General features: G+C 39.1%; 1 long non-coding RNA gene across 3 annotated transcripts; it reads right to left on the reverse strand.

The window, feature by feature from the left end:
• Positions 1-17,461: 17,461 nt before the first annotated feature.
• On the reverse strand, positions 17,462-60,443 carry LOC112650791 (uncharacterized). Of its 3 annotated transcripts, XR_004810459.2 has the most exons (4): positions 60,298-60,443; positions 59,814-59,939; positions 21,909-21,973; positions 17,462-17,871 (listed from the first exon to the last, which is right to left on the reverse strand). It is a non-coding gene; the product is annotated as an uncharacterized LOC112650791 (long non-coding RNA). The 3 variants fall into 3 exon arrangements; XR_003130446.3 differs by lacking the exons at positions 17,462-17,871; positions 21,909-21,973 and adding an exon at positions 41,529-42,285; XR_003130447.3 differs by lacking the exons at positions 17,462-17,871; positions 21,909-21,973 and adding an exon at positions 59,078-59,274.
• Positions 60,444-72,089: the final 11,646 nt, after the last annotated feature.

Below are 72,089 nucleotides of genomic sequence, written 5' to 3' on the forward strand. Positions count from 1 at the left end.
AAAATGAAAAGACAAACTACTAAATGAGAGAAAGTATTTGCAACTGCATATCCAATTAAGAAATGGGCAGAAGATCTGAACAGACATTTTTCCAAAGAAAGCATATGGATGGCCAATGGGTACGTGAAACGATGCTCCAAATCATTAATCATCAGAGAAATGTAAATTAAAACCATGGTGAGATATCATCTCCCACCTGTTAGCATGGCTATTCAAAAAGTCAAGAAATAACAAGCATTGGTGACAATGTGGAGGAACTTGGTGTGACTGTAATTTGGTGCAGCCACTATGGAAATGGGGGAGGTTCCTCAAAGGACTGAAAAAAGAAGCACCGTATGATCCAGTAATTCCACTTCTAGGTATTTATTTGAAGAAAATGAAAACACTGAACTCAAGAAGATATCTGCACCCTCATGTTTATTGCAGCATTATCTACAGTAGCCAAGACGTGGAAACAACCTAAGGGTCCACCAATAAGATTGAAATATACATACTTTTATATATATAGAATTCAGCCATAAAACATAATGAAATCTTTTCATTTCTGACACCATGGGTGGACCTTGTAGGCCTCGTGCTAAGCGAATAAGTCAGAGAAAGACAAATATAGTATGAACTCTGTTGTATGCGGAATATACATGTAACCAAGCTCATAGATACAGAGAACAGGGTAGTGATTGCCAAAAGCAGGTGGTGGTGGTGGGGTGGTGGTTCAGAAAAATGGGTAAAATGGTTTTGCTTTTGTTTAAATACATTGAACAATGTTTTTTTAAATAGGCAGAAAGAGGGGTAGCTGGGTGGCTCAGTTGGTTAAGCATCCAGCACTTGGTTTTGGCTCAGGTCATGATGTCAGGGTCATGAGATGGAGCCCTGCATGGGCTCCTGCTCAATGGGGAGTCGGCTTGGGATTCTCTCTTCTTTCTCCTTCAGTCCCTCCCCACTCCCCTACTCTCTCCGTATCTCTAAAATAAATAAATCAATCCTAAAAATAAAAATAGGCAAAAAGAAATAATGCTTTAAATATTTTTTTTTTCCAAATCTTGTTGTGGATTTACTCATTGGTATTTGGTATTTGGCATTTTGGGTGTTCTTTATTTTACTTATTTAATTAATCAGTTTATTTATTTATTTAAGATTTTATCTATTTATTCATGAGAGACACACAGAGAGAGAGAGGAGAGACACAGGCAGAGCGAGAAGCAGGATCCCTGAGGGGAGACGGATGTGGGACTAGATAGATCCCAGGACCCCGGGATCACGACCTGAGCCAAAGGCAGATGCTCAACCACTGAGCCACCCACGTGCCCCCTAGGGCTCTTTATAATTTAAAAAAATCTCCTATTCTAACTCACTTGGCTAGTATATAGAAATATTGGTGATTTTTTTTATATACTAAACTGTGTCTAGTAATTTCACTAAATTCTTGTTTTAAGAATTTATCTGTAAATCCTTTTATGTTCTTCAGGTACAAAATCTGCCTTTCTTTCTCTTGTCACACACACAGAATGTGGCCATAGACTAACGTATGCCATGTGTTCAATGCCTAATAGTAAATATTAAATATAAAACCATTCCGGTGTCTCACCTCCTCCCAAGGTTCGGACTACAGCTTGAGCACTTATATTCTGAAAATTTTCCCAAATGATTCTAATGTAAAAGCCTGGCTTGAAGCACTGATTTATACCATTGAAATGATGTAAAATACAAATCAAGTTTCTGTATAAATGAAGCCCTATATGTATTTTGCTCTTACCTGTCTGAGTAACTGAGGCAAAAACATTCATTGCTCTAATTTCCTTTTTACCCTTGATTTGAGAAGGGGAGATTAAAAAAACCAACCAACCAACCAACCAACCAACAAGCAAAACCCCCCCCCCAAAACCCTAATAAAAATATAAATAGTAGTTTTGTTTGTAAGAAGAAATGCAACTTTAAAGGTGAGATCCTTGCATTTTTTTTTTTAAAGGATTGTGGTAGAGCAAGCTAAGAAATAAATGTCTGGAGAAGAGGTGGCTCTATGTTTTCTCACTTGGCCGAAATCTTAACAAACAACAAGCTGCAATGAGTAAATCATTTGTAAATGGATGAGACTAGGAATCCAGATGTTTGGAAGCAAGATACTAGCTGGTAATGTGCTGTAGCCCATCATCCAGGCCCTTCCTGAGGGAAATGATAGCAAAGCCAGACTCTCTGCTTTCTAAATATCCTCTAGAAACCAATCTTGTTGTCACCAACATCACAACTTTGTTTCAGCTGGCAATTTACCAACATCTGCTTGGCAAAGACTTTTTTCCCTTCAGCTCTCAAATATATATTTTCCCATTTGGAAGAACTGAACCCAACACACAGCAAGAAAAGAGTATTGAAAATCACCAAGGCTATATTCCAACCCATTCTCAGGAAAACCTCCAATCTTCTTAGTCAAAGTATTATTTCTACCTTCCAAATCTTGGCAGCATAAATTATCAGTGAGTACATCACTGGAGCAACGCAAAGGAGTCGAGACGTATAGGCATGTGGAGCTAGGCAGGTAGTCCTCAGCTATTTCAAATTTTGTAGAGAGGAGTCAGATGCAGAGGTTTTAATCGATGGACTATCAAAAGCTACATTTCACTGGCATTTCACTGGGTTTGTGAATTTTTAAAATGAAGTCATTGGCAGAGGGAAGATTTACTAAATGTAACAAATCATCGATAACATCCATTACATTTTGGCCGGAAGAGGGTCAAGCACACCTTTTTTTGGGTTTTGGACCACTTTGATGATTGCCAAAATCGTTCCATCAGTTGTTGAGTGCGTGAGCTGTATTTATGAGGAGAGGAGACAGAGCGTTTCTCTGGCAGCCCAGAGGCCAAGTTGGACAGATAGATCACTCCAGTATTGTACAAGCCAGCTGAGAGATAATTAAGTCATTTGAATGTGAGCTTTCCTGGCTTCTCGTTCTCATTTTTTTCCCCTTGTCTCTTCTTGGAAGCAAAAACCATGGCTCTTGTCCCGTGTCCTTCCCCCAACCCTTTTTAACATTCCTTCCTGCCTGCAGGAATTCTCTTCTTATCGAGGAAAAAGTGTTGAGAGAAATTATTAGCAAAGATTCAGAAGAGAAACCTTAGGTTCCTATAGAGCCTTGTAAAAAATGTTTTCCTTAGCCCTATATTATCGAAACATGACCCCTTTTCTGTACCACTTCCCCTTTAGACTGTAAATTCCTCCAGGAATTACATCTTTGTACCCCTTACAAAGGTGAAGTCTTACTCATCTTTGTACGCCCGGCCCCCAATCTAGTAAGTGATGAGGAAATGCTCCTTGAACCCAAGGAGATGATCTGACCCCATTATTTTATTTTCTGGAGAAGGAAACAGACCCAGAAGGTAAAGCCATTTGCCCAGGTTTCCAAAACAGTCAGTGGTAATGTCCCTTTCCCCTGCAGAAGAGTTTTAAAGAACAGTTTTTATTTTATTTTTTTTCTATCATAGACTATTTGCTCACTCAGTGCTGTGCACGCTCAGCCAGAGAGGAACACATTAAACATATGAGACCAATTGGAGACACCATAAGAGATTTTGGGCAGTGGGACCATCATTTGGCTGGTGATCCTTGGCTCTCCGCATTTCGTTCTCCTAGTCCCAGATGGTAGTGTGATTCCACATGCCCAGAGCCTGGCTCCGTGGGTTTGCCCCAATTCAGTATCACGAAGATAAAGTGATGCAATTTGGGTGGGACAAATAATCTGGAACCTTCAACATAAAGAATCCGGGCTCCTTTAATTAATGAAATGCATTCGTATCTTGCTTATACAAAGAAAGGCGAAGTGCAAATCCACTCTATATTTTTATATCTTCAAATCGAAGTGACTTAATAGTAATTGAAGACCTTTTGGTATTTAAAACCCTTTTTATTTATCCAACAAAATCCTATCAGTTCCCCGTTTGTACGTAGTAAACACGTACACACATACAGAAATATTAATTGTTTTAATAATGTTAAATGTCTTAAAATCAGTATTGCTATTTAGAAGTTTCTCGTACATGGGCTGGAATGTCAGTCACTATTTTGTTACTCTTAGTCTCCTAGGTGATACTATCTTCTAAGACATTATTTGGGAGTATTTCATTACAAGTTTATTCCCCTCGAATATGTAAAATGGTTTTCCTACATAACTAAAGGTTTGATTTACTTTCTATAAAAATAGGGTGTATTATTTGAAATAAAAGACGTTGGTTGTTTTCCAAAAAAATTGGTATCAACTCTTTAGTTCACATCCAAGCTATAATACAGCATTGTTCCTGTTTTGACTGCTGTTTTGACTTAAACAGAATCATTCCCTATTTAATGGCCAACAAATGTTGAATTTGGAGATAGAATTACATACATTGGATTAAATGCAGTATACAAATAAATACAGTATGCTGCTGTTTAAGGACTGCTGGTGCAATCTGCTGCCAATTCTTGCAACATGAAATCCTACTACTCCTCTACTAAATAATAATATAGGCTGGAGGTGCGCCGGAGAATAGGAGGTGATGCAGCTATTGAAATCAACAAAATCATGCATCCAGTCACCAATTTGGGCTGGAAACTTGCCAAGGTAGATTTTATTTTATTTCTTTAACTACTGTTAAAGCTGCCAGAATTAAAATGCACGCGCACACACGCACGCATCCTACCGATAAGGACAAAAATCAACAACAGTCAGGGGGTTATGAACTTTTGGATTCCAGTTTTTTTCCTCATATATTCTACCCTAAATTGCTGTTTGGATCATTTCTTTGTCTTCATTATCAAGATACCTATTTGAATGCAATGGAACTACTTTTAAAGATTTTTAGGCAGTATTTCTCTTTCTGGCTAAAGGCCAATATATAGGTTCAGGTCTATATTGCAGCTTCCCAGTTGGTAAAGCTCCATATCAAATTTGAATAATTTAAAACCAGGGGAAATCTTCATAGAAATAAAAAATGTTGGGGCACCTGGGTAGCTCAGTTAGTTGAACGTCTGACTCTTGATTTCTGCTCAGGTCATGATCTCAGGGTTGTGTGATTAAACCCTGCATTGATCTCTGAACCCAATGGAGAGTCTGCTTGAGATCCTCTCCCTCTCCCTCTGCCTCCTCGCCACTCTGCTTATCCACTTGCATGCTCTTGCTCTCTCAAATAAATAGAATAAATCTTTAAAAAAAAGAAGTAAAAAACGTTGCAAAACTATGCCTCCTTTTCCCCCTTAATAAGCAGGATATAATAGATTCAAAATGTATATCACCTTGAGTGCTTTGTGGTATTTGGGTAGGATTTAGCACAAACAGAGATTCTTGGCATTTCTATGAGCTTTTATTTCTATTATCTCCAATACTTTCAGATTTCAAAGACAGTTTTGGTGCTAATTACCAGATTTTGACTTTTATGAAAACCCCACACCACATGTCCTGATTTTATAGTTGCATGTGGAATCTGAAATGTGGTTTTATCAAAATAAACTCACACTTTGGTGTGTGGAATTTCACTTGTAAAGTAGAGATCATAATTTCAAAAACAAACACAATTTGCACTTGGTTTTGCTTGAAAAAATAAAACGCTTGGCTGTGATCAGATGAAAAATGTTTTACTCAAGTACTAGCTTTTCTCTGAAAAGCATCTCCAGTCAGAGCCAAGTGGTCGTGAACAGTATCATCTTCCATGCAAGCACCTTGGCATCTCCCTACTTAATCAGTATTTTAAAACAGAAGGTTCCCCCCCCGCCACCCTGCTCCTTACCATTATTTTTTTCTTTTTTAGACACTTAAACATCCATTATAACACTTTCTACTTGTTTGGGTCAAGAGAAGTGTTTGTAAGAACCCATTACAGGAAGAAAAGAAGATTATTAAATTACTAATTAAGTCAAAGAAAAGAACTGAATACACCACTGTCCAGTGCAGAAATACCCAGTTATTTCTCTGGCAGGCAGTTGGTATAGGGGAGGACAAATCTGTATTTGAATTCCAGCTCTGCCTCTTCCTAGCTTTTTTACCTTGAGCCAGTTACAAAACCCCGCAATACCTAAGCTTCCTTATCTAGGAAGTGGCAATAATTAAAAGAGTAATTTGGAAAATGAAATGAGAAATGAGACCTATAGCGTTTCTCTAGTTAAGTACCTGGAATAACTGACAGAGAAGCTCCTGGTGCTTGTGACAGCATTTTACATTCATGGAAAAAGAACACAAACAAATGTCATCAAAACACTTGAGTTTCTTAGAGTTTCAAGCTTATATATGTGAAATCTGAAAGCAGTTTGTGCCGGTTGTGCCTATTATCAACTCTAAAAAATTCTGATAGCGTATGCACAGACGCTGTTCCTAAGGAATTAGCCCTCGTGATCAAGCAGGCCCATACCCAAGAAGAGAAGAATGCAAGAAAAACCCCTACAAGAAAAGGGACATGCATTTGGGACTTGTTTTGTTGTCTATAACACACACACACCCCTGGAGGCCTCTGAGGGGAGTATAGAGAACGGAGAGGTATAGAGCGTGGTCCTATTGTCAACAGGTTTGGGTTGAGAGCCACTTCTACTACTTACTGCCATAAAGCTTTCAGCAGACCAATTAACCTCCCAAAGATGAATAGTAGCATTTATCTCAAAGAGTTATTTTAAGAATCAAATGAGATAACACATGTAAATTCTTAGCAAGGTCCCTGGCAGGTGATAAACACTCAAGAGATGGTTTAACTCTCAACACGATTATTAGTCCTTTTTTTCTTTATAGGGCTCTTTCTTGGAGGCACGTACTTGCCTTTCTGGAGGGAACATGAATGGAATAGAATATACTATTATGCTTTTGAAGTTTCTCTTTCTATGCAAGACCTTCTTCATTTTGCAATGATACTGTTCTAGGGTGCCCATGGCCATGTAGACAGTAACCTTCCATCTTGAGAGGACTTATTGGGTCTTAACTCATCGAATTATTTAAACATGATAATCAACCTTCAGTTTCCTTATTTCTTCATCTTTGACATCCTATAGCAGTGTGTACTAGGAGCTGTAGGCCTTTGGACTTCATCATGAACAACCTTTTTATGAGTCTGTTGTTAAACTCTTTATCTTTATGAGATTTATCAAAGTGAGTAACACTGCTAGTTCTGTAAGAGTCTCTTACTCCATGAATGATTTATAACAAAGAGGAGCTACTTTATTAAAAGGTTCTTGTGCTCCAGAGGCTCTTGTGAGCTCAAAGAGCTAAGAGTTGCCATTACTGCATTAGAAGAAATACATGTTTATTCATGAGAAATAAAGAAGCCATGGGAAGTTTATCAGTTGGTTGGGTAGTCCCAATTTTTTCTTAGCGTTCTCTCCCTTTGTTTCTTTTCCCTAATCGCTTTCATTTATTCATTCAGCAAATATTTCTTGAATGTTATAATGTCCTAGGCCTTGGGGGTACAGGTGGATAAAACTGGCAAAGGCTCTGTCCTAAACATGCTACTAACGGTTCTCAAAGTGGGCCGCACATTAGAATCATGTGGGGACCCACACCTCTGATGACATCAGAGTCATCTGGGTGTAGTGAAGAAGACCTTGATGCAGAAGGAGCTTATTTCTACTTGGTGGGGGGGGGGGGGGTTGAAAAGGAGGTCAGTATGTTGGACTACAGTGTTCAAGAGGAAGATGGTAAAAGATGCGTGTAGAGGAAAAGCAGGGGGTTGATTTCAGTCCAATTTTCCCACATTCAGAACTGCTACTTAAAATAAAACTGGGTTTAACAAGGCATTTATTCAGATTATCGAGTGCAATCCTTTTTCAATTTTATAATGAGTGAGATATTAAAAAGAGATTTTTGAAGGACTCGTGCCTCATTTCAAATAAATGCTATAATTTGAAATTTGCATAATGTGGTCTTCGCATTAATTTTTCAACACAGGGAAAAGGGGGTCTCAAATATCCAGAGTGAAATTTTTTTTAATCGCTTGAACTACAGATGCCAATTCTTTTTATCGCCCTTCCCTTGCAACATTTTGCTAGTAGAATATTTCTGATATCTAAATGCCATCAATTATTAAGTAAGGGCTATGAGCACGCATTTCCCTTTTACTTGGCTCTCTATGCATAGTTTTCTAAGTCCATTTGTTAATTTATCATGTGGCCTCAATGTCATCACTTAGTTACTATGAAGATAAGATGATAAAGTAGAGAAACATGACTGTGCTAAAAGTGTGGGATTGGGGAGATTCATCAGTATCATTTTGCTATGTACATTTTCCAAGAATGTTACTTAAAATCATATCTGGATGAAATTATGAGTTGTGATGCTTTTAATCTGCAGCCATGATGTGAATCTGACTTTATTTGATTGCATGTTTAGAAGGATGGATGCATGCATGAAAAAAAATCATCTAATGGTCTATTAGAACATTGATTTGCTTGATTCATTAATACATAATGAAATCTACATTGCAAGGAACTACCGAAACGTATTTCTTTGGCTACAATTCAAGAATGCTTATACGATTGGAAGGATTATTTTTCCAGGAGAATAAAGTTTAATAGTAATCAGATGTTCACTCTGGAAGCACAGGGATAGACGTGATATTGTTGGAAGTGATATTTAAATGTTTACCTCAGCCTGTTGATTTTCCTGCTGCAGAACCACACCACTGTCCAGAATATTTAGAAGAGCAAGTCTTGTTTTTCTGCGTCTTTCTAAGTAAACTTCTTCCGGGGGTCTGAGAAGCCTGAGAGGCTGGCGTTCAATAGAGAAGCCCAAGGAAATCATGATAATACCTACTCACTGTTCTAGCAACATGAACCTAAGTGTGGGGCTTTGCATCATACAGCTCCGTTGGACTGTGCTTGAATTATGCTCCCATTTGTGCCATCCAACAGCGCTACTTAAGCAAAAGCATTTGATTTCTGTGATATATTCCAATCTGTGAGATTTTCACACTACTGCTAAGAGAGTTTTAATGTATTTTTAAATGTTGTACTGTAGTCAATTGGCTACCAGGTGAATCTATGAGCCATGTTTCCTCCATTTAACTGGAGGAAGTGTGAAAGAGACATACTTGATAATGGAGAGGATGCTAGGTTTTAGAAAAATAAATGGAAAAGAAAATCAAGGGAAAGGAATGTCTTGTGCTAGAAACTGACAGCAGGAAGAAAGAATGAAGTCTTGTCAATTCTGTCTCCTTAAATGTCTTGATTCTGATGGGATGGCTCCCCAGGCCCTCCTCTACTTGACCTCATTCATTCATTTATATGTAGACTCAGTGTAGACACTGGAATCTACATATTCCTGGGGTGAAAGTAATCCTACCTAGTGTTCTGTCTGTTTCTTCTCATACCTCCTTGATGCCACTGCTTCAGTTCTTCCAAATTTTTATCAATTATATAATTGTTCTTGCAGACTCCAGTGTTAATCTTATTTGCCCCACGCTCTGCTTCCAGAGTGATCCTCCAGGATAAAATCCAACTTACATTAGGGGTACACTGAGGTTCCTTTATAATCTGGGTCCGGTTACCTTTATGGCTTCTTTTGCTCCTGGCGGTCTAGGTTTCAGGAGTACTTATTTGGACTTCCATCTAACACTGATGTTCCTCCTTCTTCCTGGTCCTTTGCAGACTCCGTACCCTCAGTTAATATAAGCAGAACATCAGGACTTGATCAGAACATCAGAACATCACTTCCTCCAGGAAGTGCTCCCTGAGAACTCCCATCCCTCCCATAAGAGCTCTGTACAACCTTATTAGAATATCCACTTAGGGGCATTTTAGTCATCTATTGACTGGTGTGTCCTGCCTTACTAGATTTAATCTCTTGAAAACTTGGATTGTGTTTTTCTTTCATCTTAGACGACCAGAATCTCACATAGAGCTTGACATCTATTAATTGCTTAGAAGTCATTTGTAGAAAAAATGAGCAGATGACTGAATAGACAAATAAAGAGTGAATGAAGGAACCAGACAGGAATAGGAAGGTTCTGGAAAGCGAGAGAGAAGGGAAGAGAGAGAGAAAGAAAGACAGAAAGAGAGAGGGAGGGAACGAGCATGTGCATGTGTGTGTGAGGGAACAGATTTATTTTTAAGATTTAATTTTTCCCCTCAATTTCTTAGTTTAGAATTTCATAATATTTTTTATTGTGCTGTACAAATTACAGTATCTTTCTCTTGGTCTGAAGTTGGTAAGAAACACGTAGGCTACATACAGCCTAGATATAGCCTATGTGTCCTTCACCAGTTTGACCAAAAATAGCCCTTTCTTCCCTCTTTTGCTTTCTAGAATATATTATATATAACACATATATCTGTTATCAGAGACTTGTTCCATGAGCACAATAATAGTTGCACTGATTTGTCTTCTTCTGAAATAATTTTTTCTTCTTTTTTTATAAGATACTTTTTTAAAAAAAGATTTTATTTATTTATTCATGAAAGACAGAGAGAGAGAGAGACAGAGAGAGAGAGAGAGAGAGAGGCAGAGACACAGGCAGAGAGAGAAGCAGGCTCCATGCCCGGGAGCCCGATGCGGGACTCGATCCCAGGACTCCAGCATCACGCCCTGGGCCAAAGGCAGGTGCTAAACCGCTGGGATCCCCTGAAATAATTTTTCTGATGCATATTAATATTCTAGGACTTCCATTATTTCTTTTTTAAAAAAGATATTATTTATTTATTCATGAGAGACACACAGAGAGAGGTAGAGACACAGACAGAGGGAGAAGCGGGTCCCTGTGGGGAGCCTGATGTGGGACTCGATCCCAGGACCCCAGGGTCACACCCTGAGGTGAAGGCAGACGCTTAACTGCTGAGACACCCAGGCATCCTGACTCTTTATCTCGGGAAGAAGTGTATGTTCGAGTTTCCAGATAACTTCAAAACAGAAAATACAGGACCTTCAGGACCTTTTAATAAACCACTATGCAACTGTTAATGTTTGGGTGTGGGCTGACCCAGACTGAACTCCCAAAGTATCATTGGGGTAATTGAAGAGGTAGCAATCAGTACCCCTCCCTTTTATCTTGTCCTGTCAATAATCTACGTTTCCTTTTTTTTTTTTTTGGATCTACATGAATCCTAGTATAGAATTGTTCAAATTATTAAATCTTTACTGGTAAAATTCTATCATGGAGCCAGCTGCCTGTGAAAAAGTAGATGGGGAGGCCAAAAAACGGTGAGAGACATCACTGAGAGGCAAAGCGCAGTGCTATCCCTATGTGCCCCAAAGATTGCTCTTTAAAAGACAGGCTGTTGAAAAGTGAGGATCAAGAAAGACCCCCCCTGCTAAGAATGTGTAACAGATCAGTTTATTGGAAACTGCACAGTTTGAATGTGCTTGTGATGTACTACGAAACCCCACAAATGGCAGACGCACGCTTTTGGTTCTACCCACGACTGTGGGTTCTACCCTGATGAGGGTCATCCGGCTGCTTTGTTGTGCTATTTTGCAAGTGCAGGACAGATCATAAAGGATGGTTCTAGCGTAAAAGTTGACAAGAGTAGACTTGGACTCAGACAAACATTATTTTCACTTCTGTTTACTGCTGAACTAGTAACCATGCAGCCTGGGGGTGGGGGGGGGTTGGGAAGATACACAAAAATGGACATAGCTTTTCAGTGGTTGCCCAGTTCCTCTCCTCTTGGAGGAGCACCTGAAATTCAGTGATCAGTGTTTTTAGCCAAGAGGATTTTGTTCTGGAGCTTGGGATCAAAGGTGTCTGACTTGGCTCCCCCATGGGCTGGAGGTGCAGCTGTGTCAGCACTCAAGTGGCCTGACTCAATACTCTTGAAGACAATTCTTACTACTTGCTGTTATAAACTTCTGGGGCCGGTGCTGCGGTAATCTAACGACAGCTATACGCCTGCCCAGGTATTTCAGTAATATATTTTATTGCTCCAAAACCATCCCTGGGCCAGTGAATAGGACAGATATGAACAGAAATGGACCTCAGTTCCTAAGGTGGAAGTAGCCAAGGGAAACTCGATCCATTATATTTTTATTTTAGCTGGGTTTTTCTGGTTGCCTAGTAGCCTTACTTCTCAATTTTTGTTGGGGATATCTTGCTCACCCTGAATCTTGCCCCTGGCTCTGTGCTGATTGCTTTAGAAGGGGGGCCGCACTCTATTTGGCTGGTAGGACGTGGGGATCCAATCTCAGAACTTTCACTGGCGGCATCTCACTCACTCTTTCTTGCTGGCCTTGGACGGAGGGTGATATGGGGCTGGAGTTGTGTTGGCCAACTTGTCCAGAGGACACGAGTCTTTTTTAAGAACAAAGCCGGCACATTGGAAGAGGAGTCCCAGGGTGGAGACAGGACCCCTGTGGCATCATTTAAGCCTCAATCCAGTCAGTTCTACCCTTTTGCTTGTTCTTTCATGGGTTGATAAGTCTTGTATTGACTTAAGGAAGTTTGGGTTGAGTGTTTGTCCCAAGAACTCTGCTTGTAGAGACCTATTGTATCTTAATAGGTGCAGAATGCCCACCCGAAGGAGTATCTGTGGGTCTGGGTCTTGCACAAAAGTGCTGTATACATGCACTATATTTGCTGTCTTACCTGTGACCCTGTCCATGTTCCCACCAATGGCAGCAATTGTGCACCTCCACCAACCATCATCCTATACACAAACTGCCCAAATGAACGGGCTTCATGGACTTTGTGACTCACCGGTCTTGCTGGTCTGCTGCTTGTAAGCTTTCAGAGCTTCAGGTGGCTTTACTTCCTACCAGGGCTGCCACGGCCAGCAGCCCAGGCCTCAAAGACCCCACCAAAGAGGCAGCAGAAGTGCTGGTGTGTGAAAACCCCAGCAATCGTGTTCTATGAGAGCCAGAGATGATCCGAGTCATCTGAACAGTCCTCCAGTGCATCTGTCTCGTATGCTGCGTACGATTTGTGAGAAGTATCCCTCCAGTTTTCCTATAAAACTAACATCAGTGTTTACCTATAAACAGACACAGAAGTCACTGCCGACTGTACTCTGCTTTGTATACAATCCTATTATATAAAGAGCTCAAGCAGCATGTCTGTCTGCCTAGATGTGTGTGTTCTCCTTCTCCAGCTGCCAACCACCTAAATTATTCAGCAAGCCCTGATCATGCCAAGTTTTTAGTCAACAATGGAGATCCTGCCAAAGAGCTAATAATGTTAAAAAAAAAAAAAAAGCAATGTTTGTGACAATTAACAGAGCCTGCAGCCTGCAATGCGCGTTGGACTCATTTGTAAAGGAAAATTTAAATGATATGCTTCATTATAAATGGTCCCATGCAGCACATTGCTAATCAACCAAAGCAGCTTCTTCTTTCTTCTGCCCCCCACCCCCTCCCCACCCTTCTTTCCTATCTGATAAACCCAAATGGCAGCACTATGTCAAGGCTCTTGGCCACTGCTTGCTGTAGCTATAAACGTGGTGTGGTTATCTATCAGTATTCTAATCAGCTTAGATCAAACTGAGTAATTAGCTCTAACGTGGATGAATAGAGCACCAGCCTCTTATCTTGTCTATTAATAATCACAAGTATAACTTCACAGCCAAATCAAGAGGTATGTTACTGTTCCCCTGAGAGCCTGTTTGGGTAAAACCCCCTGTGACTGCACCAATCTAAGTAGTGCAGATGGGACAGTGAGCCCATAATGACGGGCTGACAGCTGCCAAACCGAGCCATTCCTCCCCCACTCTTGGCAGAGAGAGAGAGAGAGAGACAGAGAGAGAGAGGGAGAAAGAGATTGATTGGGGAAGTGGAGCTGATTCTCCATGCTAAATAACTATTATTTCCCAAATAACGGTTTGAGATAAAGGGAGAGGAAAAGGGAGGAGAGGGGGCAAGAAGACGGTTGCTAGAGCTCCAAATTCCAGACTCAGTGAATGAGATGAAGCTGCACAGCCCAGCCCGGCTCCTGCCGGGCACCTGAGCACCACGTGCCTCTGCTCGCTGTTCCTACCACTCAGACGTCTCACATAACTAGGTTTTCCAGGCCACGAGCGTGTTTCCTTTACAGAAGTGATCCCTTTGCAAGTGTGCCTTTTGAACGTAAAAGGTCACAGTAGTTTATAAGAAAGGACATCATATTTGTAGTGTCTTTCATTTGTACAAACAAGTTCTCTTGTTCACTGGGGCACCTCTCCCACCTTGCTTTAATTCGTACGTGTCAATTTGTTGAAAGCTGTAGGCCTTCTCCTCAGAAAAATAATGCTTATATGGAAATTTACACAAAAGTTTGCATAAGGATTCATGGTGGGGGGGGGGAGTGGTAATCACAGTCTTAAGACCATCTGTGAATTTTTAAGGGGTCTATAGGCACCAGTGTAAGAACACCTGGCTTAAGCGTGGAAACTAATAACGAAGATTTCAAGAATAGAAGTAGAGTTCTTAATTGTGGTGTGAACTATATTTTCATGAAGCATTTGGTCCATGTAGCTTTGGTAAATCGGTGTTTCATGGGGTGATGAGATGGGGGCTGGGACTTCCTAGTCCGCCATCCTGTTGGTGCCACTCCTAGTCAACTGTGTTTTAAATGCTTACGTGTAATTTGAGTTTTAGAAATCGGGAAAGTATTTTCCATTGAAACAATATTGATGAAATTCCATCTGCCTATCCATCCATCCATCCATCCATCCATCCATCCATCCATCCATTCATCATACTGCTCCCTCTCTCACCTGCTCTCCACTCCACATTCCTACTTGGACTGTGTGTTGGGCATACAGGGCTGAACATCTGGGTGATTAAGAACCTTACAGTCCAGTGGAGTTTAGCACCATGTTTAAACGTGTTTACAACATAACATGAGAAAGGTGATCGCTCTGCTAGTGTCCACCTGTTGCCACAGGAGGAAGTAATTCATTCTGCTCAATCATTGATGAGGGGAGAGAGAAGTGGGCGGGGGGGAGAGAGAGAGAGAGAGAGAGGAAGAGAGAGGTTACCATGAAGGGATTTCCAAAAAAAGAGCTAAGGTGCAAGTTTCCTTTTAAAGGACGAGCAGAAGTTCTCCAGGCCGACCAAGGGCATTCCTTCCATACAGAAGGAGCTTGAAGATATGCGCAAAGACGAGGAAATGGGACACAGCATGATGCACTCACAGAACTGTAGAGGGCTTGGCACCTGTGAAGGTGTGTGATGTGGTGCAGAGTGTTGAACAATGACACGATTCAGTAGCCAGGCTTAGACTGCAAGTGTCTCATATGCTTCGTCATCTCAGTAGGCCATTGAAAATTTACTACCGAGTTTTAAGCATACAAGGAACAAGTGTGTCTTGGAAAGATTATTTTGAAAACTGTGGAAAATGTTTTGGAGGCCATGGGTCTTTAAATAGGCTATAGCCCCAGGTCTTTCCTACACAGGTCTATTTAACCCCAGTAAATCCATAAGGAATCACGTTTGTTGGGTGTAGGGTCCAGTGTGAACAGCAGACAGATGATCGTGCTTGGGCAACAGGAGGGTGGTCAAGGACATTAACAGGTTGTCAGTGGCTTGGTGGGAGGAAAACCTGACTTAAGGGGGTTGAGAAGAGAAAGGGGTGAGAAAGTAAATGCAGATATGAGAAATGACTGTGTCCTAATGATGGTGAGATGAACCAACAGAAAGGGGAAGATGATGATGCAGGAAAAGAATCTCTTTGTGGGAGTGCAAACCTTGAGTTGAAAAGGGCCAGGGCTAGAGTCTGGTGTAGGAATATAGGGATTGGTTTTACTCGGGGTATATATGTATGTTTCGCCCATTCGTTATACCTAATGGAAAAAATCGGGTCTGGAGTTACAGATGAGAGAACGGAGAGAGAAAAATAAAGCATGACAAGAAGGTCATCTAGAAACTACAAGTGACTCTGACTTCCCCAGTGCCTAGCTAACCCTTCAAACTCTCCTGGGGTCCCCTCTCCACTCCCAGGTCCTCCCTCAGGCTAGGAGATTCACCATCAGTTACTGAGATTGGACTTGCTCAGAAAAGTTAAAGTTTTCCAGATGTACATTATGGAGAAACTCAAGGTGAACCTGAATTTCTAACCCCTATTGATGATTTGATCTTTTAGCTGAGATGCTTAAGGGGATCTTTCTTTATATTTGAAATCCAGTTCCTTTACCAGACAATATTCATTTGTATCATTTTTTTTTTCCTGTCTGGAATATAGTTTGCCTTTTCTATCTAAAAATTCAAACCCTTTTTTCCTAGGACATTTTCTTGTTTTAAACTTTTGACATTTTTATTTCATTTGTTCGAATTTTTAATTTTTAGAAAGAATATCAGTGATTCATATATGGAATCCCCTTTTGTCATATTTGTACCTATTATTGTCTCTTTAATCATTTTTACATCCAAGTTCATTTCCACTTATTTTTGTTCAATTCTCTCACTTCTGATTTCCATATACCTAACAGTACCCTCATCACTATCTACCTTCTCTTGAGTTGCTTATCATGTGACCATTGGTTCTAGTTCTCTGTTCCATTCCTCATCTTAGGCTTTGTTGCATTATTTATATATCCTTCAGGTACGTTTTATCCTGTCTTTCCTAAGTTCTTCTACTGAGTTCATGGAAACATATTTAATTATGGTTTGATCTGTTCAATGGTACTTACAAATATGTAACCATATATATATAAATTATGTAACTATATATAAAATTATATAAACGTATAAAATTATATAAATATATATAAAATTATAAAATCATACATAATGATTATATGTAATTTTATGCTGATTGTTCTTTGCCCTTTCTATATCCTACTACTTATAGTATTTTTATGTAGATACTATTGTGATAATTTTGGATAGTCATTTTTGAATTATAGGAATACTACCTGAATCTTTTATTTATAGGAGCACAATGAGGGGAACAGATTTATGGGGTATTCTGGGCTGATGTTCTTGGCTTGTGTCGAAGACTCTTGTGCATATGTGTATGTGTTGGGAGTAGAGGTTGTCCTATATTTTATTCTGAGCCAATAAAAACATGTAACTCCAGGGATGCTTATAATTTAGAATCATAATCCTCTAGGAAGACTCACGTATAGACTGATTCCTAAAAAAAGAGGCTGAACATACATTTCTTCATCTGTCCACCTAGCTACTTTTCATACCACACTGCACATAGCACATCCATGCACAATGTATCTTTGGCCCAGTAAATACTTTTGCTTCCTTGTGCTCATCATCAGGGTATATTAACTATTTTGGAGAAGTGGGTTCCCCTTTTTTCCTTTGAAATTAGTAGTTGCCAATGCCTTGATTTTTACTTTTCTCACTTATTATATTTGGGGACAACACATAACACTTAATCTCATTTGAGAGAGATTTTGTCTTTCTACTCCCACTCCCAGAGAACCTTAATCCTATGGAAATAAAAATTTCTTTGTACATTCTATTTTAAAAAAGCCTTCTAATTGTTTAGGAAGATTTCCAAGAGGAGAAGAAGACACATGGTATTTACTCCGACATCATCAAACCAGAAGTCAGAAATCTTTTCCTAATACTTGTTTATTGCAGAAGATAGTTATGCTTGAACTGGTATCTCAGAGTTTTCCCAGTGTCGTGGAAAACTGAGGGAGGAGAATATTTGGGCCAGGGGCACTTTTAATCTTTTTAACTTGACATCTGGCAGAGAGTAGCCATTATATTTATTCATCCAGTGGGTGTACTATGTTGTTCAGAATTTATTTTGCTTAAAGAGAAAGAAACCAAAGTCAAAATATTTTAGCCAAAATGAGGGATTTGTTGCTTCATATGATCAGATTATGGGGAGATCAGAAGTTGAGTTGGCCTTGTGAACAAATGGAGCTGGAGACTTGAATGCTATCAGGCTTTCTTTTGCTCCATCTCTCATCCTTGTTTCTTTTTGTGTCGGTTTCAATTTCCCAGACCAGCCAAAGCCATATAAAAGGATCAGTGATCAGTAGCTCAAACTTGCATCTTTATAGTATCTTGAAAGAAAAAAAAAAAAAAAAGACTATTTTTTTTCTGTCAACACCAGAGTGAAAATTCCCCTGGAGGAACAATTCTGATCAAGCTGGATGGATCCCAGTGCCTGTGTCTTGGAGCTCTTACTGTGGCCAGACTTTGCCTTATCTATTGTCCAACCTCTACTCAGGAGTGGCACTGTCTATTAGTGGAAGAAGGTAGGGGGGAGGAAGGGCTAAAAAGGCCATAGACAATAGCCACTGCACAAATCTAATTATGGTTGTAAGGTGCTGTTGAATTGTTGCGTGTTTTTTTCTCATGCTGCTTTTCCAAGAACCATGTTGTATTACTTCAAGTTTCCTCTGCGTACTTACACAAATACTTGCAGGAGCATACTTTATCGTTATCTCACACAAATGTGACAAAGCTATTTTTCTTTGAGCTGATAGGAAAAGCATAAACACATAAATATGCATTCATTTGACGACTACTTTATTCCTTTTAAAACCACTTAAGGTTGTTTCTGGCCAGACTGACTATTCACTAATTGAGACAAATGCTGAAGGGGGCCCTCCAAAAGTACTACTCAGTCCCTAGAAATGTAAAGAAGTCCTTTACTAAATACACACACTTTAGTTTATCTCAGTAGATAAGAATTGAGCAAGAAAAAATGGTTATACCATTGCAGGGACCTGGGGGTGGGGTGGGGGAAACTAATGCAAAAACCCACCCCGTTTAATTGCCCAGGATTCACTGAGAGATCAGAGTGTGTCTTTGCTTTTTTTTTTTTTTTTTTGGTAAAGATAGATTTATTTATTATTTATTTATTTATTTATTTATTTATTTATTTTAATAATAAATGTATTTTTTATTGGTGTTCAATTTGCCAACATACAGAATAACACCCAGTGCTCATCCCGTCAAGTGCCCCTACTTTTTATGCTATCAAAACAAAAGGTGACCCATGGAATTTGTAAACCATCTTTATCTTTTAGAAATCTCTTTAAGTACATTTCCAAAGTATTGATGCCTATATGAAATACTCTAATTTCAGAGTGTGCGACAAATCAGCAGCTAAAAGAAGGCGAGATGATTGCTAGCTCTCAAAAGAAAGAAATATTTGAATTTTATTTTATTTTATATTGCTCCTTTGAATAGCAATGTAACTTCTTCCCAATCAGTCATGGAGTAGTTTCATTCTATTTATCAGGATAATGGAAGTCTCAAAATTTCTTCTTTCAGGGAAAAGCAGCTGGAAAGAAGTAAAGTGAGCAATGTTTTCTTGTTCTTTTGTGAATTTTATAGAGATAGTAACTTGGCACAGACCCATGTTTCCAACATCTTACCCCTAAGGAGCTAGTTAGTGTTAAAAAAGAGAAAGAGAAAAAGAAAAAAAACCCACTTGGGCAAATGCAAGCACCAATTCCCTCTCTCAAAAACAAGGGAAGGGGAAAATAATCCATTTTTTATGGTATATTACCTACAAGTGCAGACATGACTTTGGTAATCACGCTTTTGTTGCACACAGACTGTAAAATATTTATGGAGACAATGTGATTTGGGTCAAGACATTAAATAAAGTAAAAGTTGCTTTATTCAATATGTGATGAACAGTATCCATATTAAAAACCATTGGGAAAAGTGTTCAAATGAAAAAATATGCTTAAAACAAATTCATCTGTTCAATGTTCATAAATGTTTTAAGAAATGCAGACAAACAAGTCTTGAAATCTATATTTACTGTACACAGTTGAGAAACTAATAGTATTTATTTAATCCAGAGGGGGAAGTGACTCAAAATTTGGCTTTTAATGATCAACAGGAAATACTTTTCCTAAGAAATTACCGAAGTGTTTGTTGTCAACCAAGCTACAATAGGGTTATCACTCTTCTCCTGGCAAATTGCTAATGCTATTAGACTAGCATTGATTTACAAAGGAAAGGTTTCTTCCAGACCTGCAGAAAATCTTAAGTCCTGACTAAAAATACTGTCTAGATAGAAGGAATGTGTGTGAGGAATGCAAAGCCGAGTGTTTACTTGAGGTTTGGGTATTGCTCAATGGCTATTATGCAGCAAATTAAGTAATATATTCACTCAGGGATATTATCTAGTGCTGATTAGGGTCAAACTGTGAGGTCTTGGTTCTGCTGGGTCATTCTCTATGTGTGTTTAGGATGAAAAAGAAAAGCAGCTTGATAATTTAAAGAGAGAAGTAAAATACAGCCACCCAGCTTAACCGTCTATGAAATCCGTCCTCTGGAGCCTGAGCTCTGAGTTAGCCAGTGAATTTAAGGTCGAGTTGATTGTCACTGTTTCACTCATTCACTCATTCTGTGCTGGCTAATTATTTTTAAAGATTTCATTGATTTATTTGAGAGAGAGAGAGAGCTCACAGGCTGGAGAAGGGGCAGAGGAAGGGGAGAAGCAGTCTTCCCACTGAGTAGGAAGCCCGACGGCAGGGTGGGGGGAGCTCAATTCCAGGACCCCAGGGTTATGACCTGTGCAGAAAGCAGGCACTTAACTGACTGAGCCACCCAGGCATCCCAGGTATGCTAGTCATCGGTGAATTACTTCTTTGAGAAAATCAGTTATCCATTTCCACCAAAGCCAACTTCACATAGGTGTGAATCCAAATTCAGCCTTAAGAACTATGCAAATCAGTGCATGCTTTACTTTCTTGCTTGGGTAAATAAAGATGTGGAATAGCCTATATGACTTGGTTCAGGCAAATTCGAGGCAAACTTTGAGAAATCATATCAATAATATAAGCCAACATTTATTAATAGCCAATAATATATTGCCTCTTGGGCTCATTCTACCTGTCAGGCACTGTTCTAGGTGATCAAAGCAGTTAAAAGAAAAAAAAAAAGCAGTTCAAGTAATGTTTTGCCTTGAGTGAATCATAAAATTTAACATAATATAACATAACAGAAATTATCCATTTTTTGGTCTACTCCTTACGGGTGCAAGCTTTATGAGACATTATCAACTAATCATAGGTGTGATGACTGTCTGTGAGAGGTTTCATGGAAGAATAAGGTGAAAAGAAGCCTAAAGAATCCATGCAAAAATAACCAAAATTATTGGCACTCAAAGGAAATCTAAATATCAAGTCCTAGCAATTGTCCCTTAGCATTCTGAATACCATAAGGATCTGAGGTTAAAAAGTGAAGCGTGAAGAGACAGAAAATTTTTATAGTCTGCTTAAAAAAGACTTTCTGTCCCAAATCCTCCATGTGTCTGTGGTTCTCCCAGAAGAATTAGAACAAAGAGTGCAACAAAATAAACTAGTATCTTTAATTTTCCTTTATTGGCAACTTTTTTTTTTTTTTCTATTCCGGAGGTTGGCAAACTATGGTTCATGAACCAAATCCAGCCTGACGCCTGCTTTTATGTAGCCTGTAGCTAGTCGTGGTTTTTAAAACTTTTTTTTTTAGTTTAAAAAATGGTTGGAAAAAATGCATTTCATTACATGTGAAATTAAAGATAATTCAAAATTCATTATCCATAAATAAAGTTGTATAAGAACACAACCATGCTTGTTCCTTTATGTATTGTCTATGGTGCTTTTGTTCTAGAACAGCAGAGTTAGGCAGCAGCAAAAGAGAATGTCAGGCTTGCAAAGCCCTAAAATATTTTCCTCTCTGGCTGGCCATCTAAGAAAACATTGGCCAATCCCTAGTCTAACCCAATCAAGTGATAGGTTCATTACTCACTTGTACTAAATCCAGCTAGTTGTTTGGGATTCATCCTCAACGTGATGCATCTGGTTGTCAAGAACTGTGAAGTGTTAGATATTTTACTCCCCTTGTAAACTCATAAGTTGACCTGACACATTTCATTAATGCAGGTAGAAGCCATGACGCTCCTGGGTGGGGAGCAAAAGGCAGTTGATTCCTCACAGTTTTAGCAGGAGCCAGAGCATCAGCATTTCTGAGCTGGTTCTCCAGGCCCCCAAGGCTCAGGTGAGGTCTGCATGCACGGCCAGTGGGTTGCATTGCAGGGAAAGGACTCTGAGCTTAAGGAACCAGAGTCTCTTATAATTGGTGGTACATGTACCTGAGGTTTACTTCGGAGAAGAATGATATTTCTACCTCCCAAGGCTGGTCACACCACAACCATCCCTGAAAACAAAGGAACAAAGGGAAGTCAGTGCCTTCCTTGCCAGACATGGAGAAATACATGAGAGCTATGCTGCATCAGGTCCAACACTGATTCTTCTCATTACCTGTAGCGATGAGACCAAAGAAACATTGCAAAACTGTTTAGGAAAATAACTAAAAAAAAAAAAATTAAAATTGTACTTGACAAATTCCAACAATGCAAATACTTTTAATTTTTTTTTTCTATAAACGTTTAGCACCTAAAGGGTAGGTAAAGCAAAGTGAGAATTGGATGTTTTTATAAACATAGTTTGCGAATGCACATTCCGGCCAATAGAGCTCAAGATCAAATGTCTCACTATTTCTAATAGGTGGTGAGCTTTACAGTTTACATTATAGTGCAATTATTTCCCCTCCCTGTGGTTTTGTTTTCAGAGTGGAATTTTATTGTTTGGTAGAATTTAGCAGTCTTCCAAAAAAAAAAAAATGCAGGTTACTCTTATTATTGTATTTCCGTGTGGCTATTAGAATCCTCATAGAAATGTTTCAGTCTCTTTATCTCCAAAGTAGAAATTCATTGTTAGCTCATTGTTTACCAGCATGTGAGGGCACTAAACTACGGCCCCAGACTGGAATCCAGGAGCAGAGGAGTCAAGCTGGCAAGGCGGCTGCATCAGAATCAGAAAATTACAGGAGAAATGTCTTTCAAAAGTACAAATGCTTCCCTTCCCAAACACCACTTTCTGTCTTAGAAGGAAAAGAATCTTAAACCCAGATAGGTAAATGATATTAAGGGTTTGACAAAATAACTCTGGAGATTCAAGTCCATTTAAAGGAAGTGATGATTATTTCCTAAGTATGTTGAAAAATAATTTAATAACTTAAAATATAATAGAAAATGACTTTGCTAAACATGTTACCTGCTTATTGTCTGAGAAGCAGTCTTTTCTGGAGGAATCAGTCAATACATTTTATGTTCCTTTCCACTAACTAGATCGTCCTTAGTCTCTGAAAGGCTGACTGCCTTGAATAGATGCCATCAGGTATAACCCCAAACTTTTTGTGTATATTTTCATCTTTGTCTTCTTTTTTAACCAACGTTTTCTTTTCTGGTTAATTATTATTAAAAGTAAATAGAACAATTTTTAAGACAAGTTAGTCTCAATGATGAATAACTCACTACCCAAACTGTCCTTTTAAAATGGTCATTTTATTTTATTTTTACTGCAAATTTAAAAAAAAATGTTAAAAATCGAAACTGCCTGAAGTCATATAATTGGTGATGCAAATATATTTTCTTTCTTATCACTCTTACTGGATGGAAGGCGAGTTTTGAGATGCTTTAAATCACAAAGCATTTAAGATATGCTGAATTAAATTTTGGATCACCTTGGCGACAGTGTTCTGAAAGGAGGTTTTATATCATTAGTTCTAAGAAACTTAGTGGTAGGAATGGCTTCTGATCAGTTCTTTGAAACAGTGACAGGTGGAGGTGGAAGTGAGAAGTCTGGGACATCATAGAATGTATTTGGGGTAGTTTTTATTAATCTTGAATTTGAAGAATGTCATTTATACATAATATCTTGTATTTTGTGGTAACAAGAATTTGTGGTAGTATTTTCCAGTTAAATACATTGACCTCCTTTAACTCCCAGCAATCCTGCTCCATCCGACTGGCAGAGAATAGAAGCTGGATGACCAAGGCTTCATGTTTTTAACCTTCTAAAAGATAGAGGCTGTTCAACCTGGAGATCGCCATCAGCATCTGAAATTTCTTCTTCACCTACATTTTATTGGAGGAGGTCATCTTGAAGTTGGTGATAGGGAGAGGATCTTAGCAATGTTACAGGATAAGAGTTGTTTTGTTTTGATATGAACTTTGGTTCAGGTGCTAAGTAGTACACACACCATTTTCCACCCAGAAGACATTACAGTGGTAGACTATGATATACGGGAGCTTAACCATTCCAAATGGATTCCATTCTAGTCTTAAAAATTATGCTATTACTTGAGGATTAAAAATGACTTATAGTCTCAGTTTTTGGCTTCACATAGAGAATCTTAAGATGCACAATGATTTAAAAATATTGAGAGTTTACAGAGATAAAGACATTTTCTTATTATAAAATTAGTTGGTGGATTTCTCTTTTACCCTTAGCTAAATTTTCAAAAGAAATCTAGTTACATTCCCAAACCTAGCTGAAACTGTATAATTATCTTTGTAATATTCCACTGTTAGAGATTTGACATAGAGATGTTTGAGAATTGAGACAAGAAAGAGAAAGTAAAGTAGTAAGCAAGTATATTAAAGAACTGTGCTTCTTACAACTCTTAAATTTTTTCTGATTTTGTATTGCTGATTTTACGATTCAGTAGTGTTGAACTGAATTTTAAAATATTGCGTTTTAACTAACTATTTCTACTGTGTTGTTAGATTGTGCAATACAACGATTAATCAAAAATGGACTTTGCCTTAGGGGACCTGGGTGGCTCAGTCAGTTAAGCATTCAACTCTTGATTTTGGCTCAGGTCATGATCTCAGGGTCCAGATCAAGGCCTGCCTAGGGCTCGATGCTGGGTGTGGAGCCTTCTGAGGATTCTCTTTCTTCCTCTCCTTCTGCCCCTCTTCCCACCTTGCTCACGCAATACTCTCTCTTGCTCTCTTTCTCTCTCTCTAAAAAGAGGAAGAAGAAAGAAGGAGGAGGAGGAGGAGAGGAAGGAGAAGAAGGAGAAGGCGAAGAAGAAATGGTCCTTGGCATTGGTGGGCTATTAGTCTAGGAAAATAGACAGATAGATACACAGATGAATAATTGCAATATATTAAATTTGTGCTAGCAGATAAATTCCCCTTTCTATATTTTTAATATTGTAGTAGGGACTCAAACAGTTGTGGAGGGACTGTTTAGGAACATGCTAAAAACATTGGTTAATTTGACATGGGGAGGGGAGTGCAGCCCAAATAGTCTTCAGAGAGGAGGTGCTGATTGAAGCCATTCTTGAGGGCTGGCTACAACAAGCTAGAAAATATACAGATGTTGATGGGGCGGGGCGGTTATCTAGGAGAGCACTGTAGGTAGAGAGAGAAGCAAAGAAAAAGACACAAAATAGGAAACAGTAGTGCAAATTCTCCAAGAAATTTAGTATAGTTTGAGCAGAGAGTCTGTGTTTGAGAGAGAAATAAGGCCTGAAAGGTGCCAGAGACAATAGCTTAAAGGGCCTTGTATCCCATTTAAATCTTTGGATTTAATCTTGAATGAGAAAAGGAAAACACTGAATTATTTTAAGTTTAGAAGGGATGTGATCAGCTTTATGTTTTAGAAAGTTTAATCATCATGTTGTCATGAAGGACAGATTGGAGAAGTGGCAAACCGAAAAGCTGGAAACTAACCGGGAAGAATTTGTAAAAACTCTGGCATGAACCAAGGAAGCACCAGCTACGATGGAAAGCATAGGTCATATGGAGGTATTTAAGGGCTAGAGTGAATGGGTTTTATGATTGGTTAGATGTGGGTGTTACAGAGAAGGACTAGGATTAATCCTAGGGCAGTAGCACCATTAACAAACTTGGGGAACCAGAAGTTGATCAGTTTTGAGGGGAAAATTGCATTATACATTATGGAGCATCAAAGTACAACTATCCAGGCTGAAAAGACAATTGGAATGGAAGCAGTAGCAGTCAGACAGTTTAGGTTATGGTGAGTAACAGACATCCCTGAAATCTTAAGTGACTTAAAAACAACACTTCTATTTTCTGCTCGTGTTATGTATCCCTTTAGTCTTCACTCCTCGAAATCAGATGAAGGATTCTTCATCAACTGGAAAGTTGCTGGTCCTTGAGGAGGAGCTTTATAAAATTGCAGACTGTCTTTTACAAACGTCTCTCTAGAAGTCACTCTGGCTACAGTTCTACCGGCCAAAGCAAGTCCCACAGACAGGTGTAGCTTCAAAGGAGTGGAAAAACACAATCCCATTCATGTACATATATGCCTAGAGGAAAAGGGAGGAACCAGGACATACGTGGACATTGACATAAACTGGAAACCATCAATACCAATAAGTATTTGAAGAAATTACAGTAGGTAAAATCATCTCTGGAATTATATATAGCTTGAAATTAAAGCCAAAAACAGAATTTTGGGGTGCACAGACATTTAAGTACAAGAAGAGTCCTTAGGGAAGGTGACTAAAAAAGGAGACACCAGAGAGCTAGATGAAAAATCAACCACAAAAACTCAAGTAAAACCATCAAATAGACGTGAGAAAGCAATTTTTATATAGGAAATTATTTCTTAATTCCCATTCAATAGTTTGAGACTCTAAGAGCTTGAATAATTAAATTTTATTCTACGGAGCTGAACTTGTGTGTTTCGATATTATCCAAGTGACTTGTTCTTTCACAGACTGTGAAAAGTAGGTATCATTAGGACAATGAAGCTTTTTTTTTTCTAAAAAACATAAAGAGCAGGTTTAATGAAAGATAAGAACGTATCACTAAATGTGCCAAAAACAAACAAACTCCAAGTAAATAAAGAAATAGGCACAAGAAATGATAGGGTTTGCCATTATATATATATATATATATATATATATATATATATATATATATGATATCAGGGTGTCCCTTATATATTATTTATTTGTCTGCTCAGAAGTGGCCAGGGAGGGGTACCTGGGTGGCTTAGTGGTTGAGCATCTGCCTTTGGCTCAGGTCGTGATCCCGGGGTCCTGGGATCAAGTCCCACATCGGGCTCCCTGCAGGGCTCCTTGCTTCTCTCTCTGCCTGTGTCTCTGCCTTTCTCTCTGTGTCTCCCATGAATAAATAAATACAATCTTAAAAAAAAAATGGCCAGGGAATCACTCCATGAGTATATAGGTAGGATTTTTACAGTGATAGTAACCTTCCAGTACTATTTCCTTATGATAATTTCCCAGAAGTGAAATAATAAGGTAAAAGAATGGTATATTTTTACACTTCATATCTATATTTGTGAAGCCTCAAGGAAGATTATATTCATCTATGCTTATATCAATGGTATATGAAAGTGCCTATTCTTGAATTGTTGTAACACTAGTTTTCATGTTTTAAAAGTATAAATAATGGCATATAATGTTTTGAATGCCAACTAATACTTTAGTTGGCATTTCTAGTGAAATAGGACATTTGTGTATATGCTTTTGTTTGCCTGTATTTCTTTTTTTATGAGTACAATTGCCTGTTCGTGTTTTTCTCTGATTTTCTTTTGGGTTTCTATCATTTTTCTTTTGATTTTTAAAAGTTTTGATAAATACATAGTACATGTGGCAAATACACATATATATTTGTCTAATAATATGGAATATTAAAAATTAATATGGCATAAATTTTCATATATTTAAACAAAATATGTTTAGTCCACAGATTTCCAGATATGGAGATAGATATTGGGGATATGATGGTGAGCAAAGCAGAAATGGGCCCCGTTCTCATTGATTTGATGACCAAGAAGGGTAGATAGGTAAGAAACAAATAAGCAATTAAAATAAGTGATTGTAATTGTAACAAGTGCCCAGAGAGAAATAACAAAATACCTGATGAGAATAACTGAGGGGTTGAGGGACTCTTCTACAGATCATATGGTCAAGAAATCTTTTTTTGAGTAAAGGATATTTAAAATCAGAGCTGTGGGATGAGAGGTAGCGTACAAAGAACATTCCAGGTTGAAAGAACACTCTGTTCAAAGTTTCTAAAGTGGAGAAGAGAGGCTTAAAAAAATGTCCATGTGGCTGGAGTGTGGTACCTGAGCGGAAAGAGCCAATAAGTAAGGAGCTGGATACAAGGCAGGAGTCCCATGTCCAGAGTTTATAGGCCATGCGGAGAAAATTGAATTTTAGTCCAAAACAACAGGGAAGCCATCAAAATGTTTTACAGAGGAAAAGAACGGGATCTGATTTCCATTTTAAAAAGATTGCTCTGGGGATCCCTGGGTGGCTCAGTGGTTTAGCGCCTGCCTTTGGCTCAGGGTGTGATCCTGGAGTCCCAGGATCGAGTCCCATGTCAGGCTCCCGGCATGGAGCCTGCTTCTCCCTCTGCCTGTGTCTCTGCCTCTCTCTCTGTGTCTCTCTATGTATATCATGAATAAATTTATTTAACAAATAAATTTAATAAATAAATAAATATTAATTGATTTAATAAATATTAAATTAATTATTTACATTAATTTAATAAATAAATATAATCCTTTAAAAAATAAAAAGATTGCTCTGGTTGATGGATATAAAATAATAGAAGGATGAAGAATAAGTTTAACGTTCGCATGCGGGTGCATGTGTGTGTCTCTCTCCGTGATAGGATGTTGTGTCAGCTTACTACTGCTGCATAATAAGCTTCCCTGAAATCTGTTTGCTTAAAACAACAACGGTCTCTCAAGCCTATAAAGAGGACTACTGGGAAATTCTGTTGAGTTGGGTCCATTTGCTTCAAGTTTGCTGCAGTCTACTAGCCTAAGCCAGTCACACAGCCAAATCCAGAGTCAGTGTGTGAAGGTGCAACAGAAGAGCACAAACACCGGGATGCCATGAAAAATTTGGGCCATATATTCCGCTTACAACAAATAGCTTTAAGTGAAAAAGGTACGCTATACTAAGGGAAAATAATAATCAAGCAATATATTTAAAGTGATATTTTAAAAGGAAATTTAAAAAACGAACTGGAAAGATATGTATCAATATGTAACTGTGATTATCTTTTGGGGGTGGGATGTGGGGTGGTTTGAATACTTTATTTTTCTGACAAATTTTCTGTGTTGAGTTGTATTAATTTTGTAATAAGATGCTACTTTAAAATTAAAAAAAAAGTTTTATCATGACAAGTGGAGATTTGGGAATAAAAAGGAAAGAAAGAGAAGAACTGGGTTCATTTCTCAGAGGTCAGCTTTATCCTGATGACATCCCAACTTCCTTATCTGTCAAATAAATCTACCCAAGTGCACGTATTACCTTATTATGTCAGCTTCCTATTTCTTGCAGGTAGCCCTACAAAAATCTACTCAACAAAATATGTTTATTTTATGGAGCAGAATCACAGTGTTTCTGCTTTCAGATTTCGGTGTATAATAAAATGACTCTCGGATGCATGCACCATAGGTACTATCAGCATACAAATTTTCATTGTCTGTGAATCAATTTGTCCATTATCTTGTTCTGAAATCCCCCCATGCCTCATCCATTAGCATCTGGAAGTGGGTGGTATTTATTAGAGGAGAAGCTGGTCAGTGCATTATGAGAAAAGTATGGTCTGCAGGGCGAGAAAGTCTGTGTTTGAACTATTTGATCACATAGACAACTATTTTTATCTCTGGGATTTCAGTATTTTTATTTGGAAAATAGGAGGATAAAGGAATAATGAAACACCATCTACATATGGTTACTCAGAGGAACAAATGTGATTCCCATATGTAAAAATTATTTTTAAGTTAATGCTTTCAAAATCCTTAGTCTTTCTTGGTACCACCTATTATTTGAATTGACATTTATCGTTTTGTTGTCCTCCTAATTTTTTTTTAATTTTAAAGATTTTATTTATTTATTCATGAGAGACACACAGAGAAAGAGGCAGAGACTTAGGCAGAGGGAAAAGCAGGCTCCATGCAGGGAGCCCGATGTGGGACTTGATCCCAGGATCCTGGGGTCACGCCCTGAGCCAAAGGCAGAAGCTTAACCACTGAGACAATCATGGGCCCCTGTTGTCCTCTTTTAGAGGTCAAACAACCCTGAGAGGGGTAAGATCTTATGATGGATGTTACATAGTATGTCATACATATACATAATAATAAAGACCTTGCTATCAGAGAAGGAGAAATGTGCCACATTGGATTCCAAAGCTAAGAAGATAGAGAACGGAGCCAAACTTTGCCTGATCTAAAGTTTTCTGAAGGCTGACTTTCACTTTCTTGGTCGAAATTTGGGGTGTTGGTTGGGAGTACATTCAGTAGAGGAGGTCAATGAAATTTATAGTGTTTTGGAGAAATTTGCTCTTGGTCAAGGCTGTCTTGCCTTATAGTTACACAATGATGTCAATGTCAATGGGTCTATCAACAAACAAATAATCTTTATAATTGCCAATTAGGTTCTGATGAGAGCATACAAAGCATTTTGAGGCCTGGCCCAGACAATCAGAAACGGTATGAAGTGTACACTGCACCATTAAATATACTTGAAGGCAGTTAAGTCAAACAAGTGCACTTTTTATTTTGACCTTGTTCTAGATATAAAGGAAACTCCAGGAGCCCTGCTATTCCCCATCAGCCCAGACGAAATGATTGATTTCTTTTCAGTTGCAGTGAAAGCTTGTTTTAATTATTTTTAAAATTGTCCAGACAATCATAACTTTCAAGCTATCAGAGAAAGCAGAACCGTGACAAGAAAAATAATGCTTAATTCAGGTGTTCTATTGTATGTAAGCATGTGCACCTTGGTTTTCATGGGGTAGGAGGGAGAAAAGAAGTAATATCGATGATGAAACACATGAACTGCTGATCTAATCCCAGATGGAAACTTCTCAGTGAGGTTGTAGGCGAGGAGACCTTCGGCAAAAATTAAATTCCTATATGAGAGGTTCACTGTCGAAGACCTGCGCTGACTGAATGTAGCCTGAGCACGGGGTTCCTCGATGCCTGTTATAGGCTGAGGTCTCCTTTGGGCCCTGTCATGTGCTAGCTTTGTGATGTGGGTCAAGTATTTAATTTCTGAAAAAGTCAGTTTCCTGATCTGCAAAAATCTACTTATGGCACTACAAAAATACAGAGTGCCTGTGTACAAGGTTCCTGACATCCATTATTTCCTTTGACTCTCACAATAGTCCTAGGAGTACCGAAGTGGAGGCTGGATAGAAAATAAACTTGCCCAAGATCACAGAGCTGATAGGTGGCTAAATTGGATCAATCTTAATTTAAATCTTATGGCACTTTACTAGATCACACTGCCCATCAGGAACATGGCATAAAACAAACACTTCTCAAATGAAAAACATCTCTTTGTTCCCTCCTACAAAGCCCATCGTTATTGAGGTGAGATTCTCAGTAAGATTGTCTCAGGAGAAAAATCTGTGAGGGTGAGGAAAGAACACTCTTCCTGGGAGTCTCTGTGGGCTTCCTTCCAGAATACGCAACGTGAGGATGGATGGTGGTCAGAGAAGCCATCAGATACCCTAAGTATCTGACAGTGGGCCCCTAGGGTTGGTCGGTGGATGAACAAAACCCTTTAGAGATGGTAAGGAGTGACAGGACACTTGGAAGAAGCGAAGGAGCAAAGAGAGAGATAATATGAAAAGTATAGGGGTGGAGGGAGATGGTCAGGGATAAAGGAATATTTTAGCAGAAACTTTTGAGTTTGAAACTCTAGGGGAACAGAGCAGTGTCTGAGGAGAAAATGTAAGCAGCTTCTCTGTGTGAAGAACTGCACGAAACCCCTACAACCCCATTTAAAAGAAGCTCAAAACAAGAATCTGCCTTATTGTCAGAGAATATGGACTTGAATTGTTGGGTTGAGTAGTCGTCGTTGTTGCTGCTGTTCAGTGAGCTTTGGGGCGGACGCTGGGCTAGTGCCTTCCTGTCTCACAGGGGGCCACCGCATGGTTTTGATCACCGACAGCAATACTTAAGGGGATATAACTGGAAAGGATGGGGAGGTAGTGGAGGAGCAGTGAGGGGAAGAGCAGACAGAGTTCAAGTCCCAGACTTTATTGTTAGAGCCACGTAATAGAGTCCTTTGTACACGGGGGTCGTAATATCTGTCCTAGAGAGATGTGAGGCTCAGGTGGGGTGATGGTGCTCTATGCACAGTAACTACTCCACGAATAGCAATTCTGATTCCTCTGCAGCTCCTCCATTTATAGGTTTTCAAGCAGTTCTATGATGGCCAAGCACAGTCTTACTCAATGGTACACTTGGATTTTCCTGTGTCTCAGAACTCAGTGCTTTCTGTGACTTACCAGGTGTTCTATGTGTCTGTCTTCAATAAGGCCTGGAGAGGCAGGAAGTGTGGGGAATTGCGCTGTGGGAGCATGTTCTGATGGTAAGTCAGACGGCAATGATCACATTTTCTGAACCCAAATTGAAGACATATGGTCAGACAACAGAACAGAATATTTGAAACAGGGTGTGTCTGGAAAAATCTAGGATCATCGGTCACCAGAGCTATACGCTGGCATTGCCAGCAAGGACTCTACAAGCCCTTCATTTTCAAGGTCTCTACTGGAGGGCAAAATTCCAAGTTTACAAAGGAGTGCACTACAAGGCTTTTAATTTCCCCTTCTGCACCCAGGGGGACAAATAATTAGTGCTTTCATAGGTCTAAAGAGGAGACCAGAGCCCAGAAATTCTGCTATCAATGCGTGCTTACTAGGGAAAGACATGCTTGTGCCATGCATCACTAAGGATTATAACAGATTAGCAACTAAATTTGAGTTAATTAAAAATAATCAACTATAATAAGAAGAGAGTTTCCAGAAAATTACCATATTGATCAAGTTGCTGTCTAAACAACTTGGAAAACACAGTACAAATTTTGGAGGCCCAATGCCAAGTATCTGAAGAGGCTCATTAAAATTTACTTAAAAATATCACAAAACTCAATTTTATTAATAATGATCATAAAAATACCTGACAAATAAATAGCTGGGGGGAAGTTTAAGCTTAACAGTCTACATAATTATGCAAAACTTAAAACATAATATGCAACATGACTTTAAGAACTTAGAAGTGAATCTGAAAAGGTGAAGATTTTCCTTTTAAATGGAAATAACAATGTTTGACAATAAATAAAACTGTTTGATGTGTTACGAAGTGCTTGAAAGGTGACCTACATCTTGAAGTAGACCATACTGTGTTTTAGAAAATGAATTCTCTTACATTAAGGGGCCACAAAGCTTATCATTAGGTTATTCAGAGGGAAAAACCTATAAAAATGAATCTAAAGTGTTTTGATTACTAGTTACGATCTAGTTACAGATTTTTAAAAAGTCTTCTCTTAAAACGCAGTTACTTGGGAAACTTAATTTGTCATAGTGAATGTCTCCTCGACAAAATAAAATGTTTGTTATGTGAAGCTTTTAGGGTTTTTAAATGCATGAAAGTAGATTTGGTGAAATGGATTTCCTGGTTTCGTTTCCGAAATGGTCCTAAGACACATCGGATGACACAAATAAACCAAAGTTAAAATGTTCCTGCTGGTGTGAAATCTATTAATCTCCGTTTCATTTGTTGGATTTACTCCCATCCATCTATTTCCCCAAAGAATTTATGATGACTGCTTCCTTTATAGGTATGTCCTGAATACTGTTGGCTGCTCCCTTGTTTAATTTTTGTGACTCGAGTTCTCCTATTCAATAAAAATAGACACGGACAAAGTTGATTGAGAAAACAAGCTATCTAGGAAAGAAAGGCAGAAGCCAGCCTTGGAGGATAACCTCTGCCAAAAGTTATAAGCAAACTTTTCTTTTGCCCCAGCGGCTCGGAGCTCACTCATAACCCATAAAGTGAAGATATCCATCACTCAGCGAGGCGGTACCTGCACCAGCGGGAGGGTGAGAGCCAGTGATTGCTATTGCTGGCTGCTGAGCTCTGGCAATAATCTCATAACTATAATGGGAGTTAGGTGCCCAAAGGAGAAAAAGACAAATACAGACCCAGGACACCTTAGTAAGTTATTTCAGAAATAGGAGGAAGACTGATACAGAAATTAGAACTTGATATCATGAACAGATAAACAGTCAGTTCTCATTCCCTCCAAGTTGTCTAGGTGATTTGCAGAAGACTGGGGAATTGCTTGATTCCCCTTTACTTTCAGAAAGAGATGAAGTAATTAAAAATCTTCCCCAAGAGAAAGTTCTTGGCCCTGGCGGAGCTACAGGAGATTTCTATAAAACCTTTGGCTTAGCCCTCTCTGTACATTTGCTTGACGAGCTCAATCACTTGAGGGACTCAGGTGGATTCATCCTTGCCAGCCCTTATATCCAGATTATCTTAATTGCTAAAAGGGATAAAGATACAGAAGACTGTACCACATTTAGGTTCAAACCCCTGATTAAAGTGGATATCAACTCTTGGAAAGGATCCTGACAGCTCCCATCATTATTTGGAATCTGGGGCACGGTGATCAGGCAATTGTTTGAGAACGGGTCGTTTTTTGTATAAGATGATATATTTTTTTAAAACCTGGATCTCGGTTGTTAGAATCACAGGGCACTGGCCACTCTTTTCATTGTTTTTCTACTAAAGGATACTTTTTATTTTTTAGTAGCAGTGAGTATCAGGTATGTACCATGGGCTCAGAAATCCCAAGCCCTCATTATTTAATAATAGCTCTTTGTTGGTGTTCCAAATGAGCAGGACAATCTAAATTTCTCTAATTTCTCAATGTTCTTAGGGCTGAAGTGGGGAAGCTGACATTACATTATACCATTAACTTTTTTTTTTTTATTATCACACACACACACACACACGAAGGTGTGGAAGGATAAATAAAAATACATCTTGTAGGATGGTTCCAATCATATGACATTCTGGAAAAGGCAAAAGTATGCATATAGTAAAAAGATCAGAGGTTGCCAGGTGATAGGGTGAGGGAGGGATTAATAGGTAGAGCACAGAGGCTTTTTAGGGAAGTGAAACTATTCAGTGGGATTCTACAACTGAATTTATGTTGTTACAAATTTGTACAAATGTACAGACTGTACCACACCAAGAGTGAACTCTGAGGTAAACTACGGAGTTTGGGTGGGGGTGAATGGGTGACGGGCACTGAGGGGGGCACTTGACGGTATGAGCACTGGGTGTTATTCTGTAAGTTGGCAAATTGAACACCAATAAAAAATAAATTTATTATTAAAAAAAGAAAAAAAATTATGATGTGTCAATGTAAGGCCATCAGTTGTAACACATGTGCCACTCTGCTGGGGCTTATTGATGATGGAATAGGCTATGCAGTTGTGTAGGCAGGGACGTTTGGGAAATCTTTGTAACTTATACTCTAAACTGCTATGCGACTAAAACTTCTCTGAAAAATAAAGTCTATTAAAAACGCCTTGCAAAATATTGTTGTTCTTAAAAGTAAAATAGAACCCTCAGGCAACCTTCTGCGGAATGAATGTCAAAATATGTGTTTCCCAGACCATCCAGATGACTGAGGCAAAAGCTTTTTTTTACATGAAATTTCTATTTAATTGCATTTTTTTTCTCAGCATGATGCCCTGGCCGAGTATTCTAAAAAGACTTGCTTTACTAAAGAAGCGTCTCTAGATGCTCGTCATACCTACAGGCCTCTCCTCAGACATTGCCCCATCTACTCATGGGGGAAGCTATGCTAAGTGATTCCTTACATACGGTTGTCATCTTCTATGCCAAGTGACCCAATCATCCTGACTACATGTCATTTGAGCCAGGAATGGTAACTCACCTGAGGACATTCAATGGCCAGTGGTCTTTAAAGAATCCCGGCATGAAAGTTCTACCCAACAAGGACAATAGGGGAATTTGGATGTAAGAAATTCAAAGGGAAAGCGAGGCGGTTGTAATGGAAACGTAAGATACGTGGAGAAGGGGAAACAGAAGAATAACAGAGTTAACAGCTGACGTTTGAGATTACTGAATTTCAGCTGTTGATGGGATGACAAAATAAGTTACTAGCTATGGTGGATTCCCAACGATCTCCAAAAAGATGTCTAGGTTTTCATAAAACAAAGCAAAACAGAATAAAGCATTAAAAATAGTTTCTGTTTCTTTTTAAGGTCTTTCTGTGTGGGTATCCTGAGCTCCTGTGTGGAATGGTCATCCGACATGATTCCTCTCTCGTGGAGACTCTAGTCTAGTGAGCTTGGTGAGGCACATTACTAACTGGTGGATTTAGGACGGTGCTAGGAAGAAGTGTAGGCTATGAGGCTTTTGGCAGGATGCTCTAGTATAGTCAGGAGGGAAAGAGCTTTCTGAGGTTAAGATTCTTGTCTCTCTTAGCCCCATAAGATCCTTAGAATAAGCTCACTTTTACCTGAGTACTGACAAAGCAAAACCAATATGTTTGTCAATAAAATCATCAATTCATCAATAAATATAAAAAAGTACAAATTGGCAGTTAGGAAGACTTGGTGGGAATACCTCGATCTTACAAAGATAGCCAATATAGCAACATGAGAGGAATATTTCTAGTGGACATCTATTTCTGTGGCTCTTCAAAGTCAACACGAGGTTACCTTAAATGAAATAATCACCTTTCCCCTAAACGACCCTTCAACTTCTGTTTTACGAAGCTAGCATTACCATTTTCTCGTATTTCAAACATACCACACTCATTCTAGGCTCTGTCCTCTCACCCTCGCTAACCAGATGGGTTTCACCTCAACAACGAATCTCACAATCAGCCTCTCCTCTCCATCCTTGCTGTAACTTTAATCTAGACCAGAGGTCAATAAACTATAACCAGGCCAAATTTGGCCGTAATGCCTGTTTTTGTCAATAAAGTTTTATCAGAACGTTGCCATGTCCACTTAAATATTGTTTATGGCTGTTTTCATGCCACAACAGCAGAGCTGAGTAGAGGCCATGAGACAGAGGCCATGAGGCCAACAAAGCCTAAAATATTTGCTATCTGGCTCTTTACAGAGAAGTTTCTGGACCCCTCGTCTAAGAACATCATCCGTTGCTTCAACTATTAAAGTATCTCAGTTCTTTCCTCTTGTCAGCATCTCTCCTCGCTCCATTATGGGTCCAACACTATGGTTTCTAAAACACTGATATGATTGTCACTTACCTTCTCCCAGTTCACCATGAGAACACTTTGCCAAAGGAAAATCACCCTAAAAGGCATGAGGGCCTTCAGGAGGAGCTTAAACAAGCCAAGTCAGCCTTGGCAGTTTCCCACTACCCTGCTCCTATTACAACGACCCCTTGGTACTCCTTCACTCCGCACGTGCTATTCATGCCACCAAGAATGTCCACTCCTCTTTCCATCTCCACCCAGCCCTTGAAAGGTCACCGGCAAGATTCATATTGTTTCTTAAAAATCAGATCAGCTGCCACTTCCCATGTGAAACCTTGACATCTGTTGCCTGGGCTTCCTCCCTAGGATCCCTTTGTCTTCTGGGCTTCTCTAGGGCCGAGTTCCCACATCTACCACCGCACTCACTATGCTCCTTGGTGATTTATTTAAGTGCTGCCTGCTTTCATGGATCTCATCTCACTTCGTTGTGCATCAAGAGCAGTTGGCATAGGGTCCAGCACCCCTCTGGCATCTAGTTAATACTTTCCACTCTAGTGTGTTACTGATAGTACAACTCAACATTGTTTAGATTCACATTTTTCTTAGAATTCTGGAAAACCTGGAGAGATCAAAAGATATATAGATATTTTCTATTTATTTTTTTCCAGTCTTAATTACTAAGCTATAATAACTCAATTCAAGAAGTTAATTGATCTATTTGCAGAAATGAAATGGATCTAGATGTAAATAATCTAATATGAGAGAGAACTCAAATAAGAGATGGAGGGATTTTTTTTTTTTAAGATTTTATTTATTTATGAGAGACACAGAGAGAGAGGCAGAGAGAGAAGCAGGCTCCATGCACGGAGCCTGTTGTGGGACTCGATCCCAGAACCCCAGGATCACACCCTGGGCCACAGGCAGATACTCAACTGCTGAGCCACCCAGATGTCCAGAGAGGGAGGGATTTTGAGGTGTGGGGGTTTCAGTGAGGACTGGATATGACGAAAATAGTTTTATAGAGGAGATATGACTGTTTTTCCAGCGCTTAATGGATAGCATTGGGCAAACATTCAGTTTAGAAAATGCTTCACCATTCATTCATTCATTCATTCATTCATTCATTCATTCATTCACTGTCTCCTCCTTTTGCTTTCCACACCTAAGTAGTATCTTTTTCTCCTACCCTAAACCGTGGAGTGTCTTTCTCTTCACTTGGCTTAGCTTACTGTGTTATCTTCTTAACTTTCAATTTCAGCAAACCCAAGTTTTGAGTTCAGTGAACTTTTCCCTTCACAGAGAGATAGAAATAAATGCTTGCATGTTTGATTATCATCTCTCCAAACTGTAAAATGTGGTCAGGACCATGTTTTTCTAGTTTACCTAGAGTGACTGGCACATAGTGGACACATTTGATTCTTTTGCTTTTCATTCTTTTCACAGATCCTTATTGGGTACCTCCTATAGGCCAAGGCACTGGAGTTAATGTAGGTAAAGCTTTAGGGTAGGAACCGAATCTGTAGTAGGAGGAAAAGATTCTGGAAAACAGTTACATGGATAAGATGTACGTATGGCTGCAATGTAACTCTCTTTAAGCCAAGAAGAATCACATCTTGCACTCATAAAATCTTATTTGTCTTTATAACCTCTATTCGGGAATGGAATATGAAGAGACAGTGCTGGCAAGTGGTGGTTGAGTGAATGAGTTCATACACGAGGGTAGTTTTGTGGTCTTCAAAATTCCTGCCTCTAATTCCTGCCTCTATTCAGAGTCCCTCTTTTTATACCCACTCTGAAACAGCTGACAACTAGTAGAAATCTCAGAATCTGAGATTTTCAAGTTCTTACCCAAACTAGAATGGTTTGACAGGGGAGGGGGTACTGCTAGCCAGTTCTGTGTCACAAGTGATCCAGTGTTCCCAGCTCTGTTTTCAAAAGTTTTGGTGTTTTGTTTTGAAGCTAGAGTTAAAACACTGGCATAGAAATATGAGTGGAAGGGGAAAAGAATAAGCTAAAGACAAGAAACATCCGCTGCCACCAGCAAAACTGTTAACTATTTATAACTCTTTTCAAAATTTGTGAGATGCCAATAGCCATACCACTGGGGTTAAGGCTCGACAGATATAGGTATCTAAAAATGGTCTCACTTTATAAGCGTTTGGGGGGAGATTCTCCAAGGAGAAGCATGAAACACGAGGGATATAGTCTTGCTTAAAGAATCTTTTCTTAGGAATTTGGACTGTGAGCCACACAATTTTTTTTTTTTTGAGAAATTATCTTTCAAATTGACATCAAATGGGTGTCGAGACGGTACGTGTGGGGATAATCTCAATCTTCTGTGTGGTTACCAAGTTCTCTAGGCCTTAGCTTGCAAAGGGATTTTTGTAGACACTGTTCCAAATTCCAAAAGTGAAGGGCTTTATCCAAGGCTCTGTGGTTTAATAAATTTGGCTCCAGAAACAGCATAAGACTTTTCTAGCTTGAGGACATAAGAGGCTAGTATGATTAATAAAATATTTATTTTTAAAGAGTGATTTGGTAGCACAGTCTAGATTCCCCTTTTGCTATAATATTCTGATTTTAATTATTTGTGTGAAGTTTCTGATTTTAATTATTTGTGTGAAGCCAACTGGATATTAGTTATAATTGGGCACAGAATAGACAAGGACTCAAATTTCAGGGGTGCAAGGTCTTCAGAGGTTGAGGCTAGATTCCAACTAGGGGAGGGCCTCTAAGGTAAGAGTTGGGGATGTAAGATCAAAATTAGAGCACGAATCTGGAGATTTGGAGAGCCAGTAAGGGAGTGAGAGCCAAATAAAAATTCAAAATGAGGCTGGGGTGTGGGAAATCCCACAAAATGGAGGGAAGGTTTTGGGGGATCAAGAACTTACTGTAACTAGGATGAGACCAGATGAATTTTGACAGTTCAGGACTTAACCGGAATGTTAGGCTCATTTAAATATCCCAAGTGGGGAAAAATCAGGCTTTTCATATATTGTTAAGTAAGTATTTTGAGGATATTCAAGGTTGAGAAGGGGTCTATTTACTTCCCTGGAAGGTTCCTTATGTTCTCCTCTGATCACTGGTATGTGATTCCTTTTAGGGACTAATCTGAATGAATGGGAACCTTGGGATCTAGTCCATTTATATATGAGCAAGTACGGCCTGCCTTGTCCTCACACCTTTTGTATTTAATCTCTTTCTGTTGGATTCTATTCTGTATGCTGCTGCCAGGAGCTCTTCCATCATAGGGCTGCTCAGCTCATGAACTTAAAGTGGCTTCCTATTGCTTCAAATCCAATATTCCCATAGCCAGGATCTCTGTGAACTCCAACGACTCTTTCTTGGCTTCACAAGCTCTTCCACTCTAGCAAGGTGAGTGAGTCATTTTCTTTCCACCCGTTTGTACGTGTTCTCACGATGCTTTCCCCTGTACTGTCCTTCACCCAAAGCCTCCTTTTTGTTCAATGCTCAATTTTTGTGATTCTGAATAGTCTATAAAAATAATTCTATAAATTTCTATTGCTTGAAGTTATAGTGTACTTTGTCTTAGCATATGGATTTCAGAGTAAATTATTTTGATTTTGCCAACATCTCGGCCCTAAATATCTGACTAGCCATTTATTCGGGGTGAAGAAGAGTCAGGCAGTTGTTCTGGCAGTAGGAGTGTACCCCAGAATTTAATGAAGTTGGACTACATATAAGCATGAATGGATTTTAGATTAATTCAGTGGGGTATCATTTTCCAAAGCTAAGTGTCTGGATAGAAGGAGCTGTTGATCTATGGAACCCTATTCTAGGTGTATAGGATATAAGTAGGTAGGTATATAGATAGACAGATGGACATGTAATATAAACTCTTGTAGATGTCTATGAGGAGAACCTCTTTTTTCCTACGCAGCTGTCCTATTTGTTGTCAAATCTTTGGTTAGGCAAAAGGTTGTTGTGTGGTCTTTTATCAATGTCACTGAGACTCTAATAACTTTTTAAGGATGACTTGCTTCTATACCCCAGATCTTATTTCCTTGTGTTTCAACCCAACACTGAGTATTCTATTAATGACTGTTCTGCATATTGAATAGAGAGTGTTTTGTTGAGAGAGACCTATTTTTTTTTTTTTCGAACCAGTAAGGATATCATGTGCCAGATGGTTAATTCCCATGGGTTAATGAGTGTACCCACACACTTCATGATTTGAAATATCCTGCGGACATTTCCTTTGGTGAAAGGATTGCTAGATTTTAATTTACATTTGTATGAAGTACACATTTGCTTTTTTCTGTTCATACCTAGAAAAATAGATTTTTATCCTTCTGATGTATGGGACTTAAATAATTTACAGAAATATAAGTTCTGGTAAAATTTTAATATTACATTTTAATTATCAATTGCATATAAATTAGAGAGAACACAGCTTTCTGCTGTGCGTGTAAGGGGCAATAGTTGGTAGTATTCAAAGGAATCATTCTTGCATCCCTGTTTCAATAAGATTTATATTTTTAACTGATGGGAGTCCTTTATGTTGTCATGTCCAATTAATAGGCTAATAATTTATAACTATTTAAGAGGAAGGAGATTCTTGTAAAGCGGTAATGCTAAAATGTCCACAAAGATAGGCATAAGTAGAAAATTGCATTTGAATCTGCCTTGAGAAAAACCCCAAATAAAAGCCATCGTAATTTTATATATTTTCAAGTAGTTGGGTAATGATAGTTCATCCATATAGCTGAGTTATATCACAGTTTATGTTTTAGGGATTGCAAGATATAAACGGTAACCACAGAAACCAAATAAAGTCATAACACAAATTATTTGTACCAACAATACATTTATAGGTTTTTAAACATAAATAATAAAATGATATTTTTATAGCACTCTATAAACAACTATAATTTGTATATGCAACAAAATTATATGGGCCATTAGCAGCCCTGCCACGACCTCTGTTGCTGAGCAAGTTACTCAAAAGTTGCAGAGTCTCAAAGCGCCTGGGTGGCTCAGTCCATTAAGTGTCCGGCTCTTGTTTTCAGCTCAGGCCAGGATCTCAGGGTCATAATGTTGAGTCCCAGGTGGTCTCCATGCTCAGGTGGGGGGTCTGCTGGAGGTTCTCCCTCTCCCTCTGTCTCTGCCCTTCCCCTTGCTTTCTCATTCTCAATCTCTGTCTCTATCTCTCTCTCTCTCAAATAAGCTAATAAATCTGAAAAAAAAAAAAGTTACAGAGTCTCAAGGCCAGAGTTACCTCTGGAAGTCACTTCAGGTGTTACATCCAGATTCACTTCATAGTAACTTAAACTGCTATTCTTTTGTTAGGTGAGAATGAAGAGGTGTCATCTTCTCATTAGATGAAGATGTGGTGGGTAATACCACCTAAATTTATTCAGTGCACTGACCAAGCAGTCCAGATTGCTGCTAGTCAGAGGATTTCAGGTAACCCAAAACCGGTAGGAGTCAATTAAAGCACTAGCTGAAGATGGGTGGACAGATAAAATAAAATCTGGGGTATTTCTTGGGTAAATAGTTGAGATGTGAAGTTCCTCCACCATTTTGCACATATAGGACAAACTCCAAATGAGAAATAATAACATGGTATCCTGTGTCTTATGCATCTGAAAATAAAGGACAGGAAAGAGAATTTGCAGATAAAGTTTGAGTTTAGGGAAAATAAATATAATAAATATAATAAATATAATGTAATAGAACTTTTCCAAGAAAAAAAGAGAGAGCACAGCTTAATGAAATTAAGTGATTCTCCTGAACATTTTAACATAGACATGTTAAAGGATGTGCTAAAGGTATTTAATAAGATAAAGTAAAATCAAGTAACATTCAGAGTAAAGTGGAAGAAAAATGCTTCACATTAGAGAACTTTAAAGTTATGAAATGTCATTCAGAGCAAAATGAATGAAACAGGATTTTTTTGGAATCCATTTAATGCTAGACTTTAAAAAAGATTGGTTAATAACTGGCTGGGGAGATAAAACTAGAAGCCACACGGGTTTTTTTTTTTTTTTTTTTGACTCATCCATATCTCACATATCATGTAAGAATCAATTCACATATCTGCAAAGAGAACACATTATGATATCAAAGCTTTATTTTTTTTTCATATTTTTACTTTGCATTTAAAACCAAAATCAGATTATAGATATATCACATTAAAGAATCCATTTCCCACTGGATTCTGGCTATTTCGCTCTAATATTTTCAACTACTTTATTCCTCCCGTATTACATTTTACTTGTCTTTCATCTTCCCCACCCCCCTATCTGTACATTTCTTTGCTTCATCCAGCTCAATTTACTCTGCTAATGTTTAGAAAGAATATTATAACTCAACCTCCATGTAATGGTTTATAACCTCTTGGTTTTGTGATCTTTTTAAGGGCTGTTATATTGACAAGTAAATTATACTTACTTCAGCCAATTGTATGTACTTATGTCACTTTAAATTTAACTTTATCACTATTTGTCAAATTCTCCCCTGTGGCCTTTTTAATGTTATGATGTATTTGGCAATATATTTTTTTATTGACATTTCAATTTTGTTTTGTAGCATGCTAAAGTTACAAGAAAACAAATGACTAAGAGTTAAACCTGAGCCAATCTAGGCTAAAGTTAAGTTTTAGGAGATTCTTTGGGAGGTTGTTGCTTTTGCTGAATGCACTGACCTCTGGACCCACTAGCGCACAGAACCATTCCATCGAGATCTGGATGGTGAACCCTATTTGGTAGGGCATAAGAACAGGAAAAGAGATCTTCACAAAATAAGTCCAAGATTTAGATGTTCTTACTAGCTTTATGTTTTTGTTGCTTGTATTGTGGTCAGTGAAAGAAATCCCAAATCATTTAAACATTTAGGTTTGTTAGTATTTACCATTTTCCTTTAATGTGTTATTTTGTTTGTTTGCTATGTTTCTTATTCCTTGATCAATTCATCCCAGGTGCTATAAATTGTTTGTACAACCTTGTTTATCTTGATCTCTGTGATTTTCTCCTGCTCCTGGTACCATAGTGCCTACTAGATACTGGATACGTGTTTGATGACCTACTGCGTCTGACACGGACAACCTACATGTAAGTAGATGTATAAACAGATATATGGAATGCACACTGTAGATTATCATTGGTATGTTTTTCCCTTAATTTTTATTAAATTGGGAAAACAAAAGCAGTGAACCCTTTCGATTTGATACTTGAATTGGCTAACTGTACTGTGTAAACTCCTTAGATCTGCACTAATACAGCAGTGACTAGTCACATGTGGCTATATAAATTTAATTAAAGTTAAATGAAATTTAAAATTCATTCTTTCTACTATACCTGACACATTTCAAATACGCAATAGCCACATGCGACTGTTAGTTACCATGTATTGAAGAATGCACCTTCATTGCTGTAGAAACTTCTTTTGGACAGTGTTGCCTTAGAATGCTCTTTAGAAGAGCACCCTGGGTAGATTACTGCAGAATGATAAAAAAAAAAAAAAAAAATTCTTTCCTTTATGGTTTCATATTGCTTTAGGAAATGTCTGCTAGCTCAGATCTTCAACAATATAGGCAGGACCATTCCTGGTGCTAAGTGGATCAAAATGACATTAAATGGACTGTTACCAAAATCACAGAGTAAGATTAAAATGCCAGGAGCTATAGCTGTCAAATGACTTTGTAGTGGCTCTCTTGGTTCTTTTCCTAGCAGTCTGAAACATACACCAATGTCTTTAGAAATTGGCTTGGCCTTTCTCTGTAAGGAATTGCTGTTGGATGATGGAGAACTTCATACACATGGCAGGTTTTCTGGATAGTCTGTCCTCAAATAGAGACAAAATTCACTGGGAATATAGACAGTAGATACCTCACTGCTTACCCTACCCCCCTTAGATGCTGCAGGCAAGCGTTCAAAGGAAGTGTTCTGGTATCCATGTCTCTGCCTCAGGAGAAGCTCATTTTCCAGTTTAGATTTGTATCAGGAAATTATGCTTCCTGCCAAAAGGAGATTTAAGGACTGCACCCTCCCTGTATCACCAAAAAGAAAACAGATCACCCACGACCCAGACAGAGATAACAAACAGATCACTCTAATTAAGAAAAAAAAAAAAAAAAAAAAAAGATGCAGCATTCTACAAACAGAGTCCAAGCACTTCTGGGCTGTAAAAAAGAGTGAACTTTGGAGAGGTTTCTGGTTGAGGCCCTTAAAATGAATTTTTAATAAATTATACATGTTGACTAAGATTAAGGTCTTCATATGGAAAAGTGACTTTCTATGGCAGACCAGCAAAGGCCTAGAAAGGTGTGGGATGTTGAAAAATAAAAAGCAGGAAAAGATACAGATGGAACCAGAACATAAATGCTTCTGTTTGCCCTACGAGCTGCAAGGTTTTCACCAGTTCTCAGTGAGTCGGAGCTAGAGGTTGATATTAGAATTCCACCATTCTGTTGTTTATATTTATGCTGCTATTTCTAAAATGTGTTCTGAAGAACCGTTAACTGGCTACGGGAGAAAGTTTCCGTGGAAATAAGTTTAGGAAGTACCTGGGTTAAATAAGATTAAATATGTCTTAAAAATAATCACAAGACTTCTTAAGACTTTTACTATGTCACTATGTGTTGTGAGTCTCTAAAAGGTTGTGAGAGGGATAAAGAATTTGTTAAGCTTTTGTAATAAGCATTTGGGATTTTAGGTAAAGCCCCAAGGCAGAGAAAAAAATTGGTGTAAGTAGCGTCATATTATAAAGAGCAGCTACTAAACATGTGGCCGTAGGGCTGAAAGGGTGACAAAATGCAGATGATGGCGTGGACATTTGATGAGTGAATATTTACAAAACTTTTAGAGCACTGCCTTGCATGTGGTGCTTAAAAGGCAATAGTTATTGTATTGTTTTGGGACTTCATGGGCTATTAGTGGAGAAGTCCCTCTTGGCCTCCCTGTAGAAGATATTGAGACGCTCTTGGCCAATCGGAAGCAAGGATGCTGCACAGGCCCTAATGACATGAAGTCCAAGATTGCAGAGTGTCCTCACAGGGCCTGGCTCATGCCTGCTCTGGTAGTAATCACTATGTCCCCTCCCACGTGTGAGGCTGAGTGATGGTCGTGGATCGCCTAACGAGCCTAGTGGGGAGTAGCGGTTGGTGGTAGTTTGGGGGTAGCTGACTGGTGAGGAAACAAGCCAAGGGCTGCAACTAGAGGTGAGCTTAAAAGCCAATGGAAGTGATAAACTTTGACAGTAAAACTGACCTCATCTCTTGGCAGCAGTGAAAAAGCTCTCATCTAGTGATTTTAATATTGGAGCAAAATAAGCACGCCAGACTTTGGTATATATTTATCCCATGTTGAAACAGCAGGGGAAGAAAATCAGATATCATCTTCACATTTTTCTACTCTGATTTTTCAGTTTCAATTGCACTTGAGAAGTCTGACCCAATCTTTCACTCCCGAGTCGCCCTCACTGAGCCTCTCTAGGTGGGATGATTGGGGAACAAAGTTTTGGTTGAGATTTATTGGAGAGGAGTAAGCCCGGCTCCGTAACAGATCAGGCTCTGAAAGGGAAAAGCAAATGCAGCAGAAGGACTCCACAGGAATTCAGTCCTGGAGGGAAGGAGGGTAGCAGGATTCAGCGGGAGGTTGAGAACTGGGCCCAGGAATCTCTCTCTTTTCTTTCCTCCTCTTTTAAATATCCAACTGTATGTTCCTACGGCTTTCAGTATTGTCTTCTACCCATACGTCTTCTCCCCGTACTCTGGTCCTAAAGGCAATTCCTGCTCCAATTGATGTTGGCCCAATTGACTTGAGGAATTGAAAATGAATTATAAACATAAAAGATTCCCACCAACCTAAGAAATAAAAATCAAAACAATAAGATAACCTGAAAGTATCTTAAACAGATGAAAGATATCTTCAGAATGTTCTCTAAATGAGGACAAACTTGCTAAAATCAATATTGTATTGTAGCATTGACTCTCTGGGTGAGGCTAGAGGCATAAAGGATTTAGATTTTAGATTTTTTAATAAACAGAAGGCATAACATGGCACCAATAAAGATGATATTTTGGCACTTAAAGAGAGCATAAATACAGATGAGTAAGAACGAGGCTGGAATTGTTTCTACCACTGGCTCATGGATAGCCTTTAAATAAATGGTGATATTCCTTCTGTGTATTCTCTGTCTTGTTTTTTGACCCCTGTATCAGCTTTTTCTTGCAACGTGATAAACCAGCTCAAGCCACTGTTGCTTAAAATGTCAACAAGTCTTTACTTGTGTTGCCTGGGCAATTTTTTGCTGTCCTCACTTAGCTTCAGTTGGTTGCAGGACTGGGTTCAGTGGATGGTTGCAAGGGCTGGGGCTCTTCACATGTCATTGCACCCATGGTGTCGTCACCACATGGTGGTCTCAGGTTCCAAGCCAGCAAGGGCAGAAGCTTCAAGGTCTCCCTAGACAGAATTCCTTGGAATTCACACCACATCACGCCCACCATATTCCATTAATCAAAGCCACTCCAAACGCTGGCCCAGATTCAGAGGAAGGGGAAAGAGATTCTAACTCTTGATGAGAAGAGTCACAAAGCCACATTGCAGACTCACATGTCTAAGGAAAGAAAGATTTTGTGGTCGTCTTTCCAAATAGTTGACCACAGCCCCCAAACCATTACTGAGGAGTAGGAAGGGGACTTGAAAATAAGGAGATGGGTAGAGAGAAGTTTCTTTCTAAGCAACCATTTTGCCTCTGTTTGTCCTGAAAACCTGAAACTTTAGACCTTTAGCTTCAGAGGGTCATCCACATCTGATAATGCTGATTGTAATTTTTATATTGATGTGTAAGCAGTAGAACTGTAGTATCCATCTGTACCCAGGAAGGAGAAGAATTTCTTCCAAGTGTGTGCTGGTAACTTATATTTTATAAGAATGATGCAGTGGCCGAGTTAGTGCAGGAGAAGGAGAAGAGCTAAAGGCAGAGCTTTTGAAACTGGATCACTCATCGTAGGCATCGGAATCGCTTGGGGTGCTTGTTGAACATTGAGAACCTTGCATCCTCCTAAATCAGAATCATAAATGACCCACCAGCCTACGAGTCCTGAAGTAGATGGGAATTTGAGGACGTGTGCATCATGACATATTTCTTAAGTGTAACATTAAAAGGATTTTTAATTGAACACCCTACAGGTTAGGCAGAATTTGGAAAACACTGAGCATCACAAAGGTGCTTATAAACTTGCCCGTTAGTGAATTTTGTTAGATTGTAAGTTCTTTGAAGGAAAACCAAAAACATGGCATCTTCTAAACTCAACAACATTACAAAAAGCCAAAAACTAGACATTGAATTAAATTGTATTTCGATTCGGTAACTTTGAAAAGCAGAAATATCAGGTAGGGCACCTGCTATTTATACAGTAGATTTGTATTCTGGTCCTAAAGGCAATTCCTATAATCAATTAGTATTGTATGAAGAAGTAAAAATTCCATCAACTTCTAGCCCTAAGATTAATTGTATGTGTGGTTTAGCCAATTTTATAGCATTTCCTTGGGAAGCTTACCTATAAGAATTTCTATCTTAGGGGGTTACTGTAAATATTAAATAAGGTAGGATATGGAAAAAAGTTTAAAAAATAGCTTTTCTTAAAATACACTTTATAATAAAATCTGTATCAAAGTATCAATCACTTGTTTATTTTTTGCTCAGAAGCATTTAGTTAAGTGGGTGCTTATTTAAAATCTGTAAATCTTTTCTCTCTATTTAGACTCTTAATAACTATCCATTTAATGAGAGAATGATGTGATGTCGGACCCATTTCCTGCAAAATATGCAGCTGTTTTCATGGCACTCTGAGCCTTATTAAAGTGATATTTTGAGAATTATTTCACATTGCTATTCAATTACTATATGGTTTTAGAAAATACACTTTCACCTCATCAGGATGTTGCTGATTTATTTTATCAGGACAATAGCAAAACTAAAAAAAAATTACCCACCATCATTGGATTTAGTAACAAATTGATAATCTTATAGTTGCTCTTTTAATAGTGTATATAGATTCTCACCCTCCCTTAAAATTTCAGTTCTTAAAATACCCCTGTTTATCTTGCCTTTTGTTTTTTATGGGTGTTTGTTTGTTGGCTTTTCTCCCTTAATTCTGCTATATTTTCCGCAGGCCAAGACTAAAGAGGGTCCAATGTTATGCCTTCTGTCTGATGAGGAATACAGTTGGTCTGTCTGGACTTGACACTTTCCTACCCATACACAACCCCCAGGTGGACGCTGGGAGAGGAAAGGAAAGATAAAGAGTCACAGGTAGAAAGAGGGCAGAGCTACAACTTCCCCATGGCTCCCACTGGTTCCCTGGATGATTGAAGGGCACTGCTTTCTGGCCTCATCTGTCTGGAGGGGGAAGGGAGGAAGCTCTCAGGCAATGGCCATTCTTCCCTCTTCCTGGGGAATCACCTCAGGGGATACACCCCCCATCATGGGACCTACCCACGGCCCCATCACTGCTGCTCTATGGATCAAAACGGAAGTGTCAGAGGCCTTGGAGCAGGTTTCCTAGCTCTGACCTGTGCAAGATTGAGAGAAAAAGAAGGAAATTAACCAGGCATTGATGTTCTGCTATTGAATAGATAGTCTGCTAAGGGGTTTGCATATTTTGGCCACAGCCTTGTGAAGTGGCTATTCTTACTTTTTCATTGGTAAAGAGATAATCTAAGCTCAGAGTTTAATCAGCGTGGTTAAATCACACAGCTAGTAAGAAATAGAGCTATAATTAAACTAAATATAAGGACTGGAATCGTGGAGTGCCTGGGTGGCTCAATCGGTGAGTCAACCCACCGACTCTTGGTTTTGGCTCAGGTCACCATCTCATGGAGGGTGGGATTGAGCCCCACATCAGGCTTCATGGTCAGCAGGGAGTCTGCTTGAAGATTCTCTCCCTCTGCCCCTATCCCATTTGTGCTCTTTCTTTCATATATATATATATATTTTTTTTTAACTTAAAATAACTCCCAAAATTCTGATAGTCATACACACTCTGCAAAATGATCCAAGTAAGTAGCTTTTAGAATTGTGCATATAGTAAATGTTAATAGGCCCTGGCCAACGGCCAGGCTGCCCCTTCAATGAGTAAAGTTCTCATATACCAAAAACAAAGCAGACAAAACAAAACCCATAACTTTCAAGGCGCACGGTCTTTGGGTTATTGACCCTGTTTTCCATTTCAGGAACTGTCATGATACTAAGTCCAAACAATGTTTTTGTTTTACACTTAGCCAAGGATTATCAAGCATTTTTTTTGGACTACAACCAGTGAATATTACACAGTATGTTACCTCATTATTCCCCCAACCCATGCCTGCCCCAAAGGGAATTTTACACCATTCATTGTATTGCTAGGAATAAATTCAATTTCAAAACCTGTGCCAGCATAGATACTTCTTTTGTTTTTAGGTGCCTGATTCCCATGCAGTCCTATAGTTAGCAATGTGTACTTAATGATTAATACAAAGCTTTTCCATTTATGAAAAGGAGGAAAAAATCTCATCTTCCATGTATTTAAGGTCTACACAAAGAAAACTATGCAGTGCATAGTGTTACATAATTTAGATAGAATACGTTTAGGGCTGACCCTTGGGGAAATTGGGAAGGGGTGAAACTCACCTTTCAACATTCTTAGCCTCCCACCTTCCAAATTCCTTGTAGCATCCTATGCCAGATATCATTATTTTTAATGACTGGCCCCTTGAGGCAGCCAAATGAATGAATCTCTACTTGTGAAATGCATCAAATAAAAGGAGATATTTGGGAAACGGTTAATTTGCTCTGAAATCACAGCAGGGAGGCAAGGATTTGTGAGAAAGGGTTATCCCTCAGCATTTGCCTCCCACTATCCCAGAGGTGAGATCCCACGTTTAAGCAGACAAGCAGATAACCAAGGAGAAGAAACACCGAAACAATTCTTCGGAAAATGGAACCCGGCCAAGGGGGCATTTGTTGATTCACTTCTAGCGGAGCTAGAGACAGAGGCCCCTCCCGTGTCCGTTCTGTTGGCCAAGGCACCCAGGGTTTTCTCTTTACAGTTGCTGTCAAAAATGCATGAGAAGAAACTCCGCTCTTCTCCAAAAAATTTTCTTCTTATGGAGGTAAGAACGGAAATCTTAGTTCAAGGTCTTCTATTAATATTCCGGAATAAGTAGGTAGAGTTGTGAAAGGTTCTATAAACCTTTAAATTGCTATTAGCTAATCAGAATCATTGTTCAGTGATCATTATCTGTCATTAAATGACCACTGAATCAGAATGTTCATACTGCTTTTCAATTAAAATGTAGAATAGCCAGGACGGGCTCAATAGCACACAGAGCAGCAGCCATGGGACCCAGTGAGGCTGCCATTACCCAGAGGTAATTGACCACTTAAGAACTTAAGTTAACTTCTTGATGCAGCTGGCTATTTCTGCCAATGTCATTTCTAAAGGCTTTTCCTACAGAAAGAGCACTCGTATAAACAATATGCCTTGTAATGGGGTGTTCAAGATAAAAACTGCTCACAATTTTTAAAATTCCATCCAAGTATGATGCCCTGTCGGTTGTTAGGGATTCACGCAATAGCCTACAGAAGAAAGAGATGAAGAAATGTGACGGCAGGATAGAGGCCACGTAGGTAGCTCAGGTTATGATCAGGAAAGGATTTCGCTTTGAGCTAAAGTGTATTTACACACGCACTCACCCAGAGACACACACTACTATGTGTGTGATCTATGAAACATCAAAGCAACTGATGGCTAAATGAAAAATTCAGTCCGTCAGTCAACTCAAACACGACAGTAGACGACGTTTGGCTATTTCTTTTTCTCTCACATGATTAACAATTTCCATGAAAAGCAGAGAGATCCTAAAGACAAGATAGGACGGGCTAGTTATGGAAGAGTTAAGTTTTCCATAAGAAAGAGAAACACAGTTAAATACTACATCACAAATTACCATTTTTATGTCACTACCCCACGATGACTTTAGCACTAAGCCTGCTACATCTTCACACTCTCATTAGGATATAATGCATATTCATGGTCCTGATTATATAGCCACTTTCTTGACTTGTTTTAATTGTGCATAAAGACACTGTGACAGGAGACCTGACCTTTTCAAGATCATTTTCTCTCCATTGCTTTTCACAAAGCTATTAACTTGTCTCCTTCCCAAAGATTGCAATAATTTATTTCCCATTAATAAAAAATTCCTGGTGCCATGCAAATTAAAATTTATTCAGCAAATAGAATTCTTTGGATTATTTTCTAATGGCTTTAAATACTTCCAGCTTAGAAAGAAAAATAATATTAATGGGTACAGGCTGAGTGGATAATTGCATACATCGGAGAAAAACGAATATACAGCCAATGCTGTAGCTTACCTCACATCAATTACCTAGAAGAGTTGCTTTACTTCTTTTTTCAAAAAATATATTAAATAATTTATTTCAGGGGGTATCATTATGGTCTTGAAATGATCCCTATTACATGAAAAGCTCAGCAACTTACACGTATAAACAACACATGTTGGTATAAGAAAACCAGACCAAGTTAAAAAAAAATAAAAAAGAAGTGTGTAGGTGTAAATGACATTATTTAAGGGGGTCACTTAGCTGAAGTGGCAGTGAATTACAATATAACATGAGCAAGGAATAAATGAAATGCAAGGAATTAGATTCCTTTTCTTACTAAATGGCACCTGTCTTGCTCTTTGTAATTGGTACTCTGTGAGAGAACCAAATTTCCAGAGGATGTTGCCTTTGAACTTCATTATTCTGACAGAAGTTAAGAATATCTTCTTCGTGCTACGTACTTTTCCCCTGTTCTTTGCATTTTAGGTTAATTGATGAAAATCGGGTGTTAAAATGTTTATATACAAAATGTTTTAGACCTAAAGTTCTGTGGGTAGCACATAATAATTACTGTCAACCTATTTGCTCCATATAAAAATAATACCAGTGCCTAAAGGTTGACATTTTAACTTTGGGCCATCATAAACATAACTCTTTCTGGTTCTTGACATAGTAATTGCATTGGACAGGAGGGATTAGAACACCCAGGAGAACTTTGTGGGTTTGAAATTTTCCAATGGAAACAAAGCTCTTTGAGTGTTTTCTTCATAGTCTAGGAAATTAGAAAAGGAAGGAGTGGGTGGGCAATCTAGTTAACCTGCCAAATGGGGCAATTTTTCCCCTTAAATAGAAGACTTCATTGTCTGTTCCAATCTAATTTTAAAGATTTCTTTTCCTGTCCTCTCTATAATCCAAAAGGGAAAAAAAAAAGATCAGAGAAAAGAACTACTATTTTGATGCTATTTGGTAGATAATGAGATTTTTATACCGATTATTTCACTGGACCCTCAGATGATTTTTTGAGCCCGGTAAGGTCATTTTTCACACCTTGCTTCACAGGAAAGGAAACTGAAGGCCCATAGAAATGAAACTATGTGCCCAGAGTTACAGGCTAATAAATTAAGAAGCCAGGACTGAACCTAAGATTCTGTGGCTCTTCCTAAGCGCCTACCAAATTAACTCAAATAAGCTAGACTTAACCTCTGTAGTGATGGTTGTCAAGTGGGGGCAATATTGCCCTCCAGGAAACATTAACAATGTTTGGAAATGTTTTTGGTTGTCACAACTTGTATATGTGTGTTAGAGGCTGCTGTTGGCAGCTAGTGGGTAAAAGCCAAGGTAAACACCTCACATTGCCCAGAACAGTCTTCCAAAAGTCAGAATTATTTGGTTCAAAATGTAATGGTACCCTTGCTAAGGCATTCTGTTCTATAAACATGCGATAAAAAAAAAAAAAAAGAAGTAAACAACTTTATAGATACTTGCATTTTTAGTTTGAAAGCATTGGGTTATCTCTCTACAACAACGGAAAGAAAAGTAGGAGAGAGCCAAAAGCAAACAAAGCCAGAAAATAAGGCAAAAACAGTCCTTAGGTGAAGACAAAAATTAAAATAATTCTATAATTATTAAACGATTCATCATTGAATGACATAAATATTAAATGTTTAATCACTTAATTCAATAATTATTAAATGATTAATCACTTAATTAATTAAAATAAAATAGTAAAGGGAGAATGTTTAGATTAAGGACGCAGGAAGGTCCTAGAGCACACAGCAGATGAGAAAGCTCTAAAATGCATCCGGAAATAAACACCAAAGATGATGCGGATCACTGGATGGCGAGGAAAGGACACTGTCATAAAAATACAAATAGTTGACACCTGCCATGAGACACCCAGTAACTGTGTTAGGCGAGCCAGTCAGAGAAATGCTCAGAAGGAGAGCAGAGAGACTCTAGAAAATACTCCTCAATGCAGGACACAGAATCAGCATTTCTAGTGTGAAAAGCTTGACGATGAGTGAAAAAGAGAGCAGTTCCCTGGACTACCAATAACGGTAAGGCTGGAAAATCAAAAGAGGAGTTTAAATAGGAGTTTAAACTCAGCACAGAGCACTCTTTCTCTGGGAATTCATCTTCCTTGTTCTGAAACCTTTAGCTGCTATGTATTGTAATCAACGTAGTAGGAGGAGTATATTTTACCCTGTTCAGTCATTTTAATAAAACGAAGCATTACAGAATATTCCGGTGTTTTGTGAAATTTAAGGCAGTCCTGGGATTTCCAGCCTTACTAGGAAATTAAAATTAACAAGGCTCAATAAAATTATGATGTGTGTGTGTGTGTGTGTGTGTGTGTGTGTGTGTGTGTTTTAAACAAGGCAGAGCAGCTTCGTCGAAAAAAGATTCTCAACAACGGGTAGCTCTTTTGGGTTTCTGGACCCAATTGCAACATGTGGGGTGGGCACCTCCCCAAACTATCAGCAATTCTTCATCACCTGCAGGAAGATACAGCATCACGACACTCCCTGAACACAGCACCAGATTCCACAGGTTGAGGGCTCAGCCTTACGAGACCGGCCTCCACCAGCCCCAGTTCGGCTGCCAATGGCAAGCCCGGGCTGCTACTTTTCCTTCTGACCAACCGGGTATAAATCGGAGGTTCCAACCACCCTCTCCAACTCAGGATGCCAATCTCAAGACTGTACTGCTGACCCCCTTGGTATAAATCAGCACAACCACAACCTGCTCCTCGGGTTTGATTAATTTGCTAGAGCAGCTCACAGAACTCAGAGAAACATCTTACTTACTGGATCACTGATTTATTAAAAAAGAATATAACCCGGGAACAGCCAGATGGAAGAGACGCATAGGGCAGTTCACAGAGCTTCCATGCCCCGTCCGGGGCACCATTCTCCCAGTAGCTGCATGTGTTCACCAACCCAGAAGCAATCTGAACCCCGTCCTTTTTGGAGTTTTATGGAGAATTTATTCAATAGGTACAATTGATTAAATCATTGGCCTCTGGTGACTGAACGCAATCTCCAGCTCCTCCCCCTTCCCAGGAAGTCAGGAGACTGGACTGGAGGCTCCAACCCCTTTAATCACAAGGTTGGCCATCCTGGCAGCCAGTCCTCTGCTCTTCGGTGCTTTCCAAATCTCACTTCATTAACACAACACTACGCACCTTTATTGCTCTCATCACAAGGGTTTCAGGGGCTCTGTGCCAGGCGAGGGGACAAAGACCAAATATATAGTTCTTGTAAATCATAATATCACGGCAACCTCAGCTAAACCTTAGTTGCCTCTTAGCAATCTTGTTGAAAACTATGAGAAAAAGTTGATGAAAGATGAATAGTTTAGGAGTCAGACAACCTGAGAAGAGGATTTGAAGTCTATCTCTCCAGCTCTTACTGGCTTACCTATGGCAAAGATTCCCAAACTTTGCAAACATCAGTTTCCTATTTGGCAGACGAGGAACAATAACAACTATCTCTCGGGTGGTATTAAAAATACTTCACGACTAGCAAACCATGGATCCGGATCAAAAAGAATGGGTGCACTGACCAATGAGAATGGACACGAGCTATAAACAACCAATATGACCACAGGGGTCACTGATGGTCATCCCTGCCTTGCACACAGAGTTCTGTAGAGAATTACATAATTTTGTTTATTTAGTTATTCATCTATTTATTACACGTGTACCGGGATCTAGATGCCCGCCATATTGGGTCCTGGGGATATAGAAGTGATCAAACACAATTTCATGTCTTTGAAAGACTTAAAGTCTAATGAGACCAATAAGATTAATATAATTGCATATGTGTTGGGTATTATTAATATTGAGCTTTATTCAGTTATAGGTCTTTTGAGGTTCTACCCACTTGCAAGTCTCCAGCCTTAACTTTTTCTGGGTGTCTAGTCCTGGGCTTTCAGCTGCCTGTTGGACATCTGTGGCTGGATGCAGGTATCTCAAACAACACAACCATCCCAAACCAAATTTGCCACTGTCTGTGCCAAACAATTTTTTCTACCTCATGCCTCAGGATGATCCTATTATTTGCCTCTGTTGCCAGGCCTCAAATTGTGAGGTCATTACTGAGAATTTGCTATATCATTCAGGGCCCCTGTATCATTCTCAGCCAATCCTGTGGACACATCTGATCTGATTCCCTCCATGCCTTTCCCAGGCTCATACTAATCCAAAATATGTTACCTCCTACCTGGCTTCCTTGCTAGGCCCTCTGCTTTTGCTTCTATGACATATACTCCTAATTCCTAACTTTTTTTTCTATCACCAATGACTAAATTCTGTTTGTTCTTTAAGACCTGTCATATCACTGTGTGCTGTTTTCTATGGATTACTGCTTTCTGAAATGAACTTGTTCATGTATTTTCTTACATGGTCAGGTCTTCTCATCCTCTTTCCCCTCCTGAGCTACCTATTAGCTACATGACTGCAAAAACTGAGCTCATCATAGACATTCGGTAACTATGTGTTGAACAAAAGGAAAGCCCCGCTCTGGGTTCTCACAGGTTAGTGTCTCTTAGCATCTTGCCAATTGTTGCTTTTAGGATCAAGAACCACACCCAAAGTCAATGGCACAAATAGTTCTCCCTATAACTAAAAAATATGTTGTGTCACTAGTTTTTTTTTTTCTACCTGTACCTACCCATTGCTGCTGAACCAAAACTCTGTGACTTTAAAAATTGTTTAGCTTCGACAGTAAAAAGAAACCTTAGCTTTAGTCCATTAGAACAACCTGCCCAAACCTCATTTTCTCCTGCACCTAGATGAAAGTAAATTAAAGAATGTAGATTAAAACAAAAGTGCGTAAACCCTGCTGTTTCTCATTTGCTGTGTTAATCAAGGCTGCAGGAAGAACTTTCTGCCTCCATTAGCCTATGTTTTCATTTTCTGTTTCTCCCTCCTTTCTCTCTGTTCTTGTATTCTCTGCCACCCATCTGAGCCTTTGATACCTTTCCAGAATAAAAATGGATCTTATTCAAACATAAACTATTCAAAACACTTGTGTTAATTGTACAGTAACAGAGAATCATTGTACGTCACAGAGTAAACTGTTTTCTTTTTATTAACTTCTTTTCCCCTGAATGAAAAAAAAACTGTTAATTTTTTAGGAAATCTGAAGACTTACAAAGAAGGGACCATTTCAGACGGTACATCAGAAGGGCCAGATTCCTGGTGCTGACAGTGAACATTTGGGCAGTACTTTGATGATTGATTTCCAAATAAATTGAACATGAATTGATGCTATGAAGTTCAGAGGAAAGGGAACCCTGACCTGTATTACCCGGAAGGAGACACCTCTGGCCTCACCAATCTTAATTTACCTACATTCTAATCACATTTCAAAAAAAGTTCCCTACTTAGCTCCCTTTTTTTTTTCCTTTTTTTTTTTTTCAGCTCCCTTTCTTACTCTTCATTTTCTCATAGCTTTTGACTCATTGCATAATTTTATATTAGTGTTAAACAAAATCCTCCTTATCACAGAAACTGAGATGCAAGATGCCACAGTGACTTAGTGCATCTGTTTGGGAAATTTATTTCATCAAAGGCAGAGCTACCATGGGTCATTTTTGTTGAAAGTGATTTCGCAATCATTATTCAGGAGATAGTCATGGAATATTTTTTTTTCCAGCAGGCTCTTATGGTGCCCTAATTTATGTGGCCATTTAAATGTATTGATTATTGCCTAGTGGCACTGGAGATATGCATCCTGAAATCAGGACTGAGTTATGGATTAGTTAGCTGAAAATTTATGCTGTGGATGCATATCTGCTTAATTAAATAGAAGTCATATCCTCTTAAGTGAGACACTCTTTAAAGCTGTGCCTATCAAAACAAGAATAAAAAAACAAAGATATCCCCTTATGTAGAGGAAAGGCATCTTACTATAAGAAAACTGTAGCTGTTGGTCAGCCTCAAGCACAGAAACCCCATGTCATCTGATGCACCCAGCTGAGTCATTACTGTTGGAGTTCCACTCTTACCTCTGCTGGGAATTGCCTTAGCACTTCCTGATGTACCTGAATAATGAGGTTGTTGCACCTGTGAAATAATCATCACACAACCCACAACCACCCATGGGATGCTCGGCACAGCAGATGTTCCAACTCATCATCTACTGGTGGGCTGTCTTCCTCCTCAGACCTTGTCCCACTTCTCTCCAGCGTGGAGCATGTTATTTAACCAAATGAAGACTAAACTCAGCAAACAGCATGAAATTCAGCTGCACTGTCTTCAAACCAACACTGTGTTCAACTGTCCCCATCTCCAGTGTTCTGTTTGAAATATGGAATGAGTATAGGACAGTCACAGTTATCGGCACCCAAACCGCTCTACCAAAGAGAAAGTGTGTCAAATCGTATTATTTGTAAAGAGAATCAACAAATAATGAAATCATTTTGTTCTCTTACCCTGAGAAAATGGCAATTTAGTTCAAGACTAAAATTTAGAGTGATCTAAACATTTCCATTCAGTTCTCATGAAAACTTTCTACACACAAATGGGATGTTTTTGAACTCCAGGACATGAAAAGCTCCATTGTTAGCTTAATTTTCACATGCACATACATGGAAAATAGTGATGTTTTATGTTCACAGTGATGGCTTTAGTGCTTTTACAGTAACTGCAATAAATGCGTGCGGTAGAAACTGTTTGAATGTTAACCCATTCTGAATTTCTGAAAATTAATTCGTAATAATACATCAATGGTTGACGTTCTGAGGATCCTTCCTTGTCCATTATAACCTTCTAGTTGGGGGATTAGAAAGTTGAAAACTACATTTCTTATGCTGCCTCACCACCATGGTTCCAGTTGCAAATCAGTTTCTACCCTTTATATTCAATAAGACATGTGAAAGGTAGACTTGAGGGGATGGCCACCTTCTGATATCTCTAGGCCAGTGGTTCTCTGAGTTTGGTCCCTGGACCACCAGCAGTACTAGGGCTAGGGACTTAGTAGATATACAAATTCCTGAGCCCACTTTCAACCTACTGAATCAGAAATTGTTGAGGTGGGTTTAGCAAACGGTGTTTTAATATGCCATCCATTGGATTCTGAAGCATATTCAAATTTGAAATTCACTACTAGGCTTCTGGCTACTGATTAACAAGATGGTGGATACCAGAGGCTTCCTTGCACAGCACTTCATTCCCCAACTTCCTGACTGTGGAGATGTGGTGGCGGCAGTGACATCTTGATTTTGATCTTCTTTACTTCCTAATGGAAAATATGGGTGTCCATTATCTGGTTTCGATCCATTATCTGGATGTGAGAGATGGTTATGCCCCTTGCACTGATGTCCTGTGTTTAGCACAGCTCTAGAGGCAGCCTCCAGAATAGGAGTTGCTTTAGTAGATCACCTGTATTGTTTTGGAAGTCATTTGGGGAAGACTTGCTCCTTCTGTCTTTCCTGTAATCTCATGAGCATCTGCCTACACTAAACTTTCTGCTTCAAATATCTAGAACAGGGCCTGTTTCTTACACAAAACCATGTCTGAGACATTGTTTCAGGCAGTTTTGAAACATGGCCCCAAATTCTTTGAACCGCTTCTCATCAAGAGGCGGGATGTCTGTGCCTTTGAAGCCCTTGAATTTGGGCTCCAGGACTGCTTGACCAGTTACATACAGTAGAAGTGATACAGTGCTCAGGTTTTAAGAAATTAGCAACTTCTACTTCCTGTCTCCAGGGACATTCGCTCTTGTGACCCAGACACTAGTCTGTGAGGAAGCCAAACAATAGCCAGAAACCAACTTACCAACCATATAAGGGAGACATTTTGGATGTGGCTTCTTCAGGCCCAGGCAAGCTGCCCCAACTGATGGCACAAATGACAGAAATTAATCTTCCCTGCGGAGCTCTGCCCAAAGAGAAGATTCATGAGCTAAAAATCAATAAATCAATAAATCAATAAATCAAATCAATAAAATCAATTAAATAATATTAAAAAAAGTTATTCAGTTGATAGCAAATGTCATTTTTCCTAAAAGTCTGATGTTCTTTGATTTGTTTATTATAACTAATTACAGGGTTTAAAAAAATATTGTATTTATTTATTCCTGAGAGACACAGAGAGAGGCAGAGACATAGGCAGAGGGAGAAGCAGGCTCCCTGTGGGGAGCTCAGTGTGGGACTGGATCTCAGAACCCCGGGATCAAGCCCTGAGACAAAGGGAGATGCTCAACCGCTGAGCCACCCAGGTGCCCCTAATTACAGGGTATTGTAATGGACATTACACTTACATAAGGTGAAACTAACTGAATGTGAACATTTTGTTCTTCTTCTTCAGATAAAGATCTCAGAAGACCCTGTGGTTGCTTTTAGCCACTGGGTTTTGCCGTGATCAGTTATGCAGCAATAGATATCTGGAAGAGTCCCTAAGCCAGAATATTTGTAGAATCAGAACAAAGATTTCAAATCTAGGCCAAAGTGATGTCACAGTTAGAGTTTCCCTAAAGCAGATCCAGATGTGAGGTGGTTGGGGTACGATGATAAGAACTAGACAGTAGGGAATTTTGAAGACGTGAGGCCCTCCTGTCAATTTCACATCCTATCACAGAACTGGTTTCAGTATTTTCCCCGTTTAAGTTTGATGATGTAAAAATATCATGTTTTCTGCCATGGAGACTCTTACATAAAAGAAAGAACTTATATATACACATATGTACGTTTTTAATCTTTCAGCTTTATATTTAAGTGTGAATTTATAGAACAAAGCACTGGAATTAGGGGCAATACAAGGCAAATCAAGGGATGTCAACTTTTTTACCAGCAAGAGGTCATTTGCTGTAACCTGAGCTACTTCTCAGCTGATCAGTCTTACAATGTCACATTTCCCCATGCAGGACCTGATTGTCCTACTAGATTTTTCTTTATAGATAAACATCTCACATATTTTTAAGTAAGAATGATTATTCTCTTTTCCAGATGAAGAAGTGGAAGCACAGTGGTGAGATAACTCTTACAACATCATATAGTCAATTGGGGAATGAAATGATTAGGTCCCTGGCCCTGGTCTCTCCATATCCTAAGCAATATTCAATCATACAGAAAACAGTGAGGTAGAGACTTGACCATTCTTACTGAAACTATAGATTTTCCTAGGGTGATTGGGCAAAGGAGATGATTCAAGATTATAATATTAAAACAAATTATTTATATTTATAAAGCATTATCATTTTAAATAATTCACACATATTTTATTTGGTCTTCACAAAAACTTTATGGGATAGGTAGGGCAGGGATTGAGTTTCATGTAACTTTTTTTTTTTTTGTAGTTTAGAATAATAAGACTCAGAATGTATATGTGATTTGTCCAAATCAATGTTTGACCTGTGTCATCTATTTTGATTATGAACATGGAGCAAATTTCCTGGATAATTTCTAATTTTCCACCATCAAGGCATAACAAATAGGTCATTTTAGAATGCTTTGTTAACAATTCACTGCTTTATATTTTAATGACTTTTTCCTTTGAAATTCTTTACTTAATTCACTGAAGTCAAGGATTAAGTATAATAGTAATTTGGAACTCTTAATTTCTAAAAGTTTTTTTTTTAAATCCAAGAACCTTAGAACTTTAAAATTTGGAAAACAGCTTTAAGAAAATATTTGAAAATGCTCCTTTTTACAAATGAAGAAATGAGAACGAAGTGATGTTTCAGCAGTCATGGCTAGTCTATGCAGAGTTGGATCTAGGTCCCACACTTTCTGTTTCCCTCAAAGACAGCTACCCTCACATGCTGTGATCTTCAGTGCTGTGTGCCGCGGCACCTGCTGCAATGTGGGGTCTGGGATGTTTGCTGGATAAATATGCACCATCAGAACTGACTTGGCTTCTATCATAAGCCACTTGAAGGCAAGAATTATGTTTTATTTACTTTATATTTCCTACCCTTCCTAGGACAGATTTTAAGTTCGAATCAAATACCCAAGAAGATGGGTGGGATTTGGTTTGGCAATGAGGATGACGGCATCAGACGGATGGTAGACAATAGTAAACCATTTTTTTCTCTTCCTTCCCTCAAGAAATTTGCATTTTAATGTACGCCGTCTCCACAAGCACTTGTAGTTGCCACAGAATAGTAACAATGAACATTTGTGTGTCTCCTTCCAAAATGCTCTTGCAAACATGCTTTTATTTGATTGTGTTGTAGCCACGTGAAGGTTTATATGTGAAGGGAGCGCATTTGGGAGAGGTCAATGGGTTTGTTCAAAGCCTTACAGGGTACACACGTAGAGCAGGGGATTGGAAGTTGGGCTTCCCACTCCAGAAGTCATGCTCTTTTCAGGTCCTATCTTGAACCAAGGGACCACCTAGGAGATCAGCCAGTTAGGAGGATGGCTAAAAAAAATCAAGAAGTCACATTTGAAAGACAGTTTTATCAAACATATTCTGTAACCTTCGGCAATCTTTGATGTTCCTAATTCGTTCACGGAAAAACATCTCTTCAGACAATCCCAGGAGGACCAAAAACAAGTGTGGAACAAATAGATACTTTCCCCCTTTGTATGTGGCAAATACCACCCTTTGTTTCTAAACACTTCAGTGCAAGATGGGAAACCCTAAATCTCCCGAAGGGCCTTGACATTTCAAACTATTCTCGAACACAGGTACCCGATTCAATTCGAAATAGGAAATGATATCGTATGTGGCCATTCGATTCTAGCCAGATACTTTTTTTTTTTTTAACAAAATAAAAATGTGAGAATACTAGTTCATGGTTTGTGTTGCAAGAATATTGCTTTCATTTCTTCCAGAGGATAAATAGGTGCACATCCGTGTTCCATCTACTCCGCTGTTATCACTTGATTTGCGGTATGTAATAAAACCCAAGGAGACATCTCTTTTGTTCACAGTGTGACTCTGCGAAAGAGAGAACGTATCTGTTGGCCACTCTGATATTCCAATGGAGAAGGGCTGTCATTAAAATCTTGCATACTATCAAGTAGGAAAGCAGACTTATATTGCAATTACTTTCCTATTAGCTGCTGCCCATTGCTCCTGACAGGTATAAATTAGATCTCGCTAGGTTGCCTACAGATTAATGAGTTCCAGAATTGGCATTCAATTGTTTGGGAGTGAAAGGCAGAAAAGGGAGGTAGATGCCAAATCTTTATACACCTGTGATTAGAGGATATTTTCTTTCATTTCATATTTTTCTTCCTTCCTCGGCATCGCTTGGGTGATAACTGACACTTCTAGCAGAGGATTCCTTTCCGCGCAGCAGAAACTTGCAGCTGAGGCGAGGCCAGAATTAATAATTTGCGTGAGCAAACACACAGCTGCTGTTTGTGGAGAGAGATTCTATTAACGAACAGTGAATTCTCATAATTAGCCGAGCGGTTTCTGCAGCTGCCCGCCTGACCCCCAGACTACACAAATTGTGGGTGGTGTTCGGCCTCGAAATCAATCTTACCTAATTACTATAAGCATGTTCCTCCAGTCCTAATGACTGCAAAAAATTAGACATTTCTTACTCATTCAAATGCTCTTCTTATTAGATTTTCCTTTGTACCTAAATTTATATTTGTCTATTAGCATTTCTAAGAGTGTACAGGTGTAGTTACAAATCAGACGCAGAGAAGTATAATTCGCGTTCCTGCAAGCTTGCACCCAAAACCGTCAGCTCTACAAACAGAAGCAAGGGCTGCACTCCCCTGAAACCCGCATTTCCCCAGCAGCATGTAGACACCGCTCGGTGGGTTGCTTGAAGAGCTGCTTCTCTTCTGTGCCTCGGCCCCCTTGCATTCATCTGCCACTGCTCTCTGGCCCCCCACCCCGCCCAACTTCCCAAAACTCTATTCAATTAAAATACAAGAAATTGTGCACACCACCTAAGCCCTGATCTCAGGGGAACCGGCCTTCTATTTGCCATTCTGGCACCCTGAACTCAGACCAACTTATTTGACATTGAGTTGCTTGACGAGGGTGTGGCCTAGTGTCGCCTGCTCGGTCCTGCCCACCTACCCTGCAGCGATTTATGAGGCAGGTCTAGGGTTCACTGGTGCCGGGAACTCACTGCATTTTCTCTGCAGATGCAGACTTTGAACAAAGTCCGTTGTCCTCCACATGCATAGCACCGGGAGTTCCATCTGCTACTACAGTGGGGCACATGCCCACAGCCTGGGCGTGTCTCAGCTACAGCACTTTCCCCTGAACTTTCAGATGTAAAAGTGCTGTTGTGAAGTAAGGTGGTTACACCCGGGCTGCGTAGCGCAGGTTGGGCCATATCTTCAATCTACACTTGGAAAATGGGGTTTGAGTTTTTTCCTCCATGCACAATATCATCCAGGTCTGAGATGAATGAGGCTAGGGTGCTTGCTCCTGGAGCCATAACCTCTTTTTGGTCATCTACCAAATCATTCAGTATTGATTTAGTTGGTTTTTTTCCTTCCTTCCTTCCTTCCTTCCTTCCTTCCTTCCTTCCTTCCTTCCTTCCTTCCTTCCTTCCTTCCTTCCTTCCTTTTCCTCTTCCTTCCTTTCTTCCTCCCTTCATTAAGTGCCTATCTCTGCCAAATATTATGCTAGGTAAGATGTATACATTAAGGGACAGAACCAATAAAACCCCTCACCTTATGGTACTTCTACTCATGAGAGGGAGACAGACCATTATCAAGTATATAAATACATACATATACAATTACCAATGGCGAGAGACAGTGGTGTTATGTGAAGAGTATGAGTTTTAGAATCAGATTCTGTGGGTTCAGCTTGTGGGTCTAAGATTTATTTGCAGTTTGATTTTGAACAGGTTATTAACCCTTTCATTCCTTAATGTCTTCCTTTTCAACATAATAAAAATAGATATACTCTTATGGTTAAGGTGAGAATTAAATAAACTGATATCTGAAAAAAAAAAAAAAACTTGGAACCTGGTCTGGTGTATAGGAAGGACACATTCCATGTTACCTATTATTTTAATTGTCAGGCAGGAATAAAATAATTTCCTGTAAGAAGTAACAGGGGGATCTGTCATAAATTGGATGAAAAGGGAAGACCTCTTGTTGGAGCTAACATCCAGCAGAGTCTTGGAGACTGTGGAGAAGCTAACTGTGAGGAGAGCCATAGGTGTGTTCTAAGTATTGAATCCACATATGCAATGGTTCTGAGGTAGGATATGCTTAGTGTGTTCCCAGAACAAATCAAAGGCCAGAGTGGCAAGGAATCCAACACAGGTTAGATTATGAGATTTGGAGGACCAAATGCTCCAAAGAGTAAGCATGAGGAATGCTTTCAAACATCCTTTTGAGAAAACAATGTCACAAATCCATAGTTATTACAAACTCTATTAGAATCTTTGGTCTAAGGATGAAAGACCTCAGAATCCTCCAAAATGGCGCCCTGAGAGAAATGGATGTGATTTGATAAAGCAGGTAGTCAAGTTATTACTTTTTTTTTCTTTTTCATTAAGCCCTAAGTCCATTTGTCTTAATGGCAGCTACATATAAAGAAAGTTTGTGTGATAAGTCTTTACTGAAGTAAAGAGTTGAAAATCACATCAGAGGGATGCCTGGATGTGCAGTGGTTGAACATCTGCCTTCGGCTCAGGTCGTGATCCTGGGGTCCTGGGATCGAGTTTCACATCAGGCTTCCCACAGGGAGCCTGCTTCTCCCTCTGCCTATGTCTCTTCCTCTCTCTCTGTGTCTGTCATGAATAAATAAATAAAATCTTAAAAAAAAAAAGAAAATCACATCAGAACTCAAAGGGAAGGAACAGAAGGAATTTTGCAAATCAGATCTAGTAAACCCTCGGGTGTGGAAGAGAGAACATCCCCTTCTCCCAACCCAAGTCAAAGGCTAGCACTCACAGCCTGAATCTTGAGAGCAACCTTGATATAAATAGGCATAAGCGGATGTAGGAAGGTCTACCTCACTTATCTCAATTAAGGAGGACTTTAATATCTTGCATGGAAGGATCAGAAACGAAGGAGCACTGGCTTCCAATTGCTCAGTTTGGAAATGATCAGGCGCTAACAAATGCTGATGTATAATTGCTCTGCAAGGGGGAGGTCATAGTAGCATAACAACTTCATGCATCTCCCTCCTGGCCTCAGGGATTTGGGGCTCCAGGTGAGGTGATTTCCTGTGGCCTTATGAACAGAAAAAGAAAGTATATTTTTAAACAGGCTGCTGCCACCCCCCTGAAGTAATTAATTTACCATTAAATATATAGGCAGTATTATGTAATGTTTTAAAGTATATGAACACTCCAAAATCATCAATTCATATTTGGTCATAAGCCAAAACCAGCTCTTTAAAGCAGAATTTAATTAACTGCTCAGTAAACAGTGGTAAGATAAAGGAAATGAGGTCTGAGACTTCCTCTGCTGGAGGTGATCTAGGAACTAAGTGGCATCACTGCCTGGCTCCCTTCTACCAAGAGGGCTGCACATGACTGAAAGTCAAAGGCAATCGGGGCTCGGATGGGATCCTGGGACATATATTCCCATAGGAGAAGCCATTTAAAGGGTTTTTACTGCAGGCTGTTGTAGCTGGAATTTATGGCTAGGGCCTAAGTTTCCAGGGATGATTCTTAAAGTGTGATTTCTGTACTGGCATTGGAAGCACTCGAAATGCAGAGCAGTTAAGATGCAGATTTATAGGCCTACGACTCACCACGTAAACCATCTTCCAAGCAGATCAGGGAAGAAGGCTGGCCCAGGAATTCCTAGTGATTTTTGATTCTCACCACAGTTTGAGGATGCTGCTTGAGGTTAGAATACGGGGTTCATATCATTTACTCCAGAGAAATGAAGGAAACTAAACTTTAAATTTAAGAATGTGACAGAAATTTAAAATTTTTATCTTCAAGAAAATATTTCAACCTAGAATTTTTTAAAATTTACATTCTGAACTCACCTTGTGTGGGTGATTCACAGAGTAATCACGAGTCTCGATAATAATAATAAAAAAAAAATCAGCCATCTGGAACACTGACAACACCAAATGCTGGTGAGGATGTGTAGCACCAGGAACTCACACTTCTTGGTGATGGGGAATGCAAAAATGGTGCAACCACTTGGGAAGACAGTTTGGCCGTTTCCTACAGAACTAATCATACTCTTACCATATGATCCAGCTCTCACAGTGCTTGGCATTTACCCAAAGGAGTTGAAAACTTATGTCCACACACAAACCTGCACATGGATATTTAGAACAGCTTTATTCATAATTGCCAAAACTTGGAAACAACCAAGATGTCTTTCTGTAGGTGAATGAATAAATAAACCGTGGTGCATCCAGACTATGCTCAAAAGAATGAGCTATGAAACCTTGGATAAAACCAAGGAACTGCAAATGCCCATCACTAAGCGAAAGAAGTCATTCTTAAAGGCTACGTGCTGTGTGATTCCAACTATGTGACATTGTGGAAAAGGCAAAACTGGAGACAGTGAAAAGACCAGTGGTTGCCATGGGTTGTAGGGGGGCGGTGGTGTGGGGAGGAGGGATGAATAAGTGGAGCACAGAGGCGTTTTAGGGCGGTGAAGGTACTCTGTAAGATATTGTAATGGTGGATATACGTTGCTATGCATTTGTCCAGACCTGTACATTCTACTGTTCTGAGCGTGGACCCTGCAGCAAACTCTGAACTCTAGGTGACAGTGATGTGTCGGTGCAGGTTCATCAATTATAAGACACACCCCACTCTGGCAGAGGGAGTTGATAATGGGAGAGGCTGTGCATATGTGGGGCCAGGGATAGATATGAAATTTCTCTGTCTTCTGCTCAATTTTGTTACCAACACAAAACCTCTCTAAAGATAAAAATAAATGAAAAAAATTAAAACTTCCATAAAAACTATTGAGCTACTCAGAAGGAGTAGTTGGGTCTTTGCTACCTGAGACATCACATTAGGTGCTAACATCACGAGCTCTCAGATTCCAGTCCCTAGCACAAGGTCTTATACCAAGCAGTTTTCAGAGGTATTTATTAAATTGACGTTGGGGGCTTGAATCTGTGATTCTGCAATGTCTGAATCAGAAACTGGATATTTCATTACTTCATCTATTTTTTTTTTAATTTGAGAAAGAACTATGTAAATCAGGATACTTCCCTGCAAAATGAATATATTTTTGGTCAAGCTATTCATCTACTTCTGAGACTCAATTTCTCCATTTTATTTTTATTTTTTATTTTTTTATCAGAGAGAGTAAGAGAGTGGGAGCTCGAACATATAGATAATAAGCTTTGTACATAGTTGATGCTTGATCATTTTATAAGTGCCAGCTTGATTTAATTAGGAGCTGAAGTGTATGTTCTTAATACTTAATACTTTTGCCCAGCTGGTATAAACTTTTGGAAGATGGCTCAGGCTTCCCATATCTAAAATTGAGGGTTTGTGAACCTCTTTAGGTTTCTTCCATAAAATACTTACCTTTTCCTCTGCCCCATTCACAAATAGAAAAGTCTTGGGGCAGAGGAAAAGTAAGTGGGGAATAGGAGGTCCTGACAAATCAAGGGGGGCTTCTAGAGAGGCTAATTCATGGAGGTTTTTGGTGGAGAAACAGAAATTGGCCAGAGGGGCATTGCAGGGAGGTTAGGGTGAAGCGAAGGAGAAGAAGGTCATTCCAGAGAGAGGAAGACAAATTGGCAGAGAGCATTATCACGGTTACATTGGGCAGAAGAGGCGAGTAGGCAGAAGAAGAGACCAGGCTGGAGAAGGTGGTGGGCTGTTTGCCATCCCAAGAATTCCAGATGTTACCTGCAAGGCTTGAGGAGACACCCAGGAGGCTGTTAAGCAGGAAGCAACTTAGGTTTGTGTTTAACAGTGGTGGGTAACATCTTTGTGAAATACGAATTGAAACGAGCAAGTTGAGGAGTACCACAGCCAGTTTGGAGGATATTGCCAACTATCCAAGAGAAAGATGATGGAGGTGGGAACCAAGGCTGTGGGTGTGAGATTGGAGAGAAGGAATGGGTTCAGGGTTAACAAGATTGAATCCAGCAGTGATTGGGTGTGAACTCACATTACTGTTGAGCATTTAGAAGGACTCAAGTTTCAGGATTGGCTCAAGGGCAACAGGGTGAATAGGTCAACACAGTCTGCTGAGATTAGAAAACAGGAGAGGAGTGGCAGGTTGGAATGGGGTGGGGCGAGATTGTGAGTGAAGGTGCCTACGAAGGTGCCATCATCCCCAGGGGGAGATGTGTACTTAGACGTCCCAAGGGTTCAGAGCAAGATATAAGCTAAAAATAATCAGGAGACATTAGCAAACAGTTGAAAATGGAAGCAATGCGAGGGGCTACATAATTTGCAAATTGAGAGTTATGATGAGAAGCAAGGATCAAAGACAGATACTTGGGGGAGTAGCTTCATTTCTGGCCAGAGATAGAGAAAGAATAGCAGTTTCCATGGTAGACACACACACACACACACACACACACACACACACAAAGTTTCAAGAAGGAGCGTGTGGTTGATAGAACAATTATTTCAGAGATGTAGCAGAAGATAGAGACTACTGGGTGTCGCTCGTTTTCAAACAAAGAAAAAAGTAATTGATAAATGAGAAGAAAAATATTCTGACAGCTTTCAGGGCACCGAGAATCAGTGCAAGGTGCATAATATGTGGCAACCTCAGTGTCTGATGTACAGTAAGTGCCTTTATACCAAGATATTTTTCTGAGAAATTTTAGATCTCTGACATTTCTGGAAGCATTTTAATTATTATTTCTGGAGACTCATTATATTATTTTATTTTATCTTATTTTATTATTTTATTTTATTTATTTTATTTTATTTTATTTTATTTTATTTTATTCATTATTTTATTTTAGTAATGACCATATCCATGTGATTTTAATAATCAGATATTGTAGACTCCGGTCTTTGGAAAAAAACTGTGCATTTTTAGAAACACTTATGACCTTCAGTGACAGAAAAGGGATTTTTAAAAGTCTGCTCATGGGGCACCTGGGTGGCTCAGTGATTGAGTGTCTGCCTTTGGCTCAGGTCATGATCCTGGGGTCCTGGGATCAAGTCCCACATCGGGCTCCCCGTGGGGAGCCTGCTTCTCTCTATGCCTGTGTCTCTGTCTTTTTCTGTGTCTCTCATGAATAAATAAATAAAATCTTTAAAAAAAAACCAAAAGTTTGTTCATGTGTTTTTATTAAATTATGGAAATTTTTTTTCAAATAATTTAACTAGAATTTTAATGAGGAAGTACAAGAACCTAAATTATGGTATAAATGACTTTTGAAATATCTTTTTTAGTGATACTTTAAAATATCAACATTTAAAATGTCTTCACTGGAAAATAAAGAAAGGATAGTGGCCTTTGCTTCATACATTTCATGTTTTGAACACCAATGAAACCAAACTTCTCTCTGTTTCCAATTTGACATAGAGAATGATATTCAAGTTTGAGGAGTTACTTCAAGTTTAAAGAGATTTACCCAGGACACAAAATCTAAACGAATCCTTTATTTCAGATATTACAAAAGGTGTAAATACAAGACTTGTGATGAAAAGCGACTGTAAATATTATTTTGTTTCATAGGCATTAATGAAAAGGTCCTGGAGATTCAGCAATTTTTCCCTCTCAAAGTGTGCTTAAAATATTGCATACAAGAAACTCAGTTTTAAAGTCCTATTTATTGAGTTTTACATCTTTTATTATAGAATGTGTGTGCATTTTTGGGGGGGCAGGGAAGTCATCACTGTCTACATGGGGCAGCGGTAGCTATTCTGGGTACCCTTTTTTCCATCTCATCATCGGCCCCCAACTATCACTCTCTGGAGCTGATGAACCAAAGAGGTACGAAATTCTCAGAAAGAAAAATTCTTTTTTTTTTTTTTTTTTTAGAAAGAAAATTCTTAAGCCTGGCTATGCATTACAAATAACTGGTAAGTTTTTAAAATATCGAAGCAGGGGCCTCGACTAGAAATTCTGATACATTTTGTCTAGATTAGGACTTGAGCATTGAAATTTTTTAAACACTCTTAGATATAGAGATTCTAATATGTAATGGGATTAAGAACCATTAGGCTAGAAGCAGTTTGCACCTATTCTTCAAAGAGAAAGATCATCCCACAGTGCCATCAGTTTAGAGTGAGGCTCTTGGGTGAATTTGATAGCTTCTGATAATGCGGCCAACACACTCACTGTAGAGTTATGCAATTGTTTTCTCACTTTTAGCTTAAAAAGAACCCTTTTGATTCCAAGATAAGAACTAGGAAAAAGCAGCCTACCTAGATGAGCTTTGGCTCCTGCTTTAAAAATTATTAATGCTACCGTGTCAGAAATCTTTAAGTGGGGGTCTTGTTCAATATTAAAATCTTAGGGTGTGCGTGTGCACGCGTGTGTGGTTGCATGTTCTCATAAAATTATGGTGCAAGTTTTCTCTGCATGGTTTCTGCAAGGTAATTTTCATCAGTGAATTTAATATCAAGGGGTTAATATTAAGCTGCTGTTTCTTAGGATGCGATGTTCTGTTCTTAAAATTCTTCACTCTTGAGATAATGCCGTGACAAAGACGCAGTAAGAAAAAATGAATATCCAATGGAGGTTGGCTTGTGTCCATTTGAAAGAAAACGTTTGGAAACAACTATAGTTTTTTTTTTTTTTTTCCTGGTTTTCTTACCTGAACAGGAAGAATGTTGATCACCATTCTCTTTCCAAGAGTTTTCTCCTATGCAGGAATGGGCATCATCTCCTTCTGGGCTGGCAAGCGTAGTTTCTCTGGGCATATCAACCAGCGACCCTTCTGCAGGAGAAGTAGGGAGAAGAGACATTTCCTTCATCTTTATTTTTCAGCATTAGTCAAGGAACTAGAGTGTTCCCATTTTTCACATTTGAGACAGAGTGCCACATGCTTCAGGGATCCTTTAAGGGCTCCAGTTTGAGGGTGTATTATTCATAGTAAAAACATCTGTAATGCAAACATCCACCGATTAACATAAGAGTAATTTGTTGGGCTAGTTGTGGATGTTTGCTTTGCAGATTTGTACACTGGGCAGACATCCGTGCATGAAAATCAGTTCTTTGTGATGTTTCGTGGCAAGAAGAGCCTATTTTCCCTGACCATGAG

The sequence above is a fragment of the Canis lupus genome, chromosome 29 (assembly GCF_003254725.2).
Source record: "Canis lupus dingo isolate Sandy chromosome 29, ASM325472v2, whole genome shotgun sequence".
Taxonomy (NCBI): domain Eukaryota; kingdom Metazoa; phylum Chordata; class Mammalia; order Carnivora; family Canidae; genus Canis; species Canis lupus.